Genomic DNA, 70416 nt, shown 5'->3' with positions numbered 1-70416 from the left:
TAAATGGCTCTTGGACGAATTTTCTGCTTACTTCTCGAAACTTCTCATAATTACCTTTCGGGCCCTAAAGTGGGCTAAAAGGGCTATAGTTTCGGGCTTCGGACCTGTGGAAATTCTGGTCAGCTTCGACTATATTTTGAAGTAGTCGCTCATCTATCTTTCCTCCTATGGCAAGTATCTCAAGTTCGCACTCGCATTTGCATCGGCTGCACATAACAATTCCGGCTGTGATGGTCGCTTTTGGTCTTTCTATCAATGATGAGGTAGCCTTCCCCGCTTTCTCAATATCTACTACGATCCTTCTCTTATTCTGTCTTTCGGGCCAGTTGACTCCAACCATGTGAGTGGGAAACGGTTCATTGTCGACTCTCATAGTGGTTGGTTTGTCCAGGAGGATCTTGCCTTCATTGATGAGATCCTGAATAGCATCCCTAAACTGAACGCAATTATTAATAGCATGAGAGAAGGAATTATGCCACTTACAAAACAATTTGCCTTTCACTTCTTCTTGTTTTGGGAATACGTGCTTTTCGTCAAGTTTGATCACCTTCCCTCTGAGCAGCTCATCAAAGATGTTTTCCGCTTTGGAGATATCAAAGGAATACGATTTATGTTTTTGCTTATAGGGTACGAATCCTCCGGTTGGGGGAGGGTTGCTCCGCTGTTCTTTTCCCGGTCTCATCACTGCTTTGCAGGTGATCGGATTCTTTATTTGAATGATCTCTGCAAGTGACACCTCTGGACCGACACCTTCTTCGCTGGCTTCAGTAAATTCGTTGATGACTTCCAGATGATGGACTGGGTTTTTGAAGTAGACAGGTTTAGAGCTGTTCCTTCTCTGCGCCTCTTCCTGGAGCAATAACTCATACTTCCCGGCTCGTTGAGCCACATCTTGCAAGTCCATAAATTCCTGATCATCGAACTTCTTCCGAAGGGGTAGCCTGAGAGCATTTTGGGCCATCTTGATGAAGTGTTTCTCATCCATGGGGATTTTGCATTTCATCTTGAGCTTCTTAAAACGAGTGATGAAATCCTATACCGTTTCATGTTCTCCCTGCTTCATATCAGTCAAGTCATTGATAGTGACCTCAAGTTCGGGCCGATAATATTGCTCCATAAAGGCTCCTTCTATTTCTGCCCATCCTGTGATAGAATTCGGGCTTAAATTTGAATACCATGTGAATGCTTGGCCCGAGAGAGAGCTTCCGAACAACCTCAGTTTCAAAAGAGGTTGGGTTTCGATGGCTACGCATTGGGCCGAAAAGCGCCCGATGTGTTCCAATGCTGATGCGTACAAATCTTCTCCATTGAATAGACTGAAATTTGGCACTTTGAATCCCCTTGGAAATGGAAAATCATCGATATATGTGGGGTAGGGCTTCTGGTAAGTGGGTCGAGCCGCTCTTCTGATTCCAGCCTGACCATTGTAAAAAAGCTGCCTCAGTCCCTCCATCTCATTTCGTATGGCTTCATCTGGATGGATTGCCGGAGGAGGTTCGATAGCGGCCTGCGGGTTTTGACCTGCCTCGTCTTCGTCGTCTGAATCTTGAGGCAGCTCAGTCGTCCTTGCATAGTCTCGCCTAGCCCGTCCATTACCCCCATTATTACCGTTATTATGGGCAATGTGGACGTTGAATCCCGCGGGTTCTCTCCATCTCTCGGCATACATATTCTTTCGGACGGGTCCAGGTGGTAAGGCGGCCTCGCTGGTCCTTGGAGCTTGATATTTGGAAGGGGTTCCAGAAGGTGTGAACCGCTGGCCTCCCGGTTCCTTAGATGGACTGCTTGCTTGGGTAGCGATTGGACCAGCAAGCGCCATGTCTGACGTGCTTGTGTGAACAACTTGGAAAGGTGTTCCACAGGAGCTTCCCACCACCATCTTGGGAGATGTTGAGTTAGCATGGCCGCTTGTCTGGCCCGACGAATACTTTGGAACTCCTGAAGAGGTATTCTCATTCTCGAGGAGCCCTTTTTCTTTCCGGGGCGCGTCCTCTTCCTGCGCCATTCGTATGATTCGTTCGAAGATTTGACTCAGGTGAACCCTAGTCTCATTTCCTTGTAGAGTCGTGTTCACATGTCCCTTCTCAACGGTCTGGACGATACTCTGGGACATGTGATTCATAGAGTTGGTCATAGAGCTGGTCATCGCCTGGAAACCTTCTCTCATGGCTTTTTCCAGCCGTTCAAAGGGGTATTCCGTGGAAGATTCCATTGACTCCGTTTCCACTATCCCTTTGTTTCTCTCGTCAGTGGCTTGTGTGGATTCCACCATATAGACTTTCTTTCTGGTCCTTCTCACCATACACGAGTGAAAGTCCCACTGGGCGTGCCAAAAATATGTTGGTCTTCTTTCTTGCCAGGTATTCTTTTCGCCAAATGTCGTAATAGGCGTGCTCGGAAGAATACGACAGCTGCTAGATTGACATCAATGCCCCGATTGTATCTTTTTGGCTCGCGCAGATGCTATTTCAATATTCAACAAAATTGAAAGTTGAATGAGGTTGACAAAAATCCAGTCCAGCCTTGTCTTGGGCTTAACTTCCGAATTCCTTCTGATTCATGTGTTCTGCTTTATAGGCGTGCCACTGTTGGTTGTAAGACCAGTCCAACAGACCTGGTATAAGCGAGTGTGATGAGTGTTTTGTGAAGTTTGCGCCTTTTTTCTGGACCTCTGTTCAAGCCATTATGCTCCAAGTGGGGTACTGGCCTGGATTGGTTCTTTTCTCTGCCCCAGTTAAGAGGACTTCAAAATTCTTTCTCTCATGTATATATCGGCTCTAGTTGGTGCGAACAACACCTATCCAAGCAAGGAAAAAAGACAATGTTTTTGGTTAGTAAACACCTCGCACGGGTTTACAAACCTAAATCTGAATTTAAATATATTTATATATGAGCTAACCACAAATTCGGGCCCAACTATGTGATTTTCGGGCCCAATCAGTTTATATCCCTTAAGCCTATAAGGCCTGATTCGTGCTAAAAACCTTTTGTGAGCTTTCAGTTTAAATAAAATGGAAACGGGAAAATGCCTAAGTATTGCAGATATGGAGATGAATGCAGATACAAGCATAACAGAGTTCTTTAGATACGAGTTCCATCATTCTTATTTATTCAGCTCTTAAATCAACAACAGCAACAATAAAGATCCATGTTTATTGGTTCCAAACTATGAAATATATTATCACGGTGATCTAAGGTTTATAGCCGGCTAAATTATACAAATTCAAATTGAACATTTTTCAGAAGTTAGTCATACCATGAAGATGGCAGAGAAATAAAAAGATGAACACAGAAGTCGTCTGGCTATCTGAAATCCGAGCGAGTTTGACTGGAATATCTTGAGTGCTTTTTAGGTGTTTTACAAGACGTTGCGTCTAGTTTTTTGGAGAGAGAGTCCCCTTCTTCTGTGCTGGAAGCTCTCTATTTATAGGAGCAGGGGAGGTCTTAAGGGATGATGACTGAGCGAGGATGTTTGGCTGTTGTCCAAAGTCAGCTTGCTGACTTGACGTCCTGAACCGGTCCATAGTGGGGGTGATTGGACTTTCTGACGAGAACCGTCGGTCCTTCGAAACAGCTCTCTGGTCTTTGTACTTGGCGATTTGATATGCAAGTTGGCTTCTTACCTGGCTTGGTGGCTTCCTTAGGCGACTGGCTTTCTTACTGGAAGAGGGAAAAGTCAAATCGTCATTAAATGTTGATGGTCCTTCTCTAACTTCGCGTGGGTTTGGAACAGTTTCCGATTTTTCATTTTTCAGTAGTCCAATCGCTTTGGGCCCTCTATTCTTGGGCTTCGGTTTTGGTCCTGTCTTGGTGTTTATTTTAAACAAGAAAAGTCCTCTTGAAAAAATACAACTTACAGACAACTATTGAGCTTGGGCCCTGGCCATGCTCTTTTTGGGGATGGAACCACTTTTGGTCCATTGACCAAAATTGGGTACAAACACCTCATCGACCCCAACAATCAGGAAAACCTCTCGGTTATGGCCATTGTGGGAATGCCAGGGCTGGGAAAGACAACCTTGGCTCTATCCATATACGAAGAAGTTGAAATGAAAAATGATTTTGACAAATTAATATGGGTTAAGGTATCTGTCCCTTTTGATGTCAATTCAATCTTAAATAAGATCTCAAAATTTCTTAGCCCAACAACAGCTGAAATAACAGAAAATCAGGATGGGCTTGAAATCCTCAAACAAGAGTTGAAAGGGAAAATGTATTTTCTTGTTCTCGATGATGTTTGGAATGAAGATCGTGAAAAATGGGAAAAATTGAAGACTGGTTTGTCAGCACTTGATTCTGCTCGGGGCAGAATTATTGTCACTACCTCTAGTGCCCAAGTTGCATCTATTACAGGAACACTTAAGAGGTGTGATTTGAGATGTCTATCAGAAGATGAATGTTGGTCCATATTGAAGCATAAAGCAGGTATTGATGATAGTGCTCCAATGTCTCCAGATCTTGAGAAGATTGGAAGGGAGATTGTGAAAAGGTGTGGGGATGTACCACTAGTAGCACAGGTACGCTCTGTTACATTTTCTATTAGAAATGTTTTCCTTTTCCTTTCCCTTTTGATTCTTATTTGTTACTACTTAATCTTCCAGTCACTCGTTTTTTAAACTGGTCTTTAATCTTCTTATTTTCTTCTCATTGTCTTTGAGTAAATAAATAAAAAATCAACTAGAAATAGCCCCTTCAAACTCTTATGCTATAGAGTATAATAAACCATTCACATTCTCAAATGGGTTCTTCAAAAGCTTTGATTTTTGGGGCTGGGAACGATAAAGCATGATCAAATCATTTTTGGTGGATGAAATATTACTGTTTTTTCAAATAAGTGAATAAGTGATAATCACCCATTGGATGTGTGCCTCCAAGTGCTCCAGGGTTCAAGCCCCCATGGTGTGTGTGAGTTTTCAAATTCCCTTCCTAACTTTGGCCCAAAAAAAAGGGTGAAAATCTCTGTTAGCATATTAGTCGACGAGGGGCATTTTATAGAATTTTTGACATTTAACCATAACGGCGTTTTTCATTACATATATAATTATAGACAAGTACATTTATAAAACAAAATAATAATTTGTAAACAACAATAATACACCTAAATAACCACAACACACTCCTAGTGTGGTACATCATGATCCATTAGAGAAAAAAAAAGGTAAAATATTCATATGAATAAAATATTAGGTACATTAACGAAAATTGGGTACATTATTATTTATATGAGGAAAGTAATATCCACGGAATTTCATTTTGCGCCCTCTAGTATGAACCAAATTTCACCTGGCACCATGAAGTACAAAATGTTGCAGCGTAAACTTTAAATTTTTTCATTTCTTTCTATTATCAGGATTTTCTCTCTAATATTGGGGTGGAATGTAAAATTTGGTGAATTGATGGGTGCAGAATGTAATACCCAATATTAGCAAAGAAAAATCCTGATAATAGAAACATGGTTACGTGAAGGGAAGAAATAGGGTAAACCCACCAGGAAATATATATATACAGTGGGTTAGACTGTAGACAAAATCTAATATAAGGTGATAAAGTTCTGTTTATTTATTTTTCTTCGTATTGTAAAGAGGTTGAGGAGTTCTTTTCTCATTGATTCCATAAGTGCAATGTTGATCCTTACCAAGTAAATATAAGTTATTTCATAATAATTCTATTTTAAATACTTCTAACCAAATTTGTCATCGGAAAGCTAGCTCTAAGGAAACAAGAAAAAGCAAAGTTTGTCATCGATGCAAAATAATGTGGAAATATAGTGAACTTCAACTAACCTAATATTGATAGTTTTTGTTATTATCGCTAATTTTAAGCCCTTAGTTTATCATATTTATCATTTGATATGAATTCTAACAGTGTACTGGCAGGTTTTCGGGAGCAGGATGCATAATAAAACTAAAGAGGAATGGTTGTCAATTCAAAAAACAAGAACTTGGGATTTACCAGGAGGGGAAAGAATCTTGTCGGATTTGAAGTTGAGTTTTGATAATTTGACATCACCTTTTTTGAAACAATGTTTTGCTTATTGCTCAATGTTCAAAAAAGATTTTGAAATTGAAAAAGATAACCTGATCCAACTGTGGATGGCTCAAGGACTGCCGTTTCACCATTCTCCCAACAGAAGTGATCAAGAGATAGAGGACATAGGCAATGAATATTTTAATACTTTGTGGGAAAATTGCTTATTCCATGATGCTACGAAGGATGATTGTGGTACCATTACCAAATGCAAGATGCACGATGTTGTGCATGATTTTGCAGAGCTTGTAGCCATATCTGAAAGCTTGACATGGGATTCTAATATTGATGAGATGGATGGGAAACGAACAATTAGACATGTTGCAGGAGTTCCTACTTCAGTATTTGAAAAAACTCCAGAGAAATTGCGCTCACTGTTTTCGAATGATGCTGTCCCTTAGTGAGATGTTACCAAAGTTTACAGCTTTACGTGTCTTGAATTTATATCAGGCTGATATTGAGGAGTTGCCAAGTTCAATAGGCAAGCTGAAGCAGTTGAGGTATTTAAACGTTTCTAGAACAGAAATCAAAGCACTTCCCACAACTATCGGCATGCTCCATAACCTACAGACGTTAAGAATGCAGAAGTGTAAAAATCTTAAGGGGGTTTCACTAAAACACCCAAAATGGGGGCTGAAATTATAAAAAAACCCAACACCCAAAACACTTTATAAACACACCCAAAACCCATAATTACACACACTCAAAACCCATTTATAAACACACCCAAAAAATATACAATTGTTGATTTTGGGGTTGATTTTGGGTGTGTTTCTATGTTTAAATAGTGTGTGGGTTTTTTTATAAATACATACCTAGGATTGGGTTTATTTATAATAATCTAAAATCTTAAAGTGTTTCCAAAGGAAGTACAAGATTTGGTCAACTTAAGGCACATTTATTTTGATCCTGTCCAAGAAAAGAGACATATTAATTTTGGTTGGTACAGGGAACTTCCAGTAGGGATTGGGAAATTGGCTAACCTCCGGACAATACCTTGCTTTATTGTGGGTCTAGGTCATGGAATTGAGGAGTTGGCTCTCTTAAACAAATTGAAAGGGATACTGACTATTTATGATATGGAACATGTGAGTGGTAGAGGAGAAGCGAAGAAAGCAAATTTAGCGGAGAAGAGAAACATATTCAAGTTAACACTTGTATGGAGCGAGGAAAGGAAGCGGATCAACAACAACGATGGTGATATACTACAAGGCCTCGAACTACCCTCTAATTTGGAAACTTTAGAGATTCACAATTTCATGGGTGCTAAATTTTCCTCATGGATGCCACAGGTGCCACTCCAGAGCTTGAAAAAGATTCGGTTACTTCGGTGCAACGCATGTGAAGAAGTCCCAATATTTGGTCATCTGCCTAATCTTACACATGTTGAGATTGATACGATGAGTAATCTAAAAACCGTGGGAAAGTTTTATGGCTATGTTGGCGATGCAGGAGTTTCCAGCATTGAGGAGACGAAGACTTTGTTTCCAGCATTGAAAACATTAAGAATTTGTACAACCCCCAATCTGATCAAATGGATGGAACCATCGGAAATGCCAAATGGAAAAATAGTGGTGTTTCCTTTCCTTGAGGAGTTGACTCTCTCAGAGTGTCCTCAATTGAAAGATGTTCCAAATCATTTTCCATCCCTCCTGTCAATTGGAGATTAGTATTTGTCATGAATTGTCAAGTCTACAGAGTGTGCTAGACAAGTGTACCTCTCTTCAGGATTTGGAAATAAGCAGTTGTGATGGTCTAATATCCATGTCAATACAGAGTCTGAGATCCCTCCGGAAATTGGTGATTAGTTTCTGTGGTGGATTGACATCAGTGGGTCCACAGAGTGGACTGGAGTTTTATTCCCCAGTCTCTCTTGAGGAGTTGTCTATAAAGTGGTGCAGACGTCTGGAGTACATCCCAACTTTATATGGATGCACATCCCTCCGTAAATTGACCATTGCAGAATGTGATGCATTAACAAGTGCACTGAATGGGCTAGAATCTTGTACCTCTCTTCGTTCCATGAATATCCATGCTTGCAAAAATTTGAGTTACTTACCACATGGGCCACCAAACCTTGTCTCTCTTGAGTACTTGTCAGTAAGTGAGTGTCCTAATCTAGAGACTCTTCCAAGTTTAGACAACCTCAAATTCCTCAGTGAATTGCATATTCATAATTGTGATGCATTAACAAGTGCACTGAATGGGCTAGAATCTTGTACCTCTCTTCGTTCCATGAATATCCATGCTTGCAAAAATTTGAGTTACTTACCACATGGGCCACAAACCCTCGTTTCTCTTGAGTACTTGTCAGTGAGGGACTGCCCCAGTCTAGAGACTCTTCCAAGTTTAGACAACCTCAAATTCCTCAGTGAATTGCATATTTATAATTGTGATGCATTAACAAGTGCACTGAATGGGCTAGAATCTTGTAGCTCTCTTCGTTCCATGAATATCCATGCTTGCAAAAATTTGAGTTACTTACCACGTGGGCCACAAACCCTCGTTTCTCTTGAGCACTTGTCAGTGAGGGACTGCCCCAGTCTAGAGACGCTTCCAAGTTTAGACAGCCCCACAACCCTCAGTGAATTGCATATTCATAATTGTGATGGATTAACAAGCCTACCGAATGGACTAGCATCCTGCATGTCTCTTTCCTCTCTCACAATATGGAAATGTAGGAAACTACAACAGTTTCTGACAGGGCTACACTGCATCACGGAATCGAAAATTGGTGGGCTCTGGGAGGAGCTCGATTTCTTCCCAAGTTTCCCAAATTTTACACAGCTGGAAAGATTAACATTGTGTGGGTGGCCTAAGCTCAAGTCTTTGCCTCAAGAACTTCAGTACTGCACTTCTCTAAGATTTTTGTATATAGCATCTTTTAATGGAGTGGAGTCTTTCCCAGAGTGGTTGGGTGACCTTACATCTCTTCAATTGCTGAATATTAAGAGTTGCAAGAATCTGATGCATCTCCCTACAGCCAAAGCTACGCAACGTCTCACCAAATTAAAAACGCTAGCGATTTATGATTGTCCCGGACTAAAGGAAAGATGCACCAACGAGAGGGGCCCAGAGTGGCCCAAGATTTCTCACATTCCAATTATCTTTGGTAATTATTTTCTTCAAACCAGTTGTTTATGATTCATTCAATTTTGTTCTCACTTTTCATTTAGCTTGATTACTTGGCAAGTTGGCATAGAGAAAGAGATCAAAGAATTGGGGTTTAATACTGAATATCTGCAAGCATATATAATACTCAGCTCATTTATACTCGGTTAATCTTTAACTGTTACAATTGATTTCTGAATAACTGTCTAACCACTGTCCCTACTGATTCTCAGTTATGGATTGATGACATGTCAAATGACCTGACGAGGAGGCTGCTGTATGCTTTCTTTATATTTTGTTTTTGGACTGAAGCTACTGTACTCTTTCACACAGTTGGATATTCACGGTTTTCAGCTTGCATTCCAGTTATGTGTACTACCAATTCCTAATTGCTTGATGTTTAAGCAATGTAAGCTTTTCAAACCACCACCTGCTCTTCTCTTCTGAAGTTCCTCCTTGATTAGATTGGAGCTGTTTTTTGGTGCACTGTACTCTTCCCTGGCTGATCTGGTCCATCTTCCCCCAACTATTCGCTTACAATGTCGCTTTCTTTCTCTAGCCTTTGCTCCAATTCTTCTCAATTGGAAGAACAACGCATGTGAAATAGGTGCAAACTGAGTCCAGGTACTTCAGTTCCCTTTCTCCTGCATGGTCATTTACTTGCTTTGGAGATATATATATATTTTGGTCATAGCTTCTATGGCGATAATGCACAAGCTATTTGGTGACTAATTTGATGAAAGTTGGCAGCCTAATAATCATATTATTCATTTCCATTTAATCATAATGTGCAGTTGATCACTGTCATGGAGAATATAAGTACTCTTAGAGATATAACATATATATTTTACTTGTATGTCAGATATTTTATTTTAGTCATAATTATTATGATATCTATTTTTCCAAGAAATGTTGTGTTGAATTTTTATTTTAGTTGTGAGATGCTTTGTATGCTTCAATTTTAGTGTCATTCTCAAGTTAAAAAGCCTCTTATTTTGCTACACTTTTCTGGTTTGGCAGTCCATTGCAATTGCGGATGTATGGACTGGAGGGGGAATTATTTTGTCATCAGGAGCGTAAAAAGTTTCGTGACATTGGTAGAAGATCTCCAGTGTCACGGGTGTTGGTTTGGCTGGTGGAGGATCTGGAAGGTATGCAACAGTTTAATTTTTGATGGCATATATAGTGGCTGGCCTGCCAGTCGTTCTGCAATCCTTATTGAGTAACTCGGAGAGTTTACTGCAGCCTTCTCTATGGATAAGGGATGTGTTTTCTGTAGATCATGTGCACAGCCAGTAAACTACGATGTGTCATGGCAAGCACAAGCTAGTCATGGGTAAGAGGTTGGTTTGCGGGGAGCATGGAATGATATCTAGAGAGACCACTTAAACTCAGTTTTGCTAGTCTAAGTTGCTCAACTGCCCTGGAGGTTGTGTAGAGGATGTGAATGGCAAAGATATCTGGTTGCTTTCAATCAGTTTTGAACGTCTTTCGTGTATTTATAATTTATGTTCTCAATAAGGGTCACATTAACTCCTGAAATTGCAGAGTTTGGTACTCAGCATGTGCTTAATTCTCGCTTTATCCCAATATGAAATAATATTAGTGAGTTGATGCCAGTTTCTGCCCATTCCAAGGATGCACAATCTGCAGTAGTTGTTATCAAACAATTAATCTGTTGAGGAGCTCTGTTTGTAGTTTAAATTATTTTAGTTTCATTTGGTGATCTGTGCGTTCCCTGGTTTGGAAGATATTTTGTACTTCGATGTCTCTTCAATGGCTATCATTACGAGCGACGTAGACCAAACTCAAGCCACTACCTGAGAAATTTCAGAACCTCACTTCTTTGAACGCTTTACTGATCGTGTTGAAAAATCTTTTAACAACAATGTCAGTATATATAGACATGTGGATATATCAGGCAAAGCAATATATGTCCAATACTGAAAATCCAAGAATACAGAGAGGTCTTTTATTTTGTTTTGGTCGGAACATCAAGGGTCTAATTGGAAGATGGTGAGGAAATTCTACTAATATCCAAAAATGTTGTAAAGAATGTGGTGGAGCTCACACAAAGAAAATAAGAAAATGATAGTCAAAAGTTTAATGATGATGTTGGGGGAAGATTTTGGAGATGCAATGTACATCCACGGGAGGCCATTCAAATTGCCTATAAATAGGCTTCCTCTTCAGTTGTAAAATGCACAACCAATCCAAAGAGAAAATAGAGAGAAAGAGAGAGAAATTTGAGAGTGTGAGAGCTCTATCTTAGAAGAGTTCTATGAGAGGAAGAAAGTTATGTCAGTGTAAAAACCACAACAAAATGAATCCGCCATTTAGAATGTTTTTATTGTATAGGTTGTGGCTAAAGTTCATTTCCTAAGCATTAGATGCATGTTTCCTTCACACTTGACTGCGTAGGTCGGAAAGAGTGGTGTGCATTAGGCCCAATGGCATATGGGTCAGGGCTCTATTAGTGGCGTACACAAGTGCATACGTCAAATGTGATTGCAAAGGAGGGAGCGAATGGATTTGCTCCAAAATTGGGACGATGTTGAGATAGCTGTGCATGGTGGTGCCATCGTAGGTGGTAGTGGCGGCATGTGGTCCTTGCTGCAATAAGGTAAAGGCTGGGAAGCTATGAGTCTGTGCAGCGTTTCCGGCAGCTACGTGGTGCGGCTACTACTACAAAGCAGCGACGGCTGCAGGGAGTTGCTATGCAGCGGCTGCTGGCGGTTGTGAACTGTAGGATTTTCAAAACATTTTTTCGAAGTTCATTTGAATATTAAACATGCATTTAATCAAATTAATCGCAGCGGAAGTCTAAGGTGGTTGTTTAAATTCAAAAACAAAACTTCTTCCAAGTATCTTAAGCCATGAACATTGATATGTTTTTCATAAATGAAATTTCAAGAGAAAGGATAAGATCTAATTACCCTTGAAGCAATTATATGAACCAATTTGTGTTTGGTCTTCTCTTGATGATTTCCTCATTGTTGATCTCCTCTTTGATCTTTGATCTTTGCTCCTTGATCTTTGATCTTTGCTCCTTGATCTTTCTCCTCCATGTGAGCCACAAAAGTATATGGCCTCTAAGTCTCCACACCAATGGAACCTTGAGATGAGAAGAAGTATCTTGAGAATACTTGGATGCTAGTGCAAGATTCTCAAGATTGGTTTCAATCTAAACCACTTTGAAATATGAAAGTGTTTCACTCTTGAAAACTCTCTTTTATCTCTCTTTGATCTCCCAAACCCATTTGGTTGATGTTGGATTGTGTTTGTGTGTCAATGAGCTTATGGAAACAATTCCCATACACGTTCACTTAAGCATTTTCGGCCAAACCCTATTGGGCTTCCAAAATTGGGCCTTATGACACTTAAACCATAATATTTAGTTGTCTTAAGCCCTTGGGCTTGATACCTGATCGGTTCATAATTGTATATTATTTCTTACCCTTCTAGCTTATGATTTGGTTATGTTTTTGAGTTAAACTTGTGCTTTTAATCCTTTTTGTGTTTATCTTTCAGTTAATTGAGCTTTAGGTAACAATGATGGCTTTGGAGAACATAATTCATGCAATTCAAGCATGTTAAGGCCTAATTTGGATGAATTGATGAAGAGCTTAAAGACAAATTCATTATGGCTACAGCCCCCTGCCAGTCCAGTTCCGTAGGTCATATTGCAAGCTTTGTTTCAGCAACCTACATAGCTCGGATGAGGCCACATTCTTCATGAAAGTTGCTCCAATTGGTGTGTACTATAACATATCCAAAATTCAGCCCCATTGGATAAATCTGGAGTCCGTTACCTAGCAAACACAGAACCATGCTCAGGATGGATCTTATCAGCGCGGAAAATGAGTTAGCAATTTGTTTCGGCCTTAACTTCTTCCTCCGACCTTGGATTGGCCCAAATAACATATGGCTGGAAAGAAGACATTCTGAACTTCAATTTAGAGTGCTTAAAGTCCTAATTTGATTAAGAGAAGCCCAAGTTGTAAGCCCTTGAAGTTGCTGGTCATGCTGACCTCAGCATGTGCTGGTTGGATGCTTGGTCATGGTGAGCTAGGTATGAGCTATCATTTCTGGTTGGAAGCTTGGTCATGGTGACATGAAGATGAGCTAGGGCTGCTGGTGGGATTTAGTGGTGAAGTGCATCAACCAATTCAAGATTTTCTAATACAAGTGCATCACCCATTTCAGATTTTATAAAACAAGTGTTGTATGCATTAGCCATATTGAATTCAGATTTTTCACTTCCTTAGGCCTATAAATAGGGAGGTTCTCTAAGCTTGTAAACACACCCCAAGGGGGGGGAGCTCTCAAACACTTCTCTAGAGCTCCCTTCCCTTCTCTCCCTCAAATTCTCTTAGTTTCCCTTTGTAGTTCTCAATTGTTGTAATAAGATCATTCTATTAAATTTTCTTTGTACTAAATATCAAACACTTTTCCTTTCTCTTCTTCTAATTCTCTAAAGCTTTCAAACACATGTTCTTCCAAAATCCTCAAAGTTCTCAAACATCTCTCTACTTCCCTTCTCTTCCAAAAGTCTCCATGTCTCAAACACTTCACAAACACATTTCTCTTCCTTCCCTAAGTTCTCAAATTCTCCAAGTTCACAAACATCCTCCAAGTTCTCAACCACTCTCTTCCAAATTCTCAAAGTTCCTAAACACTCTCTTCCAAAATCCACAAAGCTCTCAAAACACCTCTCTACTTTCTTCTCCAAATCCTCCAAGTTCTCAAACACTCTCTTCCAAATTCCCCATGTCTTAAACACATTCCCTTCCAAAATCCTCAAAGCTCTCAAACACATGTTCTTCCAAAATTCTCTAAAGTTCCCAAACACTTTCTTCTCCCTCCTCAAAGTTCTCAAACACTTCCTTTCTTCCTCAAAGTTCTCTTAGTTTCCTTAATGTTTTCTTAGTTGTAATTTATTTTTCTTTGTTATGTAAATTCTTTTCTTAAGTTTTCAAGTTGAATTAGTTTCCAAGTTTCAATTATGGTTTTTGTTCTTATTCATTATGCTTATAAGTTAATATGCTAGTTTGAATGATTGATCACCATTTAGGCTTGCATGTTAGCTATCTTGGTTTGAATTAAGAGTATACACCATGCTTTAATTCGAATTGAACTATGAATAGGAAGAGTATGTATGGACATTCGACAACAGGGATTAGATACATACTTGGTTGTTTAAAATGTTCTTCTATGCTTAATGGGTTCCTAATGCTTAATTTTAGGTTAGACAACAAATGATCAAATTAGGGAATTAGGAACACAAGGTTATGACCACACACCATGGCTTAATCATACTTTAGCTAGAATCAATCCATTAATCTAAATTGAACTTGGGAACTTATTTGCTTGAGTTACTTATTTCTTTCTTCCTTGTTTTATGTTCTTTGTTTTTGTTTCTATTTTGTGTAGGGAAACTAAATTGGATCATTCAATCACCAATCCCTGTGGAATCGACCTCGCACTTACATATGCTATACTACCAACGGTTCGTGCACTTGCGAGTATCACAAGTTGAGGATGCAGCTTAATCCATTTTGGTGGAGCTAAATCTACGCAACAATACCCAACCATTTGGGCTTCCTGTTAACTATTACCGAGGCCCAAATATGTTTTTACACGTAGTAAATCATCCACATCAAATCAATCAAATTGATTTCCTCATTCTCATTTGTATTATTCAAAGTTAACCATTTAAGGTGTGCGATCCATTAGATTCTAATTAGCAAGGCAGTGGGAAAATATTAGAACTCTTTCTAACCAACTGGAATTAAAACCCCTTTTTAATTCTTCCTTTATTTGGATCGATCACAATCAATCCTAGGACTTCCACAAGCCAAGAGTGACATCTAGCAATATATCAAGGCTACCCAAGCTAACCAGAATAGATGAAGAACCTATTCAGTTGGAATTGCAATGCAATATGGTCCTTCTCTTATACAATGTTTCAAATCATATTATTAGGGTACGGATTGTTTATGTCAAACCCCTAATATGATTTATAACCTCATGTGATTCAAAAGAACATGATTAAGAACAACTTTCTAAATCAAGCTCAAAATACTTTGGCCAAAGATTTACTGAATCACATCTTGAAACATTCTCCTTCTTTATTGAAAGTAGAGATTCCTTATTGTACATTCACATGCCCCTATAATGAATTAAGAGATCCCAACAACACTTAAGACAAATCTTTTACGGCTTGCCTTTAAGAGCTATCAAAGATCAATACCGCATCACAGGACAACAATGATGCCTCAGGTCTAAGGACTAATTTGCATTATTGCAACTATGAGTTCTCATTTGACATGTAGATAAATACTCCATATGAGAACTACGGTTGATCGCGTTCAGTGTACTCATTCACTAATGAGCACCCACATACTTGTATTAGTGTCAACTACACAAATGGTTTGAGACTAACCATCCTCCCAATTGAGCATCCATAATATGTGCTAATCTTGACGGTTTATCAATGCTCATTTGATAACCTATGATTAGGAATATTTTGGGATACTACAGTTAGAGATTAAAGGTCTCATGAATCTAATCTTCTTTAGATTACTTTATCTCTTATTTAGCATATCCTGGACATTTGTTTCTTTAGACGATGTAAAAGATAACAAATAAGTTTGCCCTTTATGTATCACATACGAAATGTATTTTAAGGAGATTACATCAAATGTATTGGCTCTTAGGGCACATTTCTAACATGAACCTCCAGAGCTATGGGATTTGGTGGCTGTGCAGCGGCTGCTGGCAGTTGTGAAGCTCCGGGAGGCAGTTGCATCGCATTAGCAGTCATGGGAGGCTACTGCAAGGTGCTGGCGGCTGCTGCCCATTGTGGTTGCAGCAAGGTTTCTGTGGTGGATTACGACATCGCGGCATCAATACTCCTTGTATCAACCATGGTTGATCGGAACAAAGTGAGGAAAATGGATTTGGAGCACACTTTGAGTATTATTTTGCGATCTCAATAAAAGCATCAATTTGTGGGAGCGATTTTCGTCCCCAAAGAATTTGTCTGAAGATCCCTTCTTCCTCTTCACTTCTTGTTCTCTCTGCAAAACAATATGGAGAGAAAAGACCACACCCAGGAGTGTTGGCCAAAGGCCCTCCGATGCCTAAGTTAGGTCGAATGTTTGTAGGAAAAACAATAGCTAACAAAGAGTAGGAAGATTTCTCTCTCGAGGAACCAGGTAGCCGGAGCCTTGTGTGTGAGAGAGAAAGGGTTTGTGAGAGGGGATTTCTGCAGAGTTTCAGACGGAAGTTTAGACAGAAGTTTAGAGTTACCTCAACCCTTGATGTAGCCATGTATTTATAGGAGCTTCAGAGGCTAAGGTTTCGGAAGAATAATTCCACAGATAAAAAAGAATTATTCTTTCCCAATTTAAAGAGATTGATTTAATTTGGAATTTGATTAAAATCAAATTCATAGATATTTTGCTTCCACGCTAGTCATGACACAAAGATGTCCTTTCTCTTGCTTTTTATCCCGACATCAAACTTATCGTGGGCCACTAAAGGAACCATGCAAATATGGCATGCCACTTTGAACTTTCATGTGGCCGAGACAAATTCTTTTCTCAACTTGCCCTTTTTGACCATATGGGCCCATGACCAAAATATTCAACCAAGGCACTGCATTGATGAAAACAGTATCCATTCAATTCCAAAAGCCGCTGATGCCAACATGCATTCTTCTCTTCTTTTTCGCACAGACCCCCATGTGAAATTGTCTCGGCTAAAGGACTGAGGAGGTGACGAGCTGCTTCTTGGCTTTTGATAGGTAAAGTAAAAGTATCCCTGGCTTCCCAGATCTAGTGGGTGATCTTATAATGCAACCACTATATATATATAATATATATAGTTGAGGTCTTCCAATTCGAATTACATTTATGAAGCTCGACTGTCACCATGTTGTGAAAATTGTTATGTGCGTGCTTCTTCCCCGGGTATCATTTCAGTTTCATAGGTGAAGTAACTTTCCAACCTATCAGGTTTTTCTCGATCCTTCTTTTTTATCTTCATTTTCTGCGTTTTGATCTTCAAGAGCCTCACTTCTCTATATAATGAAAATGAAGGACAAGATTGGAACTTTTGAAGAGGGTCTAATAGTTTATTTTGTTTAGTTTAAATGAGGTTCTTTGTGAACCTCATTTAAAAGAAGTTATTAATAAGTAACTTCACTCAATTTCTTGACCAATAAATGAAGATAACTTTTTCGTTTTGTACAACATTTAAAATAATTTGATGATAATGAGAAATGACGTAGAATTTGTACTAAAAACTGAGGTCCTACATTAAAATAAGAAAACAAAAACTGAAAAAATGAAACGAAATGGTTGTCGTAGGATCTAGGTTATAATACGGGTTATAAACATTTTTATTAAGATTGCAGTGAGCTTGCTTCCTTACACTCATCTTTCTATAAATTAGATTAATTTAAAATATCACTTATATAATTAAAATAAAAAGTTTGACGAGATAGGAATTCAATTGACGTTTTGCATGCATGTGATGATGATTGACAAATATTGCCATATATAATAATATAAATTTGTAAGAAGTAACTTTAAATTTGCTCTTTGTAGAGGTTTTCGAGAAAGAGGTAAGGGAAAGGGAGCCAGATAGAGGATATGTTTAACCTCATTCCTACCGTCATCAAGAAGCTATGGGAAAAGTGGAACCTCAGGTTCTTCATCCTCTTCAGCCTCTCGTTGCAGACCATTTTAATTCTTTGTGCACCCTTCAGAAAGCGAACGCCCAACATATGGATAATCTTCATCGTCTGGACATCATACTTGCTGGCTGACTGGGCCGCTAACTTTGCAATTGGATTAATCTCAAACCGCCAAGGCAACAATCCTGGCTCCGACTATGCTCGTGATCTTCTGGCATTTTGGGCTCCCTTTCTTTTGCTACACCTTGGCGGTCCAGACACCATTACTGCGTTTGCCCTTGAAGACAACACCCTCTGGAAAAGGCACTTACTTGGCCTCATATTCCAGGTCATAGCTACGCTTTATGTTCTCAGTGAATCATTCCCCAAAAACAAGCTATGGCTCCCAACATGCCTTCTGTTTCTTGCTGGAATCATCAAGTATGCCGAACGAACACGAGGTTTGTATGGTGCCAGCTTGGACAATTTCAAGGAAGCCATGATTAAAACACCTGACCCTGGACCGAATTATGCGAAGCTCATGGAAGAATACTCCTCAAAAAAAGAGGCTGAACTTCCAACTCACATTGAACTCACAGCAGAACGCAGCAAAGAATTTAGGACCAAGACTTACATGATTGAAGAAAACGAGCTGCAGAGTGATATTGCAGTTGTGAGACATGCTTATCACTTCTTTCAAATCTTCAAGGGTCTAATTGTCGATCTCATTTTCAGCTTTCAAGAACGCCAAGAGAGCCGTGATTTTTTCCATGACAGAAAGCCAGAAGAAGCTTTTAAATTAATAGCGGTCGAGCTCAACTTTTTGTATGAAGCTCTCTTCACCAAGGCTGCCGTGGTGCATTCTAAGCTAGGATACATTTTCCGGGCGATTTCCATCAGTGCAATTTTCGTAGCCCTTGTTTTCTTCTATAAATTGGAGAAAGAGGGTTTACATTCATTTGATGTTGGAGTCACCTATACCTTGCTTTTTGGTGCCATAGGCCTGGATCTAATAGCTGTTTTCATGCTTATATTCTCTGATTGGACTGTTGCTGCTTTAAATAAGTCTCGGCAGAAATGTTTTATAGCCAATAATATTTTTGAAAAGTACCTCAATTTGAAGAGATCATCCTTGTCTACAGAAACAACAAATGGCGGCCAAGAAAACAGTTCAAAAATAACAAAGTGTTTGATGTGGACTAAGAAAATCCTATTTTGGAGGTGGTATGGATCTGTCTCCATGTTCAACTTGATAGACTTTTCCCGCAAGGAACGTGAAAAAGTCTCCCCAACAATTTTTGACCGATGTGGCAGTTTCTACATCAAATTCCTTGAATATTTTGGCCTCAAGGATCGCCGCGATAAGATCAAATATAGGTCCAGCAAGCCACTCACTGCAGAGTTATGGAAATTCATCTTTGATGAGTTAAGAGGTAAGTCCTTGCTTGCAGATGATCCTGAAACTGCCAAGAAAATAGGTTCAGCCCGAGGCGACTGGGTTCTCGAGGACAGGGTTGTGCAGGATAGTAATTTGGTTGTCCAGGATGGTGATAAGGATAAACATAATAAGGTGATCAGTAAGTTGCTATCTTATGTTGTTGATGTTGAGTATGACCAGAGCATTCTATTGTGGCACATTGCTACTGACTTGTGCTATGAGAAGAGCAATGATGTTGGTGACGGTAGTCACCGTGATAATCGTGATCACCGTGGATTTAGTAAGACTCTGTCTGATTATATGTTGTATCTCTTAGTGATGCAGCCTACTATGATGTCTTCTGTAGCAGGAATTGGACAAACAAGATTCCGCGACACTTGTGCAGAAGCAAAGAAATTCTTTAGCAGAAGTGAACTGGAATCAGGGGTGGGAGAAAAAAAAAAGGTCTGTAAAGGGCTCCTTGACGTAAATACAGACGTTCAACCTATTGATGTCAAAGGGGACAGGAGCAAGTCCGTATTGTTTGACGCATGCATTCTGGCCAAAGAGTTGGCCAAAATGGAGGAAAATAATTTAAATAAATGGGAACTCATCAGTAAAGTGTGGGTGGAATTGCTCTCATATAGTGCAAGTCATTGTAGAGCAAATAACCATGCCCAATTGCTGGGTAAAGGTGGAGAGCTTGTCACTTTTGTTTGGTTATTGATGGCTCATTTTGGCATCGGGGAGCAGTTCCAAATAAACGAAGGCCATGCAAGAGCAAAACTCATTGTGGAAAAGTAAATGGATGTGTGGAATTAAGAAATGGTGGATTCCAAACAATCTTACCATATAAGTCCTTTTTATCATGCTGGACTGGACATTTGTTTGCATACTTTCTTGCAGTGTACTCCTCTTTTTTTTTTCTTTTTTTTTTTTTCTCTTTTTCTTTTTCTCCCTTTCTTCACTAGTGTATGTGTTGTGTCAGTTTGTAATCTTTAGACTTTATCGACACTCTTTGTGGAATTATTGTTTTTTTTTTCTTCCGTTAAGGCCTCGTTTGGTTCTCGGAAAAGATTTTATGGGAACTAGAGGCTTATGGACTAAATCTTTATCTCTTGGCTTCGTCAAAGTATCACGGGGATTGTTCACCAAAAAATAAAAAGTATCTTGGGGACTGGGTAGTGGTTGCCTTCCAAAATGTTAAAGAGCAAATATTTCCTCGTGTGCTTGGGAACATTAAAAAGTAATGAAAACATTAAGAATTTGTAGAACCCCCAAATTGCATTATCATTCTCCACACATAAACACTTTCTTAGAGAAAGCATATCGTTGTTCTGCAGAAATCAAAGCCACAGTGGCTAGGCTTTGATTTGTGATAGTTTAATCCTAGGCAGACTCCTATCGAACTACAAACACAAGGGTAAAGGAGAAATACTGCATAAAGGACACTGCAACTTTGTAGGACTCTATCATCTATCCAAGTCAATATTTTGTATTTCATTCTACTGATGTATTGATTTGATTATTTATATAGAATATATTTCGTATTGTTTTTGTTATGTTATTTGGTTTTATCCTGATTGTTCTCCAACAAAATATACTTTGTACTTCAATGTGTCTCTTCAATGGCTATCATTGTGACAGACGTAGACCAAACTCAAGCCTCCGCCTGAGGAATTTCAGAACCTAGCTGCTTTGAATGCTTTACTTGGGTTAAAAATTCTTTTAACAACAATGTCAGATATATGAGACCGAAATATCATACGAGGCAATATATGTCAAATAATGAAAATCCAAGAATACAGAAAGTGAACCGTTGAAGATGGAACGATATTTTTTGACAAACTGTACACCCAAAAACACCCACATAGTGCCACTTACTCCGCTTGATGCTGTAGGAAGAAAGAGCACTCGTCTGGCAAAAAGTAACTTTCGGTATTAATTGGGCTCAAGGATCTAGATACTACTTGGGTTTAAGAATGTGATTTGGATATTAATTAAGTTTAATATGAAAATATCAAAAACCCACTACTAATAATTTCCAACCGCATCATCAACATAACAATATCAATATAAAAAACACACCATAACAATATCAATCAATTATAAACTCTAATCCAATTCAAATATCAATCAATTAATTTATAAATATCAATCAATTATAATCCATAAAAAATCACTAAACATTTCTATCAATTTCATTATAATAAAAATTATATTAGATTCACTTCATATTCAGGAAAGCAGCGACAAGAGGTGCTGTTAGCGCCGACGGAGTGGTGGTGGGGGTTGATGGGTTGGGGCTTAAGGTTTGAGAGAGGAGAGTTTGAGCCTAATTTGGGTAGGGTTTTGGGTGGAGTCGAGTAAAAGAGGGGGGATGGCGCATGCCTTCCGTCGAGCAACTTGTGTGCATCTTAGGGTCGCTTGAGGACCTCACATCCATTTTTTCTAGCATCCATAATGTTGCTTGACCCCAATTGTCCTGTTGTGCGTTCGCCCTTGTTTGTATATAAATAAATAAGTAAAATAACACAATCGGTCCGGTTCAAATTGGACTGATATATCGAAGTTTACTTTTTAGGTTTTTTTTTCATTATGGTTAATTTCAATTTAGTACCATGAACTCTTACTGTTAAGGCATCTTAGTCCCTCTACTCTCAATTTTAAAGATTTCATACCCTCATCTTTCCGATTTGTTTCAATTGAGTCCCGGCGTTAACTTCACTGTCAATTTCTCTGTTAATTGCTTGCGTGTCATATGTGGGTCCCATGAGTACGATGCTTTCGATGTCAATGGAGGGGCATTTTCGACCATTTTTTGTATTCCTGCCCAAACTCCTCTGTGAAAAAAAAATAAGACACATGGATGCATTTAATTGGGCTGAAATTTAAAAAAATTAAAAATCAAAATTAACAAAAAATTAATTAATCAATATTGAAAATGCAAAAAGGATATTTTGAGCTAAAAATTGAGCGACTTTGCATATTGAACCCAAATTTCTTCTTCTCGTTTCTTCACTGAAGTTGAGCGACTTTGCATCTGAGAACAAACTCATCATCACCCATCTGAGAACAACCTCTTCCACCTCACTTGCAAGGCGATGGTGAGTTGGGAGGTACGAGAACATGGAGATGACGAACCACATTATGGTACATTAGTAGACTTTTATTTACGGCTTTGACGTTCGAATTTCTGGGTTTTATGTTTATAATTTTGGGATTAGGGTTTCTATGTTCGAATATTTGGGGGATTAGGGTTTATCTGTTCAAATATTTGGGGATAAGGGTTAGTATGTTTGAAAATTTGGGGATAAGGGTCTAGTCTGTTTCAAAATTTAGGGATAAGGATTTAGTCTGTTCGAAAATTTGGGGATATGGGTTTGTCTGTTGGAATAGTTGAGTTTGTTCGAAAAAATGAGGAGTGTCTCAGTGACTTATATATGTATTATTGTGCTTTGTGTTAGTGGATGATATATTAAGGCTTGGTAAATGTGGTTATGGCTCTAAGTAGGAATTTAATAATGAAAATTGAAACTATGTTATGTCTCTATTGGAATATATGTATAAATGTTGTAAAAGTGTTACTTTGGAGTTTTTGCGTGGTCCTACTCCACTATGCAATTGATGACAATTTTTGGCACTTTTTCCTTGGACTATTGATGACAAGTTTTGAGACTTTTACATGCAGGGGATCCATGCTTATTTTCGATTCGAATGCACCGTGGTGGAAGACTGCTGCATAAGTACTATGTATGTAGGTGGCAATGATACTTATTTTGATTACGCGGACAAGGACAAAATCTCATTGACAGAAATTGAATGCATGGTGGTTTATCTGGGACACGTAAGCATAATTGATTATTGGTATCGTGGTCATGCTAATAGTGTTATGAAACAGATACACTGTGATTCACAAGTTATGGAAATGTGTGATCTAGTTCCTGAGCTGAGGGAGATTAACTTATATCTAAATCATCGGGACATGTAAGAAGATGATGTTTGATATAGCTAGCATGGGTCTAGCATGGATTTTGGTTATGCTTACCAAGTGTTTGACTTGACTGAGAATTTCACAACATCTGGAGTAGTCATTGAAGAGCTTCCAGACTATGATAAAGCACTAGTGATGTATGATGGAAGGCATAAAGTACATTCTAAGTCAATATCTTGTGTGTTCATTGAGTCTTTAGATGATGATGATGAAAACGAGGTGGAGACAACCACAAGAAAAGAAAGTCGTTCCAATGACAAGGATGGAAAAGGTGAAGTCATGAAAGAAGTTTAGCCACGTGGTTCCAAAGGGAAGGAAAATATGGCATTAAGAAGATCTTTTAGGAATAAGAAAGCATGAATTCAACAACAGCCTACTCATGATACTTCTTCAGAGGATGATGATGAGAGCGACTCTGATTTTGTGGATGATGAGTATGGAATTGATGATAATGAAGATGATCTTTGTTTTCAGGCTGAGGTTGATATAGATGGTGAATGGGCTGGACCAGTCAAGAACCATGTGCAAAGCCTGAATTGGCGAATATGGATGGTTTTGAAGATAATGAAGACACGTTTGCTGTCATTGATTCCGAACAATTGAAGCTTACACTTCCTCATGACTCTGATGAAGATAACACCGAACATGCATTCTCAGAATTTAATGTGCAACAGACATGGAGGATATAGAGTTCAAGGATGAAATTTCCAAATAGTATTAGTTTCAGAAATGCTTTGACGATCACTTCAATCAAAGAAGGATGGGAAGTTTGTTGGATGAAGTCTAAGAAGTTTAGGATAAGGCAATTTGCGCTGCAGAGAGCTGCCCATTTGAGATTTATGCCTCCAAGATGCAGCATGAAGACACACTACAAGTGAAGAGACTCTATCCAACGCATACTTGTAGTGGGGTTTGGGAAAATAAAGGAGTGAAGTCTTCTTGGCTGGCTAAAACATTTATGGATGAGGTGAAGACAAACCACACAATTCCTGTGGTTTCTCTCAAGGCAACAACATAAAAAATTATCAAAAGTGGGATCTCCAATATAAAGTCGATGAGGGCAAACAATAAAGCCCAGAAACTACTTAAAGGTATAATTAAAGAACAATATGCTAGGTTGTGGGATTATGTAGCAGAATTGAGAAAGACAAACCTGGAACAACAGTGCAAATCAAGTGTGATCTCAATGAAGAGTTACAACAACCAGTGTTCCAAAGAATGTACATTTGTTTGGGTGCAGTGAAGAAGAGATTCAAGGCAGGATGCAGACCACTTATAGAATTGGATGGGTGTCATTTGAAGAATCCTTACAGAGGGTAATTACTATCAGCTATTAGTTTGGATGTCAATAATATGACCTGGATTATTGCATATGCACAAGTAAATGTAGAAAATAAAGAATCCTGGATATGATTTTGGAGAACCACTTTGGGTTCACTTTCACAAGTCATAAGCAAAAAGGTTTGTTGGAAGCTTTTGAAGCAGTGGCTAACTTCAACACCATGTACAAGGGGAAAATGTTGAAGGATGCCTTATGGGCAGTTGCCAAGGCAACCACAGTTCCTCAATTCAAAAGGGCAATGGAGGTGATGAAAACATTAACACATCGTTGAACACCGGGAATTGACCGAGCACGTTGAGGTCATTTTGAGATTCTTCAACTCCAAAAAAGGCAAGCAAAACCCATGTATAGAATTAAGCAACGACTTCTAGAATAATACTTTTTTGCCCTTTCTTACTCCCATAATCTCTTTTCCAGGCAGTTGGGCAATTTTTCCATTGCCAGTGCATACAGTTGATGCTTCCAATCATACATGGGAAACCTTGAGCTTCTGCTTTTTGTAGAAGCCTTTGGAGGTCCCTAGGCGTAGGTTTGCGGAGGTAATCCCTCGTGTAGAGAGTTTTGATTGCATCACAGAATCTGAACCAAGCTCTCTAGGATAGTGGACTTCCCCATCCTAGCAATCTCATCCACCTAGTTTGCAGATGCACCAAGTGCCAGCATCCGTAAAGAAGCTGTAAGCTTTTGCTCCTGAAGAAGCCCCAAAACCCCAGTAGCATCACACTTCTGAACGAAGTATGCATCATAATTGCAAACATCATGCATGACTTTATTGAACAAATGTGGCTGCATTCTATATCGCCCTCAAAAATCGACAGTAGAGTATAATGAATTTGGGATAAAGTAATTTTCTAAAAGATTCTTATCCCGAGAATGCCTATGTTTGTCCACATTCAGGCCACGGCTGACTTGTGAACCACAGTAGCGGCCTTGCCTTGATAGATCGAGCATACCCACTGCCATTGCAACTTCATCATCTTCTTCCTCCTCCCTTTCTTCTTCAGCTCGCCTTCGCCTTCTTTCTTTAATTTCTCGCTTTTGCCTCTCAAAGCATCTCCTCATGTTCGACATTGAGAGTGGATTATGAAATCTAAAATCTTAGAAATGAAAGGATAGAGAGGATATGGTGTGAGAGGTATGAGTTGAGCCTTTGGCTTTATAGAGGGATTTAGAAGATAGAGATGACACGTTGCACGATTTTAGAGGGTGAAAATCTTATCTGAAATTTGAGATTTGTATTTTATAATAAAAATCGACAAGTGACAACTGAAAATCTTATTCGAAAATTTTATCTGAAATTTGAGAGGTGAATTTTATATTTGAAAAATTCATTCGAATTATGAGATATAAATTTTATAATAAATATTGACACATGGCAACTGAAAATCTTATTTGAAAATATTCTCCAAATTAATTGTTTAAGTGGAAACACATCAATCCTTTTGCAAAGGCTGCAACTATTCATGTGAATAGTAACAGCTCCTGTCTTGCCCTTGACTTGACCTTATTCTTTACCATAACAAATGGGTGGAAGTGCTCTTAACACTGAAGTTTGAAGGCTGCTGTTGTTGTTTTGTTTTATCTTTAATTTTTATTTATTTTTTATTTTATCGGGACTTAACAGTGTTATTGTTGGAGTTAAGTGAGTGCACAAGTGGCAAACAGTTAGATAGGGAACACACACGGACAGTAAACTTGGAGACAGCAGATCGTCTCCCGCACTGCAGAGACTCAGGTTCCTTTTCTCGTTTCGTGCTTCGGCTGCTGGGCGTCTATCTCGAACCGAAGAAGATAATGGAAATAGCCGTTAATTGTTCCCCCTTCTCGGGTTTAAATCCTAAGGTAACCTAACCCTAACCCGTCCTCTGTTTTTTTTTTCTTTCTTGTTCTACATATAATTTATATATTACATTGTCGATTCAATATTGCACAAGAAAAATTCAGATATCATCAGTACCTAACTTTTGGCTGGTGGGTTTTTTGTTTTTTGTTTTTGTAACTCTGGTTCCCATGAACTATGAAATTGTCTGTGTGCTTTTGTGTGTGGGTTGTTTTTTACTTTTTTTGGTCATGGTTTTCTGGATGTGTTAATTGTATGTTGTTTGGATTTCCTTAGAATTCTGTTCTTGGGTGTAATCCTGTTCAGATCCTATTGAACCCAAAAGCCAAGTATTTGTGTAATAATGTGTATTTGTTGTTTCTGTCAGTGATGTTAAAAGGAAAAGAAAAAAGGTTGTTGCTCTGCTCTACAGCAAATTTTAGCTTTACCAAACCTTTTTCTTGGGTCTTTCTTCATGTCTTGTACCATTTCTCTTCTGATTTTTATTAGTGGTTTCATAGTTTACTAGAGTAACCCATTTGATTGCTGGAACTGAGAGTAAGTATATACATTTTGGAATGAACACCCGGAGAATTATAAGTCACTTTTTACCCTGAAAATGTTATCCAACAAAACAAATGGAGCCTTGAACTGACCTAAGTTTTGTACAGATAATTAGAAACAATCGGAGGATCAGTGCCTCTATTCCAAGCCTTACTTGCAGGAGAACAAAATCCTCCCATCAAATCACGTATTCTGCTCTAGCACTTTGCAGAAGGTAATCAATATATTCACTATTTACCCCTTTAGTTTTGCGTGCAAATCTGAATGCTCATCACAGTTTGCATGTATTCACCAATGTTGTAGTGCAATGTTAGAACAATTGGAGATCCCTGTCTAGTTTATTTATATATTTTCAACAAAAATGTAAAATGTGATAGACTCATTTCGTTTTATTTCACTTGAGTAGACTCGGTTTAGTATCAATGGGCCATCATTTTCTTTCGAGATTCTTGTTCAATAATGGAGAGTTAAATTGCCATATATATACCCTTGCATTCTTCTGATTGTTAAGAGTTAACCTACTTTTGGTATGATTACTATTGACTTAACTAATCTTTCAGTTCTAGCTGCTTTGTTTCACCCTAATCTATCCATCTTTAGTAATATCAAGTCACATGCTATGCATGTGCGAAGTGAGAAGGTAGTTATTTCAATTTGCAGAACAGTGGAGAGAGAAGGTGGGTAATTTAAAACTAATGGCTAATTGCTGTTTACCCATATTCTTTAATATTAATATGGAAAGGGCACAAGGAGGGGCCTCTGACATATAGTATAGTTTCTTAGGATTTTTGTTTAACATAATATGCTGTTATAATCATTGTGCTCTGTTTTTTTTTTTTTTTGTTGCTTTTCTGGGTACTTTCTATCTCTTTTGCTTGATTAAGTTCTAGGGGCAGACTAAGAGTAACAGTGTTTTATAAATGAGTGAACTTGATTGATCTTGATTCCATATTTGATTTTTTGAATTTCAATTTCATTTTACAGGGAAAGTAATAAGTATATTCCTGCAATTTGTGCTGTGTTATCAGGTGCAGTTGTTAAGTATTTTCTGTCAAGTTCTAACTTCTAATCAAACCAGTGCTATTACTTTCTTATTCAATTGCTAAGTATTTTGTAAACTCTTGGTTTTATTAAACATAGGCACAGAAGACATTGGAGTATCTTCTTCTCAGTTTGAAGATGTTCCTGTTACAGTTACTACTTCAGGTACCAGTGATGCCGGTGAACTAAAGGTATGTTTTAAAAACAACAAAAATCTTTTGGGAAGCTTTTATATTTAATATTTTCTGGAAGGTTGGTAAGAACATGACATTCTGCAGTGCCCTTTAAAAAAAATTACATTCTGCAGTGGACTGTCGAAGTGAAAAGTATGATAATGCAAAGATATTTAATGGCATAAACAGTGATCATGATGACCTTTGCTCTCTCTTCTTGTTTGATGATAAACAAAATTCTATGGTAGATGGTTGCAATTTTTTTATACTATTATAAATTTTGACCACATACATTCACACTTTTTTTCATCAGATAAACGTAGAGGTATCTGGTGCTAAAACTCGAGCAATTTTTGACGAAGTTTTTGACAAAATGGTTACTGCAGCCCAACCAATACCTGGATTTCGAAGAGTGAAAGGAGGTAAGATTTTAAAAGTCTATTATGTTCAAATAGATTACTTTTTGGTCATCTTCATTCTTCAGATGACATCATAGTCAATTGAGTGGCTTTCATCATATTTTAGACTGGTATATGCTATGGTTTGGTAGTATGGATAATAATAATATCTCTGCATAACCTAATGAGATCTGTATTTGCCTCCAGTTCAGAGTTTGACTCTGCATATATTGAGTGCATGCTCTGTTGTAACAAATTTCCATAGGCGATGAGGATGTTGGATCTTTGCTCTCGCTGCCGTACATTTCCATTCTGTCTGTTAACAAACATGTGACGGTAGTTCAATCTTGTGAGGGTAGGGGTGTAACTGGTATAATAGTTACCAAATAAAAAAGGGAGTTTCACTAAAACACCCAAAATGGGGGCTGAAATTATAAAAAAACCCAACACCCAAAACACTTTATAAACACACCCAAAACCCATCATTACACACACTCAAAACCCATTTATAAACACACCCAAAAAATATACAATTGTTGATTTTGGGGTTGATTTTGAGTGTGTTTCTATGTTTAAATAGTATTTGGGTTTTTTTATAAATACATGTCTAGGATTGGGTTTATTTATAAATTTGTAAATAAAAAATTTCATAAACATCTTCTATGGATTAAAATTATAATACACTGCTGACCCCTTCCAGTCCTCAACCATTCTATTAATTTCTTACTCAAGTTGCCACCCTCAATGATAAAGTTGATTTTCCGGGGATCATTTATGTAATCCTTCTATTAGCAGTAAGATGAAAATTTAGCACATATATTAAAAGGTATGTATGGAAATTACAATATCAGATTGAGAACAAATGTTTTGTTGTGTTGTAACTTTGAAATTAGGAAGCACTTTGTAATGAAGCTTCTTGCAATGAATTACCAAAGACATGATTTTCTATCGAATTTGATATCAATTTATATAATAGAACTGCTGTAGAAACACTGAACTCAGAAACGAGATATAACAAGACAAAAGAAGAGCAACAATAAAGTTTCTAGGTTCTTCCTTGTTGCTTTGCTTTAGTACAGCTAACTAATTTGACTTCTAGACTGAATTACCTCTTGTGTATGTTGTTTCTTCTACACATTCCTAACTTCTTTTTCTTCATTTCTTCCCCTGGCTGTATGTCGCTGACAAATCAAATCTCAATTACCAGGGAAAACACCCAATGTAAGTTTTTAACTCTAAGCATGGTTATGCAGTTGATATGCTGAGTTGGATATGATTAATATCTAAATGGAAAATGTTACTTCAAGCGTAACTAAAGTTTTTTTCTGCCACATGATTGCTTGCACCTCCTAGCTAAAAGGGCTTTGAGATTTTTCTAGGGAGGAACACCGCCTGCAATTTCTATCTTACTTCCGTAAATTGTGTATATGCGTCTTCATATACAATCTCATTTTCTTATCTTGAGCCATGTTCTCAGGGCTTTAGCTGCAAAACCTCAGCATGCTGGGTGGATTTACCACATATCATACATGCAAATACATGCATAGATGAGTTCCTTACGCTATCAAGGCCAATTGGTCTGCCAAAAGAACTTGTTTTTAACCTTGTCCATCCCAGACATGCTTTTCTTTGTTTGGAAGTTATTAACCCTGCAAATGTAACTCTGACTGTTGTCTCCCCTCTGCGGATGTGACCATTTCATAAGCATCAGCAACTTAATTTTGTTTTTGTTGATTACACACCTACACAAAAGCTACTGGCTCCCTTCAGAGAGAGAGAGAGAGAGAGTACACTGGCACACAATAAATTCTGTATCTTGTTAATTGTGAACGCAGAAACATTTTTTTTAATTTGTCTTATTTTCTGTCTATCAGATACCTAGAGACATTTTGCTGGAAGTCCTTGGACCTTCTAAAGTTTATAAGCAAGTAATCAAGAAAGTGATCAATTCTGCGATAGCTGAATATGTAGAGAAGGTAGTTGTTTGGTATTCTGATTTATATTTTTTTACCTTGTACATGCTTCATGCTTGCATATTGTTGTTAGGTTAACTATGAATAAGCATACTTGTTTAAAATGATTATTGTTTACTAAATTTGTCCTCTTCTTTGTATCAAAGATCTATTACTATCAGCCTAACTGAACCTCCAAACGTCTTTGCAATTTGACCAGTGCATGACATCATATTTAGTATGCATAGAGGTGAATCTTCCGGTAATAGTTGCACCACAAAGTGTGCTCTTTCAAAATAACTGCGAAACTATAGTTTTGACACTTTGTTTATAAATTTTTATATAATCCATTACTTGTTTTACTTGCTAAAACCTCACTTCATAAGTAATTTATCGGATTGAAATTTGGTGCACCATATTTCAGTGACGATCCCTATTTCCTTTGTTTGATGGGCATCATAGTTTTTGAGTAGTTAGTTACCTTAGTTGAAAGAAGGTACCTTTGTATGAAAAGGTTGACGTTTTCTTATTTATAAATGTATGAAAGTATTCTTCATAAGCGTCTCAAAATGCTTTTCCTTGGAAATTTGTTCATCTCATTCTTTTATTCTCAAGGCATGTACGTGATCCGCATGTTTTTGTTTTTCCTCCAATAAAATGGATCTCGATAAGCCCTGAGGTTGTATTGTTTTTACTTTTTAATTGGTGCAGGAAGGTTTAAACGTTAGAAAGGACTTGAGAGTGGAGCAAAGCTTTGAAGATCTTGAAGTAGCTTTTGAACCAGGTGAAGATTTCAGCTTTGATGCTGTCATTCATCTTCCCAAGTGAACGAGACGATATGTATATTTTCCTTTTCCATTCTTCAATTTTTGTACATACTTTGTTTAAATCTCAAGAAAAGTTATTACATAATCATGCCTAAACTGCTAAGGGGATCAGACCGGAAAAAGAAAATGAAAAAACAGAGAATGATAGAGCACCTTGCATTTGATTTGCCAATTTAGTGTCTTAATACTTGTATGTCTGTTTAGAAAGACATAATATTCAACGTTAAAATGAAATGCTCGTGCGTATATTGAAAAACCCACAAATTTGCTATGTACAACCAAAAGTGTTGAGCCAAAATAAAAGGCGAGGAGGTTGATGAGTTTTGAGATTTATTTACATCAAGACAAGTAGCGAACTTAACGGAAAACGTCTGTTGGTTATGGATTTGGCACAAATTTATTCAAGGTGGGTAAATTTGATCTACCACATCCAAATTCCAATGACCAAAATTGTTGGAGTTCGGAAAAGTCCGATTTCCCATGTGGGAGGAAGTTCACAACCTCAGCATATCCTACCCTTTTTCTTTTTCTCCTAAGTTGGGAATTCTTTGATGGAGTTTTTCTTCTTATAGGAAGGAACATTGATCGTTATTTTCATAGATTTGAATGAAAGTTTGCGTCTTATAACGATCTTCACGAATGTCGACTATAACATGTCCAAATTTGAGAGCATTCAGACTGGTGGAGTAGCCTTCTCGGACACATCGATGATTAGACACATATTGATGTGGTAATGCTAACTTAAAACATAAATTCTATCATTTCTTTCAAGCCATGGGAGCTGTCCATATCATGGAGGGCCTCACTCTCCATGCACTCACTGGTGGAGCCTAGAATCTTCATGGTTATCGTCTGCAAGAGGAACCAGCTACTAAGATTAAGATTCTCTTCCCCATTGCCGTTAGTGGATGGAAACCAGTGTTAAGTTAATCTTTGTTATATAGAATGAAGTCAATGCTTAAAGTCTTTTCTTAATTTAATTTTGCAGGAGAGGACTTTAACTTTCTTCAGTTAATCTATTACCTAGTTTACAAAACCAGAACTTAAGCAAAACCTTCTTAGGCCATCTCCAACCGTTGGGGTGGAAACCCAAATTTTCAGTTTTGAGCCCAAAATTCTTCTCCAACCCATGTATTTTGGGGGTGGAAATTTGATAAAGGTGAAATTTGGGGTGGAATTCCAGTCCAAGTTTTGCCTGGATTGGTAATTTGTGTGGAACCTCTGTTTTGTAGCCAATGTGAAGAGGAAAAAGAGGTGGGCCCTACGTGACAACAAAGCTGTCTGGCCAGCAGCCCTTTTGCGCAACACATGGCAGCTTTAGGAGAGAAAGACGTTGGAATCTAACTACTGAAAAAAGCTAGGTGGTTTTTTTTAATTGCAAAAGCTGGGTTGTATACTTGTTTTTATTTTTAAGTGAAATTTTATTATGCTTTGGAATTTTAATTTTTTTAGGTTAAAATGTTCACAAAATTAAATTACGAATGTTGAAACAAAAATAATATCAAGAAAAATTAATGACGAAAAGAAATTATGGGTTAATCATTCTTAAACAATTTAATAAAGTTGTGGACTCAAATTATGAGTCTACAAGATTGGAGGAAAAAAAATTTTGAGTCCTGAAAATATATGAATTGTATTTTGAAGGGTGAAAATTTGAGTTTAGCCCCAACATGGTTGGAGATAGTCTTAAAAGTCACCAACTCAACTCCCCGAGACAGCTATTAGCATCAAGGGGCAGCGATGACCAGGACCCGCACCCTCGAAAAAAGATAAAGGCTCTCGTTCGGAAACCACTCCTCCCTATATCTAAAAAGCCTTCACCTCGTTTAAAGAAAGCCCTCTCTGTGAGCTAGACAACGAGTCAGCATTCGTCCAACTTTATATGTTTACAAAACTCAAGCAATTGACTTCTTACTATCACAACAATCATGAATCTTGCATTGAGGGCACAATTTAATCCACCACCAAAATTAAATATGAGAACGCGACTCTGTTGTTGAACTAAATTAAAGTTTAACTCTTCTCAGTTGAGACGTTAAAGAAAATAAAATTTGTTGGGCATCTGATTTCAAATGGAAACTTGACATACAGTGACTCAATTTAGTATGACCAAGAAGTTGGATCACATCTTGCTCAGTAAAAGTTTCTATAGCATCAGTACGGGGAGAAATTATAGAATAGTACGGTATTATCACGTCAGCTGGTGATACTTCCATTTAAAATTCGCCACATGTATTATTTTTTGACAACTAGATTCAACACTCATATTAACTTTAAAAATAAAATTAAAATGATTTTTAAAAAACTTTAGAAATAAAAAACCCAAAAACCACCTGCTTCATCAACGGTGACCCCCAACCACTGTCTTCCATGACTACTGACTCATTCTGTGTGTGAATTTGATGACACCCCAACACATGGGTGATTCCACTTTCACAATCATTAGAAAAAAAAATTGATTCGGCTATTGATACATAGAAAGCTATGCAACCAAGATTGGATTCCTATTCACCTACTATAAAATTTTCTTTTCTTGTCAATAATGTCAATGGCCATATACCTTGTAGGACATTTTTTTTTTTTTTTGATGACACAGGGGAAAAAACCCCAAACAAACCTACACAACATGAACTAAACGGGGCCTAGAGACCCCAATCAGATCATCAACCAAAGCCTCTTCAGCCCAAAGAGGCACCGAGCCAAACCAACACATAAAGTCCCAGCAACTCGATAACATACCAGCAAGGGGATGACCTCCAATAGTATCAGGATTTCTCATGAGCTGCACAAGCAGCACTGAATCCATTCCAATCACCAGATTAGAGATCCCTCGAGCCACAGCAAGCTGCAGACCAAAAAACAACCCCCATAGCTTAGCTTCTAAAATCTGACCTGTCCCCAAGTTCACAGAAAAACCACCAACCCAATCTCCCAAGGAATCACGGATAACACCCCCTGCACCAATAGCCCCAGAACAAGGCTTACAAGTACCATCCACATTTAATTTAAAAGTTCCAATCCCAAGATGCACCCAAGCAAGCTTAACCTGCATTTTAGTGAAATTGGGCTTGACACAATTGATGGAACAAAGCCATTCATTCACAGCAACTTGAATAATCTTTTGGGGACAATTTGGCAACTCCTCAAGCTCATAAAAAATCTTCTAATTTCTCCACTTCCAGATAAACCAGTGTAGGGGACTTTTCCTTCCGGCAGCAAGTGGGCTGGGCTGCTGTGAGGAGCAATCTGATGTGAGTGTCCCCCTTGTATCTGAGTTCAAATATTAAGCCCCAAAGATATCTCGAAAGGGTGATGACGCCTTGAGAAACTCCTTGGTTACCTTCACCAACGAAAATAACAACAAATTACAGATAAATCTTCTAGCTTTGCATGAGAAGATTATGGCATGGGAGCAAAATTAGCATGGGTTTAGCACTTGAGGAGAGAGAGCTGTGGGTTCCTATGAGGGGCAGTGATTCTAATGGAAAGAGAAAGGGGTTCTAAGGAGGTTTGATGAAGAGAGAGAAGGATGGTGAAGAGTTTTGGGTGACCTTGGCAGTTTTCGGCAGCTTGACAGTGACTCTGTCAAAGCTTATATCAATATGCCAGAACAGGGGAAATAGGGGAAATGGGCAAGTATAGCACGAAAATTACTGAGTTTGCAGGTGAGAGAGGAAGCTTACTCTCTGAAGGATGGGTTCATTTGTTGGGTAGAAGAGGCCCTATTTATAGCTGCTTGGATTTGTTCTTCTCCAAGAAACCCTAATGGTTTCTTCCCAATCTAGCTAAGCTTTCCTCTCCCTTTCTTCTCTTCCTTCTTGACTTACCTCATGGTGGCAAAGTCAACTCTGCCCAATCCCACAAAATCAGAGATTTTTGGGAGCTCAATGCTTCTTCCCACGGCTGCTTCAGAGGAGACCTTCTATTTTCACCCATCTTCTTTCTCTTCTTTCTTCCTCTTTCCATGGCCAAATTGATGGGGGCAAGAAAATGGGTGTGCATGCTGATTCAAGAGATGGCATCCTTCCCTGCGTGCCAATATCCCTTGGTCTCTTGGTCTCTTGGATGCTTTCACTTGGAACTTGTTCCTTAGCCTCCCAGTAGCCCTTCACATGTGGATTCCCCAAGCTCCTGCATGATTTTGTCTTTCAGCCGAATGCCAAGGCTTGTGTTGCTTTTTTATTCTAATTATATGGGCTTTTTAAGACAACCACATGATCTATCCAATGGATGAGATGGCTTTATCAAATGTTGGGCTTTTTGGTTGGCTTATTCTAATTGGAGCAATGGGCTATTTTGGTTGAGCTACTCTAGTTGAAGCAATGGGCTATTTTCTCTCTTGTGCTTACCCACGTTTGGCCCTAAGAAAATGGGCTTGAGTCCCGAGGCCCCAAGCGACCCGAGACTTCCATTTCTCGACCCATCGATGGGCCCCCATGACAACTTGTTACCATCCATACCACAACCCACTCAAGCAAGCCCCAGGCATTCGAGTGGCTTGGGCCCACTTAAGCTTGTAGTGCGATTGGGTGTGAAATAATAATTTCCCGCTTGGCATGGCATGTCGTTTGGCATGCTTTTAATTATGACGCTTGATAGGATAATTGGCATGGATTTGCAGAGCTAAATGCATCTTTGTAATTTTAATCTCAATTTCTAGCATGACAAATTTTTATTTGGCATGGCATGCAGGGTGTGGCTTGTGCATGGCAGATTTTCGTGTACTCCAAATCGGGTCTTTTTCCAATAATATATCGTTTTGGGCTAGGAATTTATTCGGGCCCAACAATGGAATTTTTGGGCCTCAACAACCAGCAAGTAAAAAAAAACATAGTGTGCCAAGGGGTTCCTTCCCCCCAAATTGCCTACCCCCCCAAATTGCCTACCTTGTAGGACTTTGGAAGCTTATCAAATTCATCAAAAACTTTTAGACTTCTTGAGCTTCACGTGCGTATGAAATTAAATAATTTCTCAAAGACCATAAACCCACCCCGAACAAATCTTCAATCTAAATTCCTTGAACCCTAAAGCCATCATAGAGAGAAAATTCCATGAACCCTAAATCCATAATAGAGAGGAGGGATGGAGAGGGAGAAAGAGAGAGAGATTGGAAAAATGAAAGAACGATGGGAGCCATGGTAGAAAGTGGGCATGCGAAGGCTTGGTTGGCAAGCTAAGGGAAGTGGTTGTTGGGGATTTTTATTATTAATGAGTTTTTTTATTTTAGTTTTATTTTTATAGTTTTAAATTATAAAATTAGATTTTTAAATCCAGTTGTATAAATAGTTAATTTTTCTTTAAAAAATAGTACACATGGCGCATTTTGATGGCGCATTTTGAGTGGAAGTATCATCAGATGATGTGGAATAAAACTAACAAACATAAAAAAAACCGAAGTCAAAATACTGGCAATTTCCTAAGAAAAGTTTGATAGATACAACTGATTTTGGAGTTCAAATGGCACCTAATAAAAACTTGCGCGTGAGCATTTACCACTACATCCTAGGTTTTAGGTTCGACTCCTCCTTCCCGCAATATCCCTTGTATAAAAAAATAATAAACAAAAAAAACTTGCTCATGATTTTATTGTAATTGCTATTCCTGTTATGATAGAATTGCAGAGATCCCTATCGAGGGGGCACTTCTTGTTGTAAAAACAAGAATTTGATCATTTAAGGATCTCAACTGTTAAAAAAAAAAACAATAAAATATAGATGCTAAATTGAAGACTTATACCATCCTCCAAAATCAACACAAACAACGTAAGGGGAAGGGTTGTGCAATGTGACCTGGGTTATTCATCTGAATTTGATTCTAAATTAGATCTAACGATGTGCCGGTACTTTTCGGGGATATCCCACCAAGTTCTGGTAGTGATTATGGCCTTCTCCAACCAGAACTTATCATACTCCTTCTCAGTCAGATTCTTGTAGAACCTTCCCCATTTGTACATAGAACGCTGTAAACGAATACTCTTGGACCCCGAAAAGAGAAACTTGATATAGTCCTTTGCTAGCCGAGTCAACTCCTCACCGCTGGATTTTTCCATCACAGCACATATTCCCTCCCTCCAAAGAACTTATACCTCTCACACAATAAGGCATTACATGAAACTGGAGTATCCAAGCTCACTTTAGATTTCCCTAAGCAGTTGACGAAACTACAACAGAGGTGATAACTGTTTTACTAGAATATTAAATAACATCAATCCTTCTGGAAAATCCTAATAATACACTTTGCTAAAGAAAACAGTTTGAAGAACATGATTTATTAATGAGAATAAAATGGTAATAAAACAGGACAATCAATTAAAATAACATAAAATATAAAACAGAGAAATTGAAAAGCAAGACAACCAACTCCACTTTGTATTTCTTCAGCTGTTTCCAGCATATTTTTGGCATCCCCATTTTACCACGTCGCAGAAAGTTAAGCATGGAGAATGGATGATCGGAAGATCAATTTACACAAGCAAGGTGCAATAAAAAAAAGCCGGTATTCATTTCGGCAGCACAATCAAGTCGCAATGAGTGATACTTTACCTAAGAGCCATCGATTCTTAATTGTGATGCTTTCACTTACGTGCATTGTGTGTTTCTTGTCTTTCATCTCACACTTCCAAATAAACAACACGCTTAACAGACAGTGGATACAGAATTTTCATACAAAGACTCAAAAAGGAGTGATCAAGAAAAGACATGATAATCACTTCTGTATGAGAATTTAGGATTATTACCAGAAAAATAAATCCAACACTTCTGTAGGAGAATTTAGAGACTAATTTCTATTGTCTTCCTCTACTCCTCATTTCTCTCTACAATTTCTTTTAGTTTTATAACATATATATATATATATATATATATATATATATATATATATATATATATATATATATATATATATATATATATATATATATATATATATATATATATAAATGATAGTGGTGTTGAAATTGGCCCAAATTAATGTTTTCTGCTTTTGCCTTGTGTCGACAACTTTGGTATAGCCGAAAGTTGTGTTTTGTTGATAGAGTGTTTTATTAACAATTGGACAAAGGAAAGAGGAAACATGCAGCAAATCACGTGGCGAAAAATGGGAAGCCACAATTGTTGAATGTTAGTGGCCAATGATATTGCATGGATTAATTATGTCTTTAGTGGGAGACAAAGCATGGTGCAATGATGAAGGAATTTTTCCTCTCTTTGGCTGACCATAACGTGGGTTTGGTATATGGACATTAATTATAAAGTGGGTTGGCAGGTGGTCATTAATTAAAGGTGGCTAGTTGGCTTTTGGAAAGTTTGAATGGCTACAAAAGAGAAGCAAGCAACGGGTGAGGTGTGTGGGCATTTGTGCCTCACCATTTGGGGTGCCGTGTGCAACATGTGAGAGAGAGAGATGAAGGAGCTGCTGCTCCTCTTTGTTGTGGCTGCACATTTGAAGACGTTTGCTTGTCTGATCAGTGAGAGAAAAATCCATTTCTCTACTGGTCTTTGGGTGTGGCACTATTTGTTCTCTCTTTTAGTATCGGTGTGTGAGTGACTTGGGTGTATTTGGGATTTGGGTTGTGAGAGTTAAACTCTGTAATTCCTAGGGTAGGTGAGATGGCTAATCTCCTTTGGTTGTAATCTCTTTTGGGATACTAGTGGAATTTCTCGCTGTCTTCGAACTGGATGTAGGCTACACACGGGCCGAACCAGTATAAATCCTTGTGTCGTTTGGATTTCTGTATTTCATAGTTTGCTCTTGTTGTTTCAATGGTTTCATATCAACCACCATAGTGCAATCCGCTTCCGCTGCGCACAACAAGTGGTATCAGAGCTCCAGTTCTTCGATCTGGTGGAGTTTTGTGTTTGTGATGATGAAACCAGGAGACTTGTTGAGAAAATATGAAATTATTTTGACAGGAGAAAAATTCCAGACTTTGGTGTTGAAGATGAGAGCCTTGTTATTGCAACAGGGGCTGCTCAAAAGGTGCTAAAGGGTATCTAAGCATGGCCAGCAACGTGTTCCAACGATGGAGAAGGATGATGTCTTGAATTGGGCACTCACTGCGATTGGATTGCAGTTAGCGGACGGTGTTCTTCGTGAGGTTGCCGATGAGACTGCACATGCTGGGCTATGGCTGAAATGGTGGAGAATACATATATGACCAAATCATTTCCAATCGGTTGTATGCCAAACAACAATTGTACACTCAGTGGTATGGCGGAAGGTACACTTAGTCAAAATTATCTTGTTGAGTTCAATAAGATTTTCATGAATGTGTAGGTCATGAATATGAAAATAGGATGATAAGGATCAGGCAGTAATGGAGGAAAATCGCGTTCCAAGGTGAATGTTCAGGAGGACAAATGCAACTTTGCCACAAGGACGGGCATTTGAGATTTGATTGCCCATCAGTCAAAGAAAGAAAAAGAGTCTAATAATTCCTCTTGCAGGTGCTTTTGTGGATGTCGTAGGGAAGATAAAATTTATGTTCCTCCTATGATCGATGATTCCGGTGTGCCGTGCTTGGGGTGTGATTTTTTACTTGTCTTTGGTGACTTTTGAAATTTTCTTTACGGTGGAGTTTCAAGAGTTTTTTCGTGGGTGTTCCTTGTGGGTAGTGTGTAGTTTGTTGCTTTGATTTTCTCTATGTACTTTGGGTAGCATTGTTTATGGCTACATGGGTTTTTCCTTTCATCATTAGATTTTCAAGTGAGGGTTTTTTGATTGTAAGGGGTTATCTTTCGGGAGGATGATTCCCTCCTATGACAGCTGAAATTGTTCGTTCTGCTACTTGGTCGCCCGGGCTATGCGTGTATTGTAGCAGAAGAAGCTTGAGGTTCAAGCGTTTAAGGTTTGTGCGGTTTATGCACGTACATTCAGCTGGTGTGGCTTGGTTATGAGGATGACATTGAAGAGGTTCTTCTGTTGGGGTCATCCGGTTCGATTGAAGCACACATTTTCGGTTGCAAGTTCAAGGAGTGCTTGAGCTTGATTTGGTAAGAGGAAGATGAGCGATAGAAAGTTCTACTATGGCTTGGTAAATTTGTGCCAAGGTGAAGATTGTTGAAATTGGCCCAAATTAATGTTTTCTGCTTTTGCCTTGTGTCGACAACTTTGGTATAGCCGAAAGTTGTGTTTTGTTAATAGAGTGTTTTATTAACAATTGGACAAAGGAAAGAGGAAACATGCAGCAAATCACGTGGCCAAAGGAAGAGAAAAATGGGAAGCCACAATTGTTGAATGTTAGTGGCCAATGATATTGCATGGATTAATTATGTCTTTAGTGGGAGACAAAGCATGGTGCAATGATGAAGGAATTTTTCCTCTCTTTGGCTGACCATAACGTGGGTTTGGTATATGGACATTAATTATAAAGTGGGTTGGCAGGTGGTCATTAATTAAAGGTGGCTAGTTGGCTTTTGGAAAGTTTGAATGGCTACAAAAGAGAAGCAAGCAACGGGTGAGGTGTGTGGGCATTTGTGCCTCACCATTTGGGGTGCCGTGTGCAACATGTGAGAGAGAGAGATGAAGGAGCTGCTGCTCCTCTTTGTTGTGGCTGCACATTTGAAGACGTTTGCTTGTCTGATCAGTGAGAGAAAAATCCATTTCTCTACTGGTCTTTGGGTGTGGCACTATTTGTTCTCTCTTTTAGTATCGGTGTGTGAGTGACTTGGGTGTATTTGGGATTTGGGTTGTGAGAGTTAAACTCTGTAATTCCTAGGGTAGGTGAGAGGGCTAATCTCCTTTGGTTGTAATCTCTTTTGGGATACTAGTGGAATTTCTCGCTGTCTTCGAACTGGATGTAGGCTACACACGGGCCGAACCAGTATAAATCCTTGTGTCGTTTGGATTTCTGTATTTCATAGTTTGCTCTTGTTGTTTCAATGGTTTCATATCAACCACCATAGTGCAATCCGCTTCCGCTGCGCACAACAAGTGGTATATATTGTAAATTCTAAATTAATGACATACTAATTGCTTAGCTAGAATTATGGATTTGTAAAACTGTATATATAGTGGCATATACTGTGAATTCTAACGTGTGTGCTAACTTGGTTTCTCCAATGTATCTGGCAGAGGGCACTTCCTGTTCATAAATAGACATAAATAGAGTATGAAAAAGCATTAAGGACAATTATATATGGATTTCATTCTCCTCCAGAGTCCAACAAGACCAAAACTCACGCCAATTTGCATGCTGCATAGTCATTATGAATGCCCCTCAATACAAATTCATTTAATCAAATCCCCTTGAATGAACAATTTCAATTTGAGAGAGATTCAAATCACATAATGGTAAAACTGATGAGAGTGAATACAAATATGTCATAATGATACATGAAAAATTCATCTCAAAAGCTTGACCCAACTTAACCAACAAGCACCTTCAAGCAAAACTGTATCATGGGAAACTAAGTTGATGGTTGCCACCTCCTGATCCATTCTGTCAAAGTAGAAAGATTAGTCGAAATGTCTTGAATGCTATCGCTCTTTAAGGGAAGAACGATATCTTGTGGGTAGCTCCCTTTTGCCTCCTCAAGCAGAGTTTGAAATATTTCACATTCAATATTGTTGGAGAGCTTTGACTCTGAATACCCTCTGCCACAGTCCAAAAACACACAAACCCATAAACATAGGTTTTCATTTTTTGACTCTCAAGGAAGCGACACTTGAGAAAAAGCAGTGCTGAGAAAAATTACCTTCGAGTCAAGCGGTCATACAAGACAGTGTTGTCAGTTTGGAGCACAACCACAAGATCAAACCATCTCTCAGGGAAGAAATCGCAACCATGGTAGTCCACTATGTTACCTCCTTCTTCCATTGTATCCTCAAGCTCATCGCATACCAGGTCTTCGTTGATGATGTAACAGTCTAGCTCATCATCCCAGCCATCATGGAGATTCTTGGCCTTCACCAAATCACCCACGTTGATGTGGCGGAGCTGTGTCGCCTCTGCTAAGGCGGAAGAAGTTGTTGTCTTCCCCGTTCCTGGTGTGCCTGTCACCAATATGTTCGGCCTCTTCCTCACCATGGCCCTCTATTCTGCTTCAGGGCAGTGCCTGGATGAAATTTAAGGTGGGCCAAGTCTCTCAAACAAATTTAACTTTTTATTTCTGTACCAGAAAAAAAAAAAAAACCTTTATTCATTAACTAACCTTTAATGAATATATAATTAATAATAACACTTTCACACCTTAAGTTCTACAGATAAATGTAATAACCAGATGTTATTTTTTTTTGCAGCAACACAACTTTCAGTTGACCAAATCTAAGAGCTATACACAATTTGTAACAGAACTTTCAGATTTCCAATCATACAGCTACAACACAACTAGATTACAAACAAACCAACAACACAAGCAATCTTATCAGTCTAGTCACTTTATATACTAACCGGCATCTAAGCAACACAAACCTTAATTAACCAAATTTCATTTAATCTTACACTAACCAGCAACACGACCAGAAATTATACCAACACTTCTCAACAGAACCAAATTACTCCATTCGGGTTTAGAGCTTGAAGCAAAGTAAAAATAAAAAGAACAGACCAACAAGTCAGTAACACGGCTAGCTTGCCAGTGACTCTGAATATCTCAACACACCAACTCAACAAACTCAATTGTGAATAAAAAAGAAGCTAAATCAGTAAGAACTTAAAACCTAAACAACAACAAAAAAAAAAACTAGGGTAGATTATAAACTAAACTAGGAAGCTCTTAACACACCGAGTCTATTATGCAGCTGTGCCTGTATTTGGGTGCCCCAGGAATAAACATTACCAAACCCACAATAAGAAAATATAAGTTAGAAGTATATAATTGTAGTACCTGAGGCAGAAATTAAACCTTAAACTATGAAATTGAAAGAATTGAAATCACCTGGTACAAGAGAAAGGAAAACAAGGATTAAACCCTAAGAACAGAGTGGAAGAAGAATAAGAAGAGGAGGAAAGCTTCAGTGAAGAGCACAGGGTAAATGTTGTGCTGGTTGAGCTATGATTGGCCTATTATGGGTTTGTCTTCAAAATTGAGCACAAAGGATGCTCCGGAAGAAAGAGCTTTTGGGCCAAAACTAGGACAACAATGAAGGGCTACAGTGGGTGAGAAGTCATCTCTAGATTGATCAGGTTCGAAATTAAATAACAGACTCACAAGTTGAGTTTTCGGATTCAATGTATAATAAAACATTATTTTGGCAAACAAAAAAAAACCTATAAAACATATGATATATATTATCCACAATGACTCTCTTATCCGGAAGTTAATCTCCAAGTTTCATCTAAATGCATCTACCGGCCTATAGTGTTGGCAACCGAGTAAGCATCCAGATGAAAACTGGACATTTTCTTCTGGATAAGAAAATGACTGCTATTGTCTAAAATACAATACCAATTATTATTACAAAATACATAATAGTTTATATCAGACTTGGTCTTTTATTGTGTCTTTCAAGCAGAAGGTAGACTAAAAAATTTATCTCATGCAGATTTGTTCTTCTACAGTACATGTGTTGGGAACTTTTGGGCAACAGAAGCTTCTCCCTGAATTGATTGTGTCCAATATTTGCATTTCAGACATATGGGACAATTGAAGTCTATGAGATATTCCCTAATTTTTCTTTTTAATACAAGCAATAGTCTAATTAATCTAATCTACGGGAAGGGGGATTCGAACTTGGGTGCAAGGGGGTGAGCCCATTGCCCTGGCCAACTGGCCTAACCCACGTCTGCTATTCTTCATTAGATAGGGTTCCCTAATTAAAGCCACCTAAAAGTTCACTATTGTACCCCAGAACTATGGTAAGCAATGGTACTCTTCATTTGTCTAATTGTCACCTCTTCTACTAATGTTCAGAAAGAATTAGTGATCTCATGTGATGCCTAACAAGTTTGCAATGGTGTGCTTAAACTGTATATTTTTGGTTAAAATTTGAACTTAGTCTTTGGTAACCCATTGACATTTCTGAGGACACCATTCAAGGAATTTTTTGTTTTTTCAAATTCAGTATATAATAGTTGTGCAGTTTTCATTTTCATCACCGAGCAATAGATATTGAAGATTTTCAGAATTTGGTTCGACTCATGCAGCTAAAACATTAAAAGAGAAAGAAAAGAAAAAAAAAAAACCTGGCGAACAGCAGATGCAGACGGTTCCTCCTTATCTTCTTCTTCCCTCTTCTTTCTTCTTCTTTCCACTTCTTCCTTCTTCCTTCTTCCTTCTTCCTTGTGTTTCGCTGCCTCCGTTTTGATTACAGACAACTCCGTCGAGAAGAAGAGGCTGGGTCATTAAATCCACTTTCCAAATTTACATTTTGACCCCGGTTTTTCTATAATTTTCAAGGAAACCACAAAATAACCCGTATCTTGATCCTATCCCTTCGTCGTGCGGTCAACATTTCAGGAAAGTCCACGATTATATCAATTGTTGCATCTGATATAGTAGGTATACCGTATACATACCCCTGCAAGTTGCAACTCTGTATCGGTACCGTACATAGGTGATGTGATTATGTGCCCTTGGTAAATCTATCAGTCGACCCGAAACTGTAGTTCGAACTAAAGGGCATTCGAAAATAAAATGATTATTACTGAATTACTGAAACTTTGTTTCTCCAACTTTTTATGACAACAAAACTCTTAACCCAAAAGTTATAAAAACACATGCCTTTTTTTCCAATAAAAGAAAATCGTAAATACACCAAAAATTTGATCATTTAATCAATGCCTACGAAAAGTTCTAGGTTGGAAGCAGACATGTAAAAATACCATGTATCAAAATTTCATGCAATCCGGAGTTCAGATGGTATCCCAATATAGACTTAAATTTCAACATGCTATAAAATTCTAGAAATTTACATAAGAACAATCTTAGCTTTGGAAATTCATAAAACATTTATAGGGGTGTTATAGTATTTACTGCCATTAAGATTAGTGTTATAGTATTGGAATGGTTTGTTAGTCGGGGTGCGATGTGGTTAATAAACTAACTAAATATTTAAGTGCGTTTCTATGTTTGATACATATATTCAGTAGCTGAAAAAGATGAATCATTGACCTTGGTTTTTATCAGAATATGGTATATATATATTTTAAGTACAGTTGAGAATCAATTTATTGGAAAGTTAATATAAAGGTCGGAAAATAGATTTGTGGAATAAAGGGAAAGTCTGTGATAAGTTTCGGATGTGGTTTTTCAAACTCACCATAGGAGTACCCCCAGTGGCCTTGAAACAATTTGGTTATTTTTGATAATGCCCCACGAGTCTCGGGGACACCTGAACCGTGTGGTGTGAGGAATGCGGCTCAAGCTGACTAATGGTCCCCTGAGGCCTGCGAGGAATGCGGCTTGGGTTGACTTGATGTCTCTGAGGCCTGTGAGGAATGCGGCTCGGTTAACTTTGTGTTTCCGAGGCCTGCGAGGATGGAATTAACAAATATATGGAATTGACGGGATATTTGGAAATGACAGAATAATACTGGAATTGACGGATCAGGATTAGGGGTACACCTAAGTGGAGAGAATTTAAGTTTTCAGATATTTTTAAATTACAATTAAGAATTTTATGATGGTATTTTATGGGCAAAGGTTGTGATATTTTTTTTATCTTGATATTATAAGACAAGGAATGAATGGTTACAAGTTTTAAGGGTTTAATAAAGTTTATTATTATTTTCTTAAGCGATGAGGTTGTTTTATCAGTAAAAGAGAGAGAGAGAGAGAGATATATATATATATATATATTTCAGTTAAATTGTTGATACATATATAATTATATTTTATTTTTATTTTTATTGTTATCTTTACTTTTATTTCTATTTCTATTATTATTATCTTATATATATATATATATATATATATATATACATATAACTTAAGCTAATAATATACAAATTGATTCGTAAATCAGAAGGAGTTCAGTGTATGGCTTATTTATATTCAGTATATGACTGTTACGAGTATTGGGAAGTTGCAAAGTATTGTTTTAAAGTTGTGAATATGATTGAGTACATCACGCACATGAGAACTCGGTTTGGTTTGCAAAACACATGGCAATATGATGAATGAATAAGATATTCAAATACTTTATTAAGGTTACGTTGGCAACCTAGAGCTACTAGGTGTAGCCGCGAGATTACGTGACGGAAAAGTGGTCCAGTTGAATTATTTGAAATCCGTTATCTTACTTATGTTTATTTAAAATTTGGGATCAGTTCAGTGGTCAGAACAAACTTAATTGATTTAATGAGGCCTGATGTCATGAATGTTATCATATTAGTAACGTTGGACTTTGGTATGTGACATGTTTGATTGCATGAGTTCTGTTTTTGTGTATGCTGAACGATTGGGGATATTTAGATTGCTTGTTGTACAGGTGAAAACTTTGGGAAATGAGCTATTTACAGGGGAGATCGCCGGATTTCCGGCAGAAATTCAACTTGAAATAAGTTTGGATTTTAGTTAGAAGGGCATTTTGGTCATTCGTGCCCGGCACTGGCCAGGCATCGGACACTATTCACCCATTTGATGTTTGTTCCTGTGATGGTAGGGTAAAGTTCCCCATTGCCTCGAAAACCATTGATTGGTAAACAAGTCAACTTTCTTTAGTGTGCAAGCGTGCCACTGCTAGCAATGAAAAATCCTAGCAGACTTTTGAAATAGATAACTTGCGCCCCAAGTTATTGATTTCTAAACAAGCGAATGTGAATTTGGGTGAGGAATATCTCCCAAGTAAGTTCTTTTCCTGCCTCAGACTGGTGAGGATTTCATAATTTTTCACAGTACACGATTGGTAGTTCTAGCCAGAATAAATAGTAAGAAAATGAACTGTTTTCAGGCGGAACTGCCTTTTACAAAATTCAAAAGGAAAGAATCAACTCTAGAAAGACAAAAAGAAGCCTGGACCTCCATTTCTGCCTGGATAGAAGCTTCTGACCCGGGCTAGATTGGGTATGCTTGTGCTGGACTTGACTGTCCACAACTTCAATTGCTAAGCTTCAGCTGTAAATCGATACCAAAGTTCGAGTTTGGGAGAGCTTTAATCTATTTCAAACCCTGGAAGGCTTTTTGAGTGGGAAGAATTGCGGCCTCTTCAGTTTGAAAAGGGGCAAAAGTGGCTGGACTTGAGGATTACTGAGCTGGAACTGCACTGTGGTACCTGTTCTGCTTGGTCAGGGCTCTCCATAAATTTGTTGAGGTTTTCATATTTGTAAAAGAAACCCAGACTCTGCTTGTTTTGGCTTTTGCTAAACCAAATATGTAACGAGAGAAATCTCGTTTTGAATGACTTTTTCTAAGTCTGAGACTGGAAGTTTCAATTCGTAGCTGCCTTCTTTCTTGTGGCTGAATGAGCTTTTGGTTGCCTCAGTTTGTCTGAAGGTTCTTTGAGATCAAGTGATCATTTTGAGTTTTTGTTTTTTGACTGATTTCTTGGTTGTTTGATTTTTTATGCCTCCTGCTCTGTTCATCCTCTCCTATATTTATAAGAAATGTTTTGGAGTGGGGGTTCTAATTCTTTTAATAATGGGCGGCAAAAATTCTCAAAAGATCTTTCATTTTAAATGCAAAGGAAAAAGGAGGTTTTATCAATTCTGGCAGATAAGTCCTCAGTAGTCAATTCCTGAGGCAATCACTTCCCTATGTTTTTGATGGGAAACCTATCCCTTCTTCCAATTTAACTGCTCTTGTAAGAGTTTCAAATTGCGATGGTAAGTTTGATTTTTCAGTTTTGAACAACTCCCTGCTTCCTGCATATCTCTTTTTTTTTTTAGAAAACATAGTTTGCGTATCCCTTGAAAATGGTGCCTTCTTTGGAGCAGAAAAATATCTCTGAATATACAAAAGGGATTTGATCTCCCGGTGGCAGAGTTTTCAGAGATGTCCTTCTTTTATACCTGCCTTATTAACTCCTTATCAATCCCAGTTGAAATTGCTGACTTTTCCAAGTCAGGAGGTCACGTGGATCTGTTTCTTTTTGGGCTCATCTTTCTTCACTTTGAACATGCCAAGCCCAATTTGGGTTTCTTCGAAGCCCAAGTCATCCTCGTGGTTTGATAGTTTCTGGGCCTCCAATGTTGGGCTGAGTGTGTAATCTTGGCCCATTTATTTAAGGAGTGTTGGTGGCTGTCCAAAATTGATATGGGCTTTTGATTTTTCGGACTGGGTGTGTCAAATTAGGCCCAAACAATGCCCCCTAAGTCTGAATCATTTTTTGAACAGTTCTAGACTTAATGATTTTGGCCATTAATTTGTGCGCGCCAGTTTCTTCCGTTAGCCCACATCTGCCACGTCTACCTACCACGAACTAAACTTCGTGGGAAAATGGTCAATTACTAGCTAGTTAGCTAGTCATTATCGGGTGGCGTCTTGTCTTCTTCTTCCTACAATTTCAAGCTTTTTAAGAAATTCGAAACTCTAGCTCCTGTTCATCTCAAAACCTAGTTTCCTCAGACCTTGATTCTCCCAATTTTCCTTAGAATTTTTCTTCTTCTCTTCGATCAGAAACCTCTGAAAATGTCTTCTCCAAAAACTCACGCTCAGTCTTCCTCTTCTGTTCCTCCTGCCTACATTACCGGGGCTAGCGTTGATAAGCATGCCATTGAGGTTCGGAGCAAGCTCCATCCTTTTGCCCAAAAGAATTTGGACGAAAATGTCCTTCACCTTTTTGAAAACACCTTGGTGCTAGGCCCTCACTGGTTTGGTTCTGTCCCTACTAAAATGGCAGAACTGTTCAAAGATGACACTGAAGCTCCCCTGTGTTTCGAGAGCTCTTCTGCCCTAGGATCCCATACTTGGGTTAGCAAGAATCTGAGCCGCTCGTTTCCTTCGAGCGAAGTGAGGAATAGTCCAGTGAAGTGGGCAGACTGGATTGACAGACTTCCTCTGAGATATGGAGCTCATTAGAAGAGGGCTGGAATCTACGATGTCATTCTCCTGTCCAAGCAATCCATCAACAGGGATGAGAATCTGATTGCTGCTGCCCTTTGCTTATGAAATTCTGCCAGCAACACGTTTGATTTTCGTGTAGGCCCGATGGCTCCAACTTTACTGGATATGGCTCAAATATTTGGGTTCATGCCCCATGGGAGACCTGTAGATGCAGTGGGTGACTATCATAGGAGAAAGAACCAAGAGAAATTGGCCAAGCCATTCACCATTTCTCCAGCCACAATCAACCAGAACTGCTCCTTCTCCAACTATTTGAGGAAGTTTAATGCTGAGAAGGACAAGGATCAGCAGCACATGCTATTCCTCTTGTACTGGCTGAACAGGTTCATTTTCCCAAATCGCTCATCGGCAGTTTTGCTTGAGTATAGGCACCTGGCAGAAGCTCTGCATAACCATACTGACGTAGGGCTTGGTCCTTCAGTTCTGGCCCATTTGTTCAAAAACTTGCACACTGCCACCCTGGAGAATCCCCTGAACCTATCTGCTCCCGGCGCATTCTGGATGATCCAGATTTGGTTGCAGGTGTATTTTCTAGAACTGAGATTTCCAAATATAGTTCTGCTTGAAGATCAAGTCCTGGCTCATCCTCTAATGTCGGCAGAAGTGCCCAATCGCTCCATTGAAGAGTACCTGATGTTCTTCAGGCACTGCACCTAAGAGGTCTGCAGCTCAATGGCAGGTGGTGATTAGAAGAACGTATCCTTGGTTCTAGCCTGGATATCAGCTGTTCGAGAAGGAGCCAGAAGAAGAAACTGTCAGGACATATTTCAGGAAGAAATTCCTGAGTGTAACCCTGCTGAGAGATCTGCCCCATGGAGGTGGAAAGCCTCCAAATTATCATTTGGGGGCAGAAGTCTACCATCCCAACTTCTGTGCAAGACAACTTGGCTGCCCTCAGCTCATTCCGCTCAAATCCTACAGAAGCTACAATTGGGGCACTTCCTGGAGGGATTTGGATGATTTGGAAGTGCACAAGGATGCTAGATGTGCGGTGAACAAGATAAACAACACTGCAAATGCTTTCTTTCCATCCTGGGAGCCGAATTCTTGCAGCTCTGCCGAGTTTGATGCTTGGTGGAAAGCCAGATTTCATGGATTGCCTTCCTCGATCACTACACTCAAGGTACTGTTTGATGGCTGGGATTCCTGGACCATCTATGCAGAGGTAGAGGCCAAGAACTTTATGGTGCAGACCATCAAAGACATCAATGCTCAAGTCATAGAAGGTAGATTCTCGATTCTGTCTATATTTTACTCATTCTGCCTTTGTGATGATGCCTAATAATTTGTTCTGTCTGCATCAGACCCTTCTTTGACAAGGTACATAGGTGGACAATCTGTCCAGGGCGGAGAAGTGATTGGTAAGCTTTCCATCCTTCTGTTCCTTCCATTATTCTTCTGCTAGATTGACTTCTGACTTCGTTTATTTCCTGTGCAGTCAACTCTGTCATTGCTGCTGGAGACTTGGAGCTTCCCTCTGAATATGAAGAGGATGAAAATCTGGCAAAACAACCAACTGTCGAGGCTACTCCCTTTGCTAGAAGAAAAAGAAAAGAAACTGCTCCTGATCAGGATAGTGCTGCCCGGCCTGAAATTTCTGGTAAGATTCTAACATTTCTAACTATTTCCTTGAATCTGTTCTGCTCTGCCCGTTCTTCTAACCTCCATCTTGTTCTGTGCAGCTGAAAGTCCTCCTCCCCCTCCTACTAGGTCAAAAAGACTTAGAAAGAGGACTGGAGTTGAATATGATGAGATAGAAGAATCTGCAATTGCTCCAACTGAGACTTCTAGAACTGATGATGAGCTGCGAGAGGCTTTTGAAGCTATTGAGCAGGATAAGGAACAAGAAGAAGAAAAAGAAAAAGAAGTTCCTACAAAAGAAAAAGGAAAAGAATTTGAAGATGAGGTGAGACTTTATTCTGGCTGTATGATCATTTTGTATTTGTTTTCCCCTTTTTTAAAACTTCTAACTTCTGACTTCTGTTCATCTGTTAGGAGGAGATTCCTGCTGAGGTAATAGCAGAAAGCATTGCCTTGGTGCAAAAGCAGCAAGAAACCCTAAGGGTAGAACTGACCAGCTCGGAGTTGGCCCTATTCAAGGATGCAGAGGCAGAGCACTCCACTGCAGTTCCAGTATCTGAGGAGCAGGCAGAGCAATCTGCATCAGAGCCTGTGGAAAAGGCAGAACTTCCTGTTGTAGCCCTAGAATCTGAAGTGGAGGTAGCTGCTTCTGTTACTGGCCTTGTGGTAATTCCCTGTTCCAATCTTATCTCTGTCTGTTTTTTGCAATTCTGTCATGTCCTTGTTTCTCTAACTATCAGTCTTTCTAGGTAGAAGTGCCCAGAACTGCTGGGGTATTGGCAGTGATGACCAGTCCTCTGAAGCCTCCTATCATAGCTGTAAGTATTACTGTGTCATGGCTCTCTTTCTTTCCTGCTTCTGTCTGTTGCTAATTTACAATCCCTTTTTGCAGATGCCCATCCATTCCCTCCCAGGTTTATCGACCACGGCTTCCTTTGCTGGTCCAGAATTGGTAGAGTTTGAAGCCATGGACCTAGATGCCCCGCTGGATAAGCTGGAGAAACTCAGTTCCACTCATGGCAAGGCCAAGTCCAAGGTGGTGAATGAGGCAATGGAGAGGGTGAAGATCTGGCAATCCACTAAGCTGGAACTGGATGAAAATAGGGAGGCTGTTGACCAGTTGATGAAGGATCTGGACCTACTGCACAGACAGAACATGGCTCCTAAGCCTATACTTGAGATGAGCCTCGGTTTGGCCAGAGATGTGCTCAACCTTCACGACTGCTATGAGGATATCAAGCCCACCTTCAAAACCTCTGAGTTCTACAAGGCCACTCATGAAGCCAACTTGGCTGATTACGCAAAACAGATGGCCGAACTAGACCAAATGGTTGCGGGATACAAGGAGGCCAAAGCCATTGCAGACAAGCTGGAGAAGCAAATTGAAGAGCTTAAAAAATAGTTGGTAGAATGCAGGGAGGTGCAGAGCAGGCTCGGGGCTGGACTGAGTTCTAAGACCAAGGCTACCTTCCTCGTGCAGAGCATGATTTCAGTTTCCAAGCTAGCTTTGGAAATTGCAGAGGCTTCAATCCATCAGGGGGTGCTGCTTCAAAATGAACTTTCTATCAAGAAAGCTAGCTAGCAGGAGACCATTAAGAAATTAGGGTTTTAATTTTAAATTTAGACCTGTAATAAACAATTTAGTCACGAGAGTGACTATATTTAAATAAAAGTTATTTATTTTTGTGGAATTTTTTTGATTTCTCTTGACAAAATAAAAGAAAGCAGAAAAAATAAAAAGTACTTAACAAACTATATCACAAAATAAATTCTGAATAGAATTTTAAACAACAGTTTCATTTTGTTGTCTCTCTATTCCAGGATCTGTCTGCACAACTTGCGAATCCCACATAGTTGGATAGAATTTCTTTAACCATTTGCCATTGATTGGTGCAGCATGAACATCTCCATTTCGATCTTGTAATCTGTATGCCCCCAATCCGAGGATTTGCTTAATTATGAAAGGCCCTTCCCATATTGGTGACCACTTTCCATAACCAGCTATGTGCGTTCCAAGGGGCAGAACTGCCTTCCAGACTTATTTCTCCTTCTTCAAAACTCTTGTTTTTAACTCTTTCGTTGTAGGCCCTTGATACAGCCTGTTTTCCTGCTAAGAGTTTATTGAGGGTATCAATCCTACTTGCATCCAATCCTTCTAGTTCTAGCAGCATGGCTTGAGAGTAGTCTTCTCCAATCAAACTGTGTTGATGGGTAATTCTGAGAGATTGGACTGCTATCTCCATAGGCAAAATTGCATCATGACCATAAGTTAGAGCATACGTATCATGCCAGTTGCCTCTCTTTTTGAAGTCCTATATGCCCATAGAGTTTCTGATAACTTCTCATGCCACTGCTTTGGATTTTTCTCAAGCATTTTCCTCATAATGTTGATGATCACCTTGTTACTTGATTCTGCCTGCCCATTAACTTGAGCATAATAAGGAGTGGATTGAAGTAGTTCGAATTTGAATGCTTCTGCCATATCTAGCATTTCTCCAAATATGAAAGAAGATCCCCTGTCAGTTGTGATTGATTCTGGAATGCCAAACCTCTGTATAATCTGCTCTTTTATAAAGGTGATGATCTCTGGAGATGTAGTGGATTTAACAGGCTTGGCTTCCACCCATTTGGTGAAATAGTCTATAACTACAATGATAAAACAATGCTGCTTGCTACTGGCTGGATAGATCTTGCCAATGAGATCCATTGCCTATCCTCTGAATGGCCATGGCTTGACTACTGGATTCATAGGAACTGAAGGAGGCTATCTTTAACAAGCCTCACATCCCTTGGAATAATCAATGCAATCTTTCATCATGGTTGGCCAGAAGTAGCCATACCTCCTAATTAACCAACACATTTTTCTTCCACCTTGATGTGCTCCACAGATTCCTTCATGGGTCTCTCCCATGACCTTCATGTATTCTTTCTTTCCCAGGCACCTTAGCAGTACCTCATCTTTGCCTTTTCGGACCAAATCTCCATTCCACATAAGGTAGTTTAAAGCCATGATTCTGACTCTCTTCTCAGAAGGCAGGGTTGGATACTGCAAGTAATTTATGATGGGAATTCTCCAGTCATCTTCAGTGATTATGGCAGAATTGACATCTATCTCCATTCCTCTGGTCAGAACAGATGGTAGACTTTTCTTTCCTACCTTGATAATCCTTTGCACACAGTTTTCAGGCATTTGTATCCCTGTTGCTACCTGAGCCAATTCATTGGCTGCAAAGTTTTCTTCTCTTGGGATATGTTCCCAAGTAGCTTCCCTGAATTCTGTCAAAAGATTCTTGGCTGCCACTAAATAGACAGCTAGAGAAGGATTTAGACACTTGTATTCTCCAGCAATCTGTTTTAACACAAGCATAGAATCTCCTAGGATTTCCACAGACCGGATCCTTAATTCCACCAGCATTTCGAGGCCAATGATTAACGCTTCATATTCAGCCCTGTCGTTGGTGCATATGGAAATCTAACTGGAAAGAATAACAGTGTCTGATCCCCAGTGGCTCCTCCAAAACAATCCCTGCCCCAGAGGCTACATCAGTTTTTGATCCATCAAAGTACAGCTTCCAAGGTGTGAGGTGAATCGAATAGATGGGATTGTTAAGGCAAGCATGAGCTTTAGTCAACAGATCTGCATTTGCTATATCAAAGAATCCATATTTTCAATTTCTTCTCCTGGATGATCGGCTAGGAAATCTGCTACAGCTTGTCCTTTGACAGCTTTCTGAGGAACATATCTGAAAGCAAATTCTGTCAAAGCCAGAGTCCATTTTCCAATTCTGCCTCTCAACATCGGCCTTGTTAGCATGTATTTGATTAGGTCTATCTTGGCAATGATGTAGATGGTGAATGGCAGCATGTAGTGTTTGAGTTTCACAGGCTAGACTGCCTGTTCAATTGCAGAATATTTCCTTTCTACTTATGTCTGAGTTATGCTCAAATAGTAGACTGCCTGTTCCTTCCCTTCCTTGTTATCTTGAACTAATAGACTCCCAATGGATACTTCCGATGCAGACACATAGAGTTTGAGCGGTCTGCCTCTCTTTGGTGGGGACAGAACTAGTGGATTTGAGAGGTAGTGCTTGATTTCCTCAAAAGCCTGTTGGTGCTGTTCTTCCCACTTAAAAGTCTATTCTTGCTTCAACCTTAGCAAGGAGGAGAAGGGCTGGATTTTTCCTGCAGAATTGGATATGAATCTCCTTAGAAAGTTAATTTTTCCTAGGAGACTCTGCAGCTCTTTCTTGTTCCGAGGTGGTAGAGCTTCTGTTATGGATTTTGCTTTATTCTTGTCAATTTCTATGCCCCTTTGGTTGACCAAGAAACCTAAGAAATTTCCTGCCTGAACTCCAAAAACACATTTCTTGGGATTCATTTTCAATTTATGTTGTCTCATTCTTAGGAATGCCCTTCTTAGATTTGATACATGATTTCTCTCTTCTGGGGATTTAATCACCACATCATCTATATACACCTCTAGAGAATGCCCTATCATATCATGGAAAACAGAATTCATTGCTCTTTGATAAGTGGCTCCTGCATTTCTTAAGCCAAAAGGCATTACAATATATTCAAAAGCACCTATATGTCCTGGGCACATGAAGGATGTCTTATGGATGTCTTCTTCTGCCACCATAATCTGATTATATCCCGCGTTGCCATCCATAAAAGATAGCATTTGGTTATGAGTAGCTCCATCTACTAGCATATTCATCCATGGGGGATACTTCATTTAGATTCCTGTAATCCACACAGATCCTAACTGCCCCTGTTTTTCTCTTCAGAACTGGCACAATATTGGCTAGCCAATCAGCATAAATGGCTAGTTTGATGAATCCTGCCTTGAGCAACCTTTCTATTTCTTCCTTGACTTTTAGTTCTGTCTCCATAGACATTCTTCTTCTGGCCTGTTTGACTAGAAGGTAGCCTTCTTTGATTGGCAGCTTGTGTTCTACCAACTTTCTGTCTAATCCAGGCATCTCATGATAATGCCAAGCAAAACAATCTCTAAAATCATGCAAAAGTGCAATGACTTCACTCTTGAGTGGTTCTTTCAACAGTGCACTAATAAAAGTGGGTCTTGGATCCTCTTCTGTCCCTAAGTTTATCTTCTGTAATGGATCTTCCACTTCTGGTAAAGAGTCATCTAGCGCTGCAGGTGCAAAATCTAGTACTTCCTCCTGTAAACTCTCTTCTTATTCTTCAATGCTCTCATGTGTGAATTCTGCCATATTGATGGCTGGATTTTGCATAAAGAGCTTCCTTTCTCCCCAATATATCAACAATCTTTTTGTAATGGATTGGATTGTTGCAGCTCGATCCTTTTCTTATTGATTGAGACTAAACATCAGAGTTCTGGAGGTTTAGAACAAAAGGCCTATTCCAGTCTTCTAGAGAACTGGCTAGACCATCTTCAATGAGTCTCTGGGCCGTGCCACCATGGGGGGGGGGGGCTGTTCTGATTGACTCCAAGGAACGTGAAAGGACCAAGGTCATCATGATAATACATTGCCTCAAAACACATGGCAGAGGGCAGAAATGGTCGTGGATTGGCCTCTACTATCTCCATGTAACCTTCTTCATTCCAAAGGGCTAGTTGCTGATGCAGAGTGGAAGGAACACATAAGCTTTGGTGAATCCAGTCCCTGTTGAGCAATGCATTGTAAGTGGTAGAAGTGGTGTCTACCACAAAGAATGCAACCTTCAGCTCTTTGGTTCCAACTATGACGTCCACATCCAGGATTCCATAAGCCTTAGTGATGCCCCCAGCAAAGTTGGTGATAGTCGAATGCGTTGGAATTAGATCCTTCTCTGTTCTGCCCATCTTGCTTAACAATCTGTGAGGCAGAAGATTAATGACTGCACCTCCATCTACCATTACCTTGGGAATAGGAATACCCCCAAAGTTTGCTGTTATGAACAGAGGTCTGAGTTGATTAGCCATTTCCTTGGTTGGTTTGGGGAAGCAAAGCTGTTCTGCAGCCAGTTTCATGGCAGCTCCACCTGTTTTGGCAGCAGGTGTTTGCTGTTCTGGCGCCTCGTCTACTTCTGCCAACCTGCACTCAAAACTTTCCTGGGAGAACACGTCTCCCTCTAGAGTGTTTTCTTGTCCTTCTACCGCCCTGAATTTTTCTGGCAAGATGAACACCATGTTAATGCCCAGATCACCCTGCAACAGGCTCTCCAATTATGCACCAAAAGCGTCAGTTTCTTCATCTAGTTCTCCATCATACTCCATCTGTTCTTCCCCATACTCTTCTGTCCAGTCCTTTTGTTCTCCTGTTTCGAGGAGCCCAATCTGGTCATCTGCAGACGGTTCATAGTCCAACTGCTCCTCTTCATATTCTTCAGTCCAATCTTCTTGTCCTTCTACTGGAATAGGTTCGGATTCACCTCGAATTTGTGTAGGTTCAAGCTGATCAACTGAGGATGAGGCAGGATGGATGGAAGGTCTGCCTGGAGATTCTGTCTTCATCAACTCTTGTGGTTGATGTGTTGTTTGTTTTGCCCGAGGAGCTACTTCTGGATTCTTCCTTCTTCTGGCAGAACTTGTCTCTAGAAGTACCTGTGTGTCATTCCTGTTCCTGAGGAAGGTACAGTATTGCCTTTGAACTCTCCTCTTCTAAGTTCTGGTTAGCTCAATAGTTGGTCTACCGCTTTTTCCAACGGAATACCATATGCCTTCTATGATAGTTGCCAAAGGCTTGTCATTCCCGGGCAACTTAATTGGTATTTCTTTCTTGGGCTGCTCTATCATTCTTCTGCTGTGCTGAGCAGGCCTAAGATAGTCCTTCTGTCTGGCTCTGTTTTTAGATGGAGCCGGAATTGGGCCTTGTTGGTATGATGTTCCAATCCGGTCAAAAACGCTAGGTGTGGGCTGACTCTGCCTATCCAGAGTCACTTCTAACTCACTTTCACACTTGCACTTGCTGCACAGCACTACCCCAACCAAGATGGTTGCCTTTGGCCTTTGAGTAGTCTCCCCTGTGACTCTTCTGCCCCTGCTGGAGCTAGCTTCTGTTGCTGGTTTGTTTCTCTTCTGTTCTGGCTAATTTAAGTTGACTATGTTGACTTGAGGTTGGGGAAAAGGATCTGTTGTCACTGAGGGAGGTTTTTTCGCCAGTTTTAACCTTCCTGCTGTTATTCCTTCCTGTATGACGTCTCTGAAAACAACACAACTGTTGGTGGAATGGTGCCAAGAATTGTGCCACCTGCAATACTGTCTGCCCTTGAGTTCTTCTGGCTTGGGCAACCTGTGGGGTGTCTCTATTGCCTTCTGTAGCAACATCTCATCAAACAAAGCATCAACCTTGGTTAGATCGAAGGAATAGACCTTGTTCTGTGTTGGTTTGTTTAGAACAAACCCTCCTGTGAATGGTGGCAGCTTCTAGTCCTTTGGTGGCTTTGTAAGAGCTTTGCAGCTGATGGGGTGTTTTAACTTTGCCATTTCTGCCACTGCAATTTCTCTTTCCTCCGAGCCTTCTATGTCTTCTTCTGATTCTACCTCAACCAGATGGACTGAAGAAGAAGGGGTCTTCTAGTATGTGCCTTTGGAAAAGTTCCTCTTATGTTGTTCTTCCCTGAACAGCTCCTCATATTTAGATGCTTTGTCTGCCAGTTCTGCCATATCTCCAAGCAGCATCCCATCAAATATTTTCCTCTAAAATATTTTAAGGGTGGCTTGAGCCATCTGAATGAAGTGTCTTTCTTCCATAGGGATTCGACATTTCATCTTGTGCTTTCTGAATCTGGTTATGAAGTCCTGAGCAGGTTCATCTTCACTTTGTTTGAGGGCAGCAAGATCACTGATGGTGACTTCTGGCTGGATCCTGAAATAGTAGTCATGGAAGACATTTTCCATTTGCTCCCAGGTTTGAACAGAGTTAGCTGGTAGACTGGTGTACTGGGTAAAAGCTTGTCCAGAGAGAGAATTTCCAAAAAGCCTCAATTTTAGCAGAGGGTTATTTTCTATGGCTATGCATTGGATAGAGAACCTGCCTATGTGCTCAACTGATGAAGCATGAGGATCCTCTCCGTTAAACAAGGTGAAGTTTGGTACCTTGAAACCTGGGGATAGAGGTATCTAATCTATATAAGGCGGATATGGCTTTCTGTAGGTGGGCCTTTCTCCACTTCTGGCTTCAGGCTCCATCATCTCCCTGATCATTCTCTGTAGTGCCCCCATGTCATTCAAAGCATTGACAGGTGTCGGCTGCGCAAATCTCACGGCCTGGGGTTCCGGATCGAGGGGATGTGCGTTAACACGTGGCTTCCTGGTTTTGGATGCGGTGCGGTTGTGCGCGGGCGTGCCAGCACGGTCTACCGTGCGTCGAGATGTTGATGTGGATAGAATGGTCAAGTGGTGTGCCTGTTTGAACTCATCTTCTAATCAAATGATTGTAGCCGAGAGAGGAACTGATCTCGGCTGTTAGGTTCACGGCCTGAGCTACAAGGCCGTTTAGGGGTGGTGAAAATGGTGGGTTTTGGGCGGTGCTCCGGCGCGCTGCTCAGTGAGCGACGGTCGAATGATATATGGGGTGAATGAATGGGTAACAGAGATGGTGCTCCGGCGCCTTGAAAATCAAGGGTCGTATGATATATTGATGAATGGATTTTCCTTACAAATTAACACTACTCCTAGGAAAGCAAGTAAAGATATTGAAAGTGCATTACAGGAAAGTATAATTTGCTCCGTGGGAGGCTTTTGTTTGGTGTTTGAACCCTGTGAATGTAGCTTGAGCCTTGTACTTATAGGAAGTGTTCTTGGAGGAGTAATCGAGGCTAAAAATCTGCATGGTGGAGCTGATTAGAGCAAGTGGGTAGTCCAATCGACATTTGGGATCGTGAAGCATGGTGGTGTGACCCCATAAATCCCGGTGAATCTCGGCCGCCGCCCTAATCGTGGGTTCTGCACTTCTGGTCGTGGAGACGCATTTATTGTTCTGGTAGTTGGTGACCCAATCTCTCAAACTGCAAGAATTCTTGTGAGAATGTCTGCGTCTAATCACTCTGATTCCTATCACCAAATCCTGACTTCAATCACTTCCCACCTTCCCTCGTGCATTAAATGCTTATTCGTGGCCAGTGGGTTTGCTGCAATAAACAGAGGCATTGCTTCATTAAATGAAGCATGGGACCCTACTGCCACTTGATGATCTGACGTTAGTACCTTTGGCCATGATTTTGTTCGACTTTGGCCTCGGCCTATAATCAAGGCCGAGATGATCATGCCTTCGCAACTTTTCCTTTGCTTTTTAGGAAGGCCAAACATCTTGGCGAAACGCCGCATTTTAGTTTCACGAGCAAGTGTTAGGGCCGAGAAAAAAGGGCCCCTTAGGTCAGTTCATGGCCGTGATTTATTAGGCGCAAACAGCAGGGTGCGGATTTTGCCCCTGTTCTGGCTGGTCGTGGTCAACCCTATGCTCCATTCTATATGGCCTGGGCAGAGCTTCCTCCCTGTGTTCTTCCTCTTCTTCATAATCTGGATGATTCCTCCAGTTTGCCCTCGGTCTGCTCCTATCATTGTTGGCAAAGGGGTTGATCCCCCCTCTGCCTCTTCTGGCCCTTGCTGGTGGAGGGAATGGATTGGGGTCCATCCTTCTACGTCTGTAGGGCAACACAGTTGGTGCTTCATGAAGAAGTGGCAAGGGTTGATCACGTGGGGCCACAGGTTGTTAAATAGGTGGAGGTTCTGGCTGATTTTGGGGAACCTGAACTGGTGCAGGGCCCTCTGGCCTGACTGGAACTTCATGCTCCTGGACAGGAAGGGCTCCTCCCCTCTGTCCAGCCTGGACCTCTCCAGGTCCTGGTATTCCAGCTATCTGTGCGATGAGAGGGTTCTCTTGATATGGCCACGCCAGTCCTGGTGGAGGTCCGTAAGGGAGGTCTAGCGGCTGGACCACAACATCAGGGTTTTGAATTCTGGCCATGGCAGCCACACGGTCACCCTGCAACGTCTACTCCCGGTACTGCCATGGGCTAACTACCTGGCATCACTTTCTTCTGACTCTAGTCCTTCCCGGAGAGCTGCTTGGTTTCTTTCCATTGCGCAACGTGTATTCTGGCTAGAACTTCCAATATTCATATGAAAAGTCCCACTGAGAGTATATATACTGAGAAGTCCCACTGGGTGTGCCAAAATTGTTCACCCGTTTGATGTTTGCTTCTGTGATGGTAGGGTAAAGTTCCCCATTTCCTCGAAAACCAATGACTGGTCAACAAGTTAACTTTCTTTAGTGTGCGAGCGTGCCACTGCTAGCAATGAAAAATCCTAGCAGACTTTTGAAATGGATAACTTGCGCCCCAAGTTATTGATTTCTAAACAAGCGAATGTAAATTTGGGTAAGGAATATCTCCCAAGTAAGTTCTTTTCCTACCTCAGATTGGTGAGGACTTCATAATTTTTCACAGTACACGATTGGTAGTTCTAGCCAAAATAAATAGTAAGAAAATGAACTGTTTTAAGGCAGAACTGCCTTTTACAAAACTCAAAACGAAAGAATCAACTCTAGAAAGACAAAAAGAAGGCTGGACTTCCATTTTTGCCTGGATAGAAGCTTCTGACCCGGACTGGACTGGGTATGCCTATGCTAGACTTGACTGTCCACAACTTCAACTGCTAAGCTTTAGTTGTAAATCGATACCAAAGTTCAAGTTTGGGAGAGCTTTAATCTATTTCAAACCCTGGAAGGCTTTTTGAGTGGGCAGAATTGCGGCCTATTCAGTCTGAAAAGGGGCAGAAGTGGCTGGACTTGAGGATTACTGAGTTGGAACTGCACTGTGGTACCTGTTCTGCTTGGTCAGGGCTCTCCATAAATTTGTTAAGGTTTTCATATTTGTAAAAGAAACCTAGACTCTGCTTGTTTTGGCTTTTGCTGAACCAAATTTGTAACGAGAGAAATCTCGTTTTGAATGACTTTTTCTAAGTCTGAGACTGGAAGTTTCGATTTGTATATGGCTTCTTTCTTGTGGCTGAATGAGCTTTTGGTTGCCTCAGTTTGTCTGAAGGTTCTTTGAGATCAAGTGATCATTTTGAGTTTTTGTCTTTTGACTGATTTCTTGGTTGTTTGATTTTTGATGCCTCCTGCTCTGTTCATCCTCTCCTATATTTATAAGAAATGTTTTGGATTGGGGGTTCTAATTCTTTTAATAATGGGCGGCAAAAATTCTCAAAAGATCTTTCATTTTATATGCAAAGGAAAAAGGAGGTTTTATCAATTCTGGCAAATAAGTCCTCAGTAGTCAATTCCTGAGGCAATCAATTCCCTGTGTTTTTTTTATGGGAAACCTATCCCTTCTTCCAATTTAACTGCTCTTGTACGAGTTTCAAACTGCGATGGTAAGTTTGATTTTTCAGTTTTGAACAACTCCCTGCTTCCTGCTTATCTTTTTTTTATTTTATTTATTTATTTATAGAAAACATAGTCTGCGTATCCCTTGAAAATGGTACCTTCTTTGGAGCAGAAAAATATCTCTGAATATACAAAAGTGATTTGATCTTCTGGTGGCAGAGTTTTCAGAGATGTCCTTCTTTTATACCTGCCCTTATTAACTCCTTATCAATCCCAGTTGAAATTGCTGACTTTTCCAAGTCAGTAGGTCACGAGGATCTGTTTCTTTTTGGGCTCATCTTTCTTCACTTTGAACATGCCAAGCCCAAGTCATCCTCGATGTTTGATAGTTTCTGGGCCTCCAATGTTGGGCTGAGTGTGTAATCTTGGCCTATTTATTTAAGGAATGTTGGTGGCTGTCCAAAATTGATATGAGCTTTTGATTTTTCGGACTAGGTGTGTCAAATTAGGCCCAAACAGACATGCATAGGGTTCGGCTCGGATTCCAAAGTGGAATTTGAGTCGGGTCCTGTTAGGGGTAGTAGTGGTGGTGGAGGTGGGGGTAAAGGTGGTGGCGGTTGTAACATCCCAACCCAATTTTAACCATTTACTAAATCTATTTAAATTATTTGATTTATTTAATTAAGAAATTACAATTTTGTCCTCGAGTAAGGTCATGATAGTCACTTTTTGTTTGGAAAAGAATTTGGGGAATTGAGTTACATCGTTGTGTCGAGCTCGTCGAAATGAGTTCGTTGACGCGCGGCACGCTCAATTTCAAGTTGGAACGAACTTGAAAATGTCTAAAAATTAAACGGGTATATTGGGAATTTTAAAAACTGTTAAAAATACAAAAGGGAAACTCAGTTTTGGAGCAGGCACGCGCGCATGGACCCCCTCCCCTTCCAACTCTCTTTCCCTGACTCTTCTCTGCAAATGCGATGGGGGAAGAGGGGGGGGGGGGGGCAGTTTTGGGAGGAGATCGTCATCGTCTGACGACGCCAAGGTGTGGGACCGATGGGAAATTGACGACAAGAGACTGGCGATCACGTCTAGGCCGGAGCCCAGTCTTGACAGCCACTGATGGCCGCGCTGGAGCGCGATAATGGGGTGGATCTCTTTGGAAATTTCAGCCTCCGATTTCGGCAATTTCGACGACGATTTCTGTCGATCCAGGTACTAATTTTCAACCTCTCCCTATGCTCTAGCTATTGGTATATGTATCATGTATGGATTTTGAGTTTGGGAGATCGATTTTTAAAATTTAAATTGGCCAGCTTTTTGATTGAGTTTTTGGGTAGTTCCGGCTGGTTTTTGGCCCCGCAGCCAAGACCAAAAAACATTCCCCTAGTTGAGATGAATCTTTTGGCATAGGTCTTGACTGGCGGTTTGGAGATTTTCCGACCGCGGAATTTACTCTGGGCACGCACGCGATGCCGACTAGTGTGGCGGCCCGTGGGACACTTTGTGGAGGGCCATTGGGTCCTTAAATGATCCTCATGTTGTCCCGAACACAACAGTATGCTCGGATTTGAATTTGATCACCATTTGACGGTCGATTGGATTACGCATATTAGGCGTTATCCGGGTTCAATATGTTTGGACCGTTGGATCGACCCCATTTCCGAATATGTTGATCTAGGTACTTCTAGGATCGTGTTGGAATTTGCGGATCTAGAATCGGAGTCCTGGATGCTCCGATTCAATGATTCAAAGGTTAGGTAAAATTGTGATTGTTTGATCATGCGATAGTGAGCGATCCGACCGTTCGATTCGGAACAAAATTGTTGGACTTGTATGGTAAACTTTGTTGAATCGGTAGGAACTTTCGGATCGAAAATCGAAGGCCGTGGTCCCCACAGGCCCGGTTGACCGTGAGTCTTCCGAAGTAGTTTCACCCTTCGAGAAGTACTAGAACAACCTTATAAACGAGACTTGACTGTTATTTGAGTTACTTTGGTTATGTTGGGATTGTGAGATTGTGTCATAGTATCGTAGGGAATTCTCGGACATTATTTTGATAATTTAAGCTATGGAATTTCTTGCAGAATTGAGTTTTGATTTAACATTGAGTTAATTTGGCTTAATGAGGATATGGGATCTCTAAGGGTTATTATTTATCATTAAAGTACGTGGATTGAGTGACAGTGGGTTGTTTATGAAAGTCTATTATTTTAATTGTGGAATATAGTACTTTGTGGAAATTGATTTGTTTGGTAATGGATACATTGGTTAATGAGGTTATAAAAGTGGGCTATCGGTTTGGTTCCAGCCTTTACCATATGACACGAGACTTTCCGTTTATATATTATTATTATTGTTATTATTATTATTATTATTATTATTATTATTATTATTATTATTATTATTATTATTATTGTTTTACTTTAATGATTATTATATAATTCACTTATGGCTTGATAGAAGGGTTTGATGTCAGTATGGGAATGCTTATTATTTTTTCTATTATTATTAATGCTAGTAATATTATTTATATAGGATTATGGTGATTTTGTCTATGTTATGGTGTTTTGGATTTATTTATCTTGTCTTATGAGATTTTCAGAGATTATGTATTTCCTAAGTGTTTGAAAATTGTTTAGAATATTAATAAAATCGAGTGGGCTTATTTAGATTTGGTGCTTGTTCTTAATTAAGGTTTTATTTTGGTTTTCAACAAGGAAGGAAACAATTTGTTTGGAAATTGAAATTATGCATCAGGATATGTACCTTCCCGGGTTACTGTACCCACACGTGGCGTTGGATTATCTGGCGTGTGGGCACATTTCGTTATGTTAGTACTTTATCACCCGTGGCATTGGATTTTCCGTCGTGTGATAAAGCAGTCTGTGCACGTAGGACATGGTTTGGTTGGGCCACACGTGGCGTTGGATTATTCTGGCATGTGGTAAAGGATCCGGACATTATGATCACTGTTACTTTACTACGCGTGGCGTTGGACTCTTTGATGTGTAGTAAAGTAACGGGGCCAAGGATAATGATTATTATACTATATCGGGCAAAAGAGCAATGTTTAAAAGAATTGTGCTTAACATATGTGCATTGTTCAAGTGATAGGGTCGTTGAGTTATGAGTGTTAAGTATAGAGTGAGTATAGAAAAATAGGTATGTTGTTCATCGGCTGAGATATTGCGATTTTAGTTAAAGGGAAAAGATGATTCTAAAATTTACTTGTTATTACTAAATATAATTGTATGTTATCTGTTCACTATTGATCGAAGAACTACGTGTGGCTTGATCCCTCAGTAAGGGTATGTAGGTAGCCTGGGGTCTCACCCAGGTGCAGCCGCAAGATAAACCATATTTTTGTGGACTTTAATTTGGTCATTGGGATTGAATCATTTTTATTAGAGTTGTTAAGTTGGTTTGGAAGTTGTCGGTGACCTAAAGCCCAAGCTTGGGTAAGCCAATCTTTATCTATTTCTACTTATGTTGAACTCTGTTTTGTTTGTGAAATGAATTCTATTAGTTATGTTCTGTTATCACCCATGTTAGGGTTGATTGTAAGGCCAGAGGCCTATTATTTAGATTGCATGTTTTTAACTTGTGCATTCTGCTAGTTGAGTTGTAACTGTGTTTTAACAGGTTAAAACTTTTGGGAAATGTTCGTTCTTTAGGGGAGACTCTACTGAAATTTTGGTAGAAATCTCATCTCTTTCGTAAGTGGACCCGGCATCGGTATGATGTCGAAAATACCAAAAGATTCGTCGCGGATTTTGAGGAATTCGGGGCGGGTCTTGTCAATGGTGGTGGTGAAGGTGGTGGCAGTGGCAGTGACGATGGTGCTGGTGGTAGTAGCGGTGGGGGTAATGGTGGGGTTGGTAGTGGGAGCAGTGGTGGGTGGTGTTAGAGGTGGCGTTGGTGGTGGTGATGGGGGTGGTGGCGGCAACGACGATGATTGTGGTGGTAGTGGCAGTAGCGGCTATGGTGATAGTCTTGATAAAGTGGTGGTAGTAGAAGTGGTGAAATCATATCTTGAGAATAAAAATAATATAGCTATCAAAATCTCTAAGGGGAAGCAAAGATTTGTAATGGCCTAAAATTAGTCTATTATCAAACGAAATCCACCACTTTTTGTATTTCCTTTAAAATCAATGAGTTTTTGAATACACCCAAACTTTTATGAAGTCTTTTAAAGTCGTGATTGAATACATCCAAATTTGAATGGAGTTTAAAAAGTTTGAATTGAATAGACTTCTATAAAATCGTAATTGAATACACCTAAACTTTTAAACTTCTTTAAAATCTGTCTGCCGCGCAAATCTTACGGCCTGGAGTTCAGGGCCGAGGGGATGTGCGTTGATATGCGGTTTCCTGCTTTCGGGTGCGGTGCGGTTGTGCGCGGGCGTGCCAGCACGGTCTACTGTGCGTCGAGATGTTGATGAGTGTAAGATGGATCAGTGATGCGCCTGTTTGAACTCGTCTTCTAATCAAACGATTGTAGCCGAGAGAGGAACTAGTCTCGGCTGTTAGGTTCACGGCCTGAACTACAAGGCCGTTGAGTGATGGTGTTGGTGGTGGGTTTTGGGCGGTGCTCCGGCGCGTCGCTCAAGGAACGACGGTCGTATGATATATGGGGTGAGGGAACGAACAACAGAGATGGTGCTCCGGCGCCTTGAAAATCAAGGGTCGTATGATATATTGATGAATGAATTTTCCTTACAGTCTAACACTACTCCTAGGAAAGCAAGTAAAGATATTGAAAGTGCATTACAGGAAAAAATAAGTTGCTCCGTGGGAGGCTTTGGTTTGGTGTTTGAACCCGTTGAATGTAGCTCGAGCCTTGTATTTATAGGAAGAGTTCCTGGATGAGTAATCGAGGCTGAATTTACGCATAGTGGAGTCTGATTAGCGCAAGTGGGTGTCCAATCGACATGTGGGATCGTGAAGCATGGTGGTGTGACCCCATAAATCCTGGTGAATCTCGGCCGCCGCCCTAATCGTGGTTTCTGCGCAGCTGGCCGTGGAGACGCATTTATTGCTCTGATAGCTGGTGACCTAATCTCTCAAGCTGCTAGAATTCTTGTGAGAATGTCTACGTCTAATCACTCTGTCTTCTGTCGCCACAACCTGACTTCAGTCACTTCCCACCTTCCCTCATTCATTAAATGCTTATTTGTGGCCAGTGGGTTTGCTGCATTAAACAGACGCTACTTCATTAAATGAAGCATGGGTCCCTGCTATCACGTGATGATCTGACTTTAATATTTCTGACCGCGATTTTGCTTGGCCTCGGCCTCGGCCTGCACTCGAGGCCGAGATGATCATGCCTTGGCATTTTTCTTTTGTTTTCAGGAAGGCAAAGCACTTTGTTGAAACGTTGCGTTTCAGTTTTACGAGCAAGTGCCGGGGCCGAGAAAGGGGACTCCTTTGGCCAGCTCATGGCCGTGATTTATTAGGCACAAACAAAATCTTTTAAAATCTAAATTGAATACACCCCTCTTAATTTAATTCCAAATTGAATGACACATCGTCTAAAATAATCATTGGTGAATTTATTTTTCAAATTTAATTACCCCCAAGTTAATATACAAGAAGTACATTAATTAGGTCCATTTTCCCTTGCAAAATTAAACATCTTATCAAAGATAAACTTCATTAGATAAACTTCAACGGTACAATCAAATAAATAAACTGTTTGTGCCTAATAAATCACGGCCATGAACTGACCGAAGGAGCCCATTTTCTCGGCCCTAACACTTGCTCGTGAAACTAAAATGCGGCGTTTCGCCAAGATGTTTGGCCTTCCTAAAAAGCAAAGGAAAAGTTGCGAACGCATGATCATCTCGGCCAGAGGTACTAAAGTCAGATCATCAAGTGGCAGCAGGGTCCCACGCTTCATTTAATGAAGCAATGCCTCTGTTTATTGCAGCAAACCCACTGGCCATGAATAAGCATTTAATGCACGAGGGAAGGTGGGAAGTGATTGAAGTCAGGATTTGGTGATAGGAATCAGAGTGATTAGACGCAAACATTCTCACAAGAATTCTTGCAGCTTGAGAGATTAGGTCACCAACTATCAGAACAATAAATGCGTCCCCACGGCCAGAGGCGCAGAACCCACGATCAAGGCGGCGGCCGAGATTCACCTGGATTTATGGGGTCACACCACCATACTTCACGATCCCAAATGTCGATTGGACTACCCACTTGCTTTGATCAGGCTCCACCATGCAGATTTTCAGCCTCGATTACTCCTCCAAGAACTCTTCCTATAAATACCAAGTTCAAGCTACATTCAAAGGGTTCAAACACCAAACCAAAGCCTTCCACGGAGCAAATTATATTTTCCTGTAATGCACTTTCAATATCTTTATTCGCTTTCCTAGGAGTAGTGTTAGTTTGTAAGGAAAATCTGTCCATCAATATATCATACGACCCTTGATTTTCAAGGCGCCGGAGCACCATCTCTGTTACTCATTCATTCACCCCATATATCATACGACCGTCGCTCCCTGAGCAACGCGCCGGAGCAACGCCCAAGATCCACCATCAACACCACCACTAAACGGCCTTGTAGCTCAGGCCGTGAACCTGATGGCCGAGATCAGTTCCTTTCTTGGCCACAATCGTTTGATTAGGAGTCGAACCCAAACAGGCGCACCACTTAACCATTTTCATCCACATCACCATCTCAACGCACGGTAGACCGTGTTGGCACGCCCGCGCACAACCGCACCGCATCTAAAAGCAGGAAGCCACGTGTTAACGCACCTCCCTTCGGCCCGGAACCCCAGGCCGTGAGATTTGCGCAGCAAACATAAACAAGACATCTAAAGTACCAATCCCAAGAGGGCAACAAACTAACATGCTAAAAGCAAAACTAACGCGGACAAAAGCCCCATTAAAACTACTAGCTCACATCACCTCAATTTACCATAAACCCAAACAAAACACACAAACTCAACCAAAACCCATAAACAACCTATGAGCCTAAACGAACCCTACCACCACCACCACCTAAAGAAGCGCCGTCACAGCCACACCCACCACCACATCCATAACAGATTTTGGGAAAATATGATTTACAGCAATCTACATACGCATAGAAGCGAACAAATAAACAAAGACAAAAACTTTGCTACAGAACAATTGAGTGATTTACATCAATCTCCTTCAAAGACGATATAGAATCAAATTTAGAGAACATGAGCGGTGTTAGGGAGCAGGTTTTTGAATAAGGATTTGATTGAGAACATTAACTAAAAGGGTGATGGGGAAGTTCAATCTACGCATGACTCAGAAGAAACCACCACAAGAGGTTTTTTTTTAATTTAAAACGCCCCAATGAACTTATTCACTAACATAAAAAGAAAAGACGAGAATAGAGGAAGGGGAGGAGGGGCAATAACGCTTCTTCCTCCTCCTCCCTCTATGGAGTTTTCCTTTAGGACTCATAGAGGGAGAGAGCATTATGAGCTCCCTCCATATGTTATTTCTATTGTATCAGATGATCTTGATGGGATGTCTAGGCCTCGTGCTGTCTGTGTAAGTTTGTTGGGCAAGGCCCACCTTTCACCCAAAAAATTAACCAAATTTTTTATGGAAAACAAGTGTGTTCATGAGATGTTTGGTACTCAAGGTAGGTTTGCGAGACAAATTGCTAAGGGGACGTTTGGTATACATGAGAACTTGAATATTTTAAGGAGCTTAGAAAATAATGCATAATTTTTGGAGACTTTTATGAAATTTTTGGATGACAAACATTGGGATTTAGAGTGTAAAAAGGCAATTTGGACGAAAATTTCCTTAAGTGATTTATTGTGGCTTTATTAAGGATCTTTAAGAAATTGAAGTAGGAAAATTATGATTTTGTTTAGCTAGAATGATAGAGCTGGAGCTCACAAGCACATATGCGCAAAAAAAAGTACAAGCCCAAAAACAACAATATTACATGAAGTTAGAATTCAAGAAAAAATACAAAATTGAAAACAGGGAGAGAAATCGAAGAGAACGAACTAGGTAGAAAAGAAGGGGGAGAAGGAGACAGAGTTGTGAAAACCATAAGAGAAATCTGACAGGACCCACCCCGAATTCCTCGGAATCCGGGACGAATCCTATGGTATTTCCGACATCAAAGCCCACTTACTAAGATAGACGAGACTTTCTGCCGAAATTTCAACAAAGTCTCCCTTGAAAAACGGACATTTCCCAAATTATTCAACCTATTAAAAACACAATTATAAACCCA

General features: G+C 39.7%; 7 protein-coding genes across 9 annotated transcripts; 4 read left to right on the top strand and 3 right to left on the bottom strand.

Moving 5' to 3' along the window:
• Nucleotides 1–3949: 3949 nt before the first annotated feature.
• On the top strand, nucleotides 3950–6633 carry LOC110747073 (putative disease resistance protein RGA3). Its single transcript, XM_021947281.2, has 2 exons — nucleotides 3950–4517; nucleotides 5877–6633. Exons 1-2 carry the CDS (start codon nucleotides 3981–3983, stop codon nucleotides 6426–6428), a joined length of 1089 nt encoding a protein of 362 aa, XP_021802973.2. The 5' UTR covers nucleotides 3950–3980; the 3' UTR covers nucleotides 6429–6633.
• Nucleotides 6634–6876: 243 nt separating this feature from the next.
• LOC110751561 (uncharacterized) lies at nucleotides 6877–10757 on the top strand. 2 transcript variants are annotated; one of them, XM_021952053.2, is made up of 4 exons: nucleotides 6877–9139; nucleotides 9372–9762; nucleotides 10159–10289; nucleotides 10384–10757. In XM_021952053.2, exons 1-2 carry the CDS (start codon nucleotides 7654–7656, stop codon nucleotides 9380–9382), a joined length of 1497 nt encoding a protein of 498 aa, XP_021807745.2. In that variant the 5' UTR covers nucleotides 6877–7653; the 3' UTR covers nucleotides 9383–9762; nucleotides 10159–10289; nucleotides 10384–10757. The 2 variants fall into 2 exon arrangements, with proteins under 2 accessions (XP_021807745.2, XP_021807744.2); XM_021952052.2 differs by having other exon boundaries at nucleotides 10159–10757.
• A 6252-nt stretch (nucleotides 10758–17009) lies between these two features.
• On the top strand, nucleotides 17010–20233 carry LOC110747074 (uncharacterized). Its single transcript, XM_088253740.1, has 2 exons — nucleotides 17010–17159; nucleotides 17754–20233. The coding sequence occupies exon 2, from the start codon at nucleotides 17799–17801 to the stop codon at nucleotides 20040–20042; it is 2244 nt and encodes a 747-aa protein (XP_088109866.1). The 5' UTR covers nucleotides 17010–17159; nucleotides 17754–17798; the 3' UTR covers nucleotides 20043–20233.
• Nucleotides 20234–26194: 5961 nt separating this feature from the next.
• On the top strand, nucleotides 26195–31433 carry LOC110745591 (uncharacterized). Its single transcript, XM_088247235.1, has 8 exons — nucleotides 26195–26416; nucleotides 27065–27171; nucleotides 27942–27985; nucleotides 28098–28189; nucleotides 28485–28593; nucleotides 29777–29790; nucleotides 30444–30545; nucleotides 31233–31433. The coding sequence occupies exons 1-8, from the start codon at nucleotides 26369–26371 to the stop codon at nucleotides 31347–31349; spliced, it is 633 nt and encodes a 210-aa protein (XP_088103361.1). The 5' UTR covers nucleotides 26195–26368; the 3' UTR covers nucleotides 31350–31433.
• A 9682-nt stretch (nucleotides 31434–41115) lies between these two features.
• Nucleotides 41116–44626, bottom strand: LOC110745840 (adenylate kinase isoenzyme 6 homolog). 2 transcript variants are annotated; one of them, XM_021945989.2, is made up of 3 exons: nucleotides 44472–44626; nucleotides 42043–42456; nucleotides 41116–41941 (listed from the first exon to the last, which is right to left on the bottom strand). In XM_021945989.2, exons 2-3 carry the CDS (start codon nucleotides 42372–42374, stop codon nucleotides 41755–41757), a joined length of 519 nt encoding a protein of 172 aa, XP_021801681.2. In that variant the 5' UTR covers nucleotides 42375–42456; nucleotides 44472–44626; the 3' UTR covers nucleotides 41116–41754. The 2 variants fall into 2 exon arrangements, with proteins under 2 accessions (XP_021801681.2, XP_021801682.2); XM_021945990.2 differs by having other exon boundaries at nucleotides 42043–42402; nucleotides 44472–44619.
• A 9015-nt stretch (nucleotides 44627–53641) lies between these two features.
• Nucleotides 53642–54286, bottom strand: LOC148297572 (uncharacterized). Its single transcript, XM_088247639.1, has one exon. The coding sequence runs from the start codon at nucleotides 54284–54286 to the stop codon at nucleotides 53642–53644; it is 645 nt and encodes a 214-aa protein (XP_088103765.1).
• A 1270-nt stretch (nucleotides 54287–55556) lies between these two features.
• LOC110745843 (uncharacterized) lies at nucleotides 55557–57025 on the bottom strand. Its single transcript, XM_088247633.1, has 2 exons — nucleotides 56387–57025; nucleotides 55557–56054 (listed from the first exon to the last, which is right to left on the bottom strand). The coding sequence occupies exons 1-2, from the start codon at nucleotides 57023–57025 to the stop codon at nucleotides 55557–55559; spliced, it is 1137 nt and encodes a 378-aa protein (XP_088103759.1).
• Between the last annotated feature and the right edge of the window lie 13391 nt (nucleotides 57026–70416).

This window comes from Prunus avium, chromosome 1 (genome assembly GCF_965620075.1).
Source record: "Prunus avium chromosome 1, drPruAviu1.hap1.1, whole genome shotgun sequence".
In the NCBI taxonomy this organism is placed as follows: domain Eukaryota; kingdom Viridiplantae; phylum Streptophyta; class Magnoliopsida; order Rosales; family Rosaceae; genus Prunus; species Prunus avium.
The sequence above is the reverse complement of the archived record's forward strand: the minus strand, read 5'-3'. Positions and strand labels throughout refer to the sequence as shown.

Bases quoted from the DNA above. Each gene is read 5' to 3' on its own strand.
- LOC110747073 (XM_021947281.2), top strand. From the start codon at position 3,981: ATGGCCATTGTGGGAATGCCAGGGCTGGGAAAGACAACCTTGGCTCTA. The intron at 4,518-5,876 runs GTACGCTCTGTT...GTGTACTGGCAG, and splicing joins ATGTACCACTAGTAGCACAG to GTTTTCGGGAGCAGGATGCA.
- LOC110751561 (XM_021952053.2), top strand. From the start codon at position 7,654: ATGTTCCAAATCATTTTCCATCCCTCCTGTCAATTGGAGATTAGTATT.
- LOC110747074 (XM_088253740.1), top strand. From the start codon at position 17,799: ATGTTTAACCTCATTCCTACCGTCATCAAGAAGCTATGGGAAAAGTGG.
- LOC110745591 (XM_088247235.1), top strand. From the start codon at position 26,369: ATGGAAATAGCCGTTAATTGTTCCCCCTTCTCGGGTTTAAATCCTAAG. The intron at 26,417-27,064 runs GTAACCTAACCC...AGTTTTGTACAG, and splicing joins TCTCGGGTTTAAATCCTAAG to ATAATTAGAAACAATCGGAG. The intron at 28,190-28,484 runs GTATGTTTTAAA...TTTTTTCATCAG, and splicing joins GTGATGCCGGTGAACTAAAG to ATAAACGTAGAGGTATCTGG.
- LOC110745840 (XM_021945989.2), bottom strand. From the start codon at position 42,374: ATGGTGAGGAAGAGGCCGAACATATTGGTGACAGGCACACCAGGAACG. The intron at 41,942-42,042 runs GTAATTTTTCTC...GGACTGTGGCAG, and splicing joins TATGACCGCTTGACTCGAAG to AGGGTATTCAGAGTCAAAGC.
- LOC148297572 (XM_088247639.1), bottom strand. From the start codon at position 54,286: ATGCTGGTGGAATTAAGGATCCGGTCTGTGGAAATCCTAGGAGATTCT.
- LOC110745843 (XM_088247633.1), bottom strand. From the start codon at position 57,025: ATGGTGTTCATCTTGCCAGAAAAATTCAGGGCGGTAGAAGGACAAGAA. The intron at 56,055-56,386 runs GCAATGTATTAT...GAGAGTTTACAG, and splicing joins CCTCTGCCATGTGTTTTGAG to GAGGAAGTACTAGATTTTGC.